Source organism: Colobus angolensis, unplaced genomic scaffold, assembly GCF_000951035.1.
Source record: "Colobus angolensis palliatus isolate OR3802 unplaced genomic scaffold, Cang.pa_1.0 Scaffold69, whole genome shotgun sequence".
Taxonomy (NCBI): Eukaryota; Metazoa; Chordata; class Mammalia; order Primates; family Cercopithecidae; genus Colobus; species Colobus angolensis.
Window position 1 is genome coordinate 3,712,474 of NW_012120598.1, and position 62,235 is coordinate 3,774,708.

At 39.6% G+C, this 62,235-nt stretch overlaps 1 protein-coding gene across 1 annotated transcript; it reads left to right on the forward strand.

The window, feature by feature from the left end:
• Positions 1-34,539: 34,539 nt before the first annotated feature.
• ADAMTS1 (ADAM metallopeptidase with thrombospondin type 1 motif, 1) lies at positions 34,540-43,633 on the forward strand. Its single transcript, XM_011926484.1, has 9 exons — positions 34,540-35,721; positions 37,254-37,600; positions 37,948-38,080; positions 38,774-38,941; positions 39,377-39,663; positions 39,878-40,064; positions 40,179-40,354; positions 41,324-41,499; positions 41,662-43,633. Exons 1-9 carry the CDS (start codon positions 34,992-34,994, stop codon positions 42,359-42,361), a joined length of 2,904 nt encoding a protein of 967 aa, XP_011781874.1. The 5' UTR covers positions 34,540-34,991; the 3' UTR covers positions 42,362-43,633.
• Positions 43,634-62,235: the final 18,602 nt, after the last annotated feature.

Genomic DNA, 62,235 nt, shown 5'->3' on the forward strand with positions numbered 1-62,235 from the left:
TTTTTTTCTTGTATATTTGTTTGAGTTCTTTGTAGATTCTGGATATTAGCCCTTTGTCAGATGAGTAGATTGCAAAAATTTTCTCCCATTCTGTAGGTCGCCTGTTCACTGTAATGGTAGTTTATTTTGCTGTGCAGAAGCTCTTTAGTTTAATTAGATCCCATTTGTCAATTTTGGCTTTTGTTGCCTTTACTTTTGGTGTTTTAGACATGAAGTCCTTGCCCATGCCTATGTCCTGAATGGTATTGCCTAGGTTTTCTTCTGGGGTTTTTATAGTTTTAGGTCTAACATTTAAGTCTTTGATCCATCTTGAATTAATTTTTGTATAAGGTGTGAGGAAGGGATCCAGTTTCAGCTTTCTACATATGACTAGCCAGTTTTCCCAGCACCATTTATTAAATAGGGAATCCTTTCCCCATTTCTTGTTTTTTTCAGGTTTGTCAAAGATCAGATGGCTGTAGATGTGTGGTATTATTTCTGAGGGCTCTGTTCTGTTCCATTGATCTATATCTCTGTTTTGGTAGCAGTACCATGCTGTTTTGGTTACTGTTGCCTTGTAGTATAGTTTGAAGTCAGGTAGTGTGATTCCTCCAGCTTTGTTCTTTTGGCTTAGGATTGACTTGGCAATGCAGGCTCTTTTTTGGTTCCATATGAACTTTAAAGTAGTTTTTTCTATTTCTGTGAAGAAAGTCATTGGTAGCTTGATGGGGATGGCATTGAATCTATAAATTACCTAGGGCAGTATGGCCATTCATGATATTGATTCTTCCTATCCATGAGCATGGAATGTTCTTCCATTTATTTGTGTCCTCTTTTATTTCATTGAGCAGTGGTTTGTAGTTCTCCGTGAAGACGTCCTGCACATCCCTTGTAAGTTGGATTCCTAGATATTTTATTCTCTTTGAAGCAGTTGTGGGAGTTCACTCATGATTTGGCTCTCTGTTTGTCTGTTACTGGTGTATAATACTACTTGTGATTTTTGCAGATTAATTTTGTATCCTGAGACTTTGCTGAAGTTGCTTATTAGCTTAAGGAGATTTTGGGCTGAGACGATGGGGTTTTCTAAATACACAATCAGGTCATCTGCAAACAGGGACAATTTGACTTCTTCTTTTCCTAATTGAATACCCTTTATTTCTTTCTCCTGCCAGATTGCCCTGGCTAGAACTTCCAACACTATGTTGAATAGGAGTGGTGAGAGAGGGCATCCTTGTCTTGTGCCAGTTTTCAAAAGGAATGCTGATTCCATCCATTACATTTACCCATTCTGAAAAAAGAAAAATAGCTCTAACTAATGTCCTCTGCTTTGCTTACTTACATCTTGATAAAGTGGCTTGAATTCTAGGTGAGGTATAAAATCTGCTCTCAAAATTCCACAACAAAATAGCAAAATTATCCACTTACACTAACATCTCGTATTTTTAAAACTACAGTTTTGAATTTGATCAACAACGAGGATCTCTCTGCTTTAGGTTAGAAATGGAAAATATTATTGACTGTCACCCAGGATCTGCCATTGACAGGTCATTCATTAAAGAGTCTATTTTCTGTAACCCTGAGGCACACAATAGTGTGAAGTTGGATTCAGATGAGAGCATCTGTTCATTCAAAACTTATGGTACAAGCACGACTCCAAAGAAAATCAGATTAGCCTGCATATGACAATGTCTCTGATGATTACACACAAAAAAAGATCACTAGTTTTGTAGGCTGAAAGATATTAAATTAAATATATACAGCTACAAGACAAATGAATTTCAAATGCTTTAAGTTGGACTGCAAATAGAAGTTTTTCTTCAAAATATTGACAGCTTAATATTTACAAGTTGCTAAGAAGCAATTTAAGTATTTAAACATAAAAGAAGACTAAAGCTTCTCTACCATCTCTCTTTTATGTCACCAAATTCTACTTACTTGGAGGTCACATATCTGTTTTTTTAGTGCCACCTTTTGGGTGGTCTTGTTATTACATAACATTAAAATTGAAATGCTGGAAATTCAGTGTGTGTGTTTTAATTGAACTTTAGCATATTAAGTTTATTCTCTTAGTTGTCCACATTAAACTGCACAGTTTATTTAGATAGAGATATTTTTCACTTGTCTTCTGTAATAAAACAGAAGCTGTGAAGTTTCCTTATTAGAGCTTTTTGAATCTTGGGATTCAGCCCCCACCAATCTCATCCTTTATATCCTGCTCCCTCAATATGAGCCCTGGAACTTACATTCATACAAAGTTTGACTTTGAATTATACCTACTCTTTCCCTTTTAAAAAACTTAAAATAAGCAGACTCCTACAGTTGCTTAGAGGATCTGTATCATTGATTGACATAACCAGAAAAGATTGAATTGCTTTTCTAATGCCTCATGATTTGCAAGTAGTGGAGCTGAAATCAAACCTAGGTCTCATCAATGTAACTCCATCAATTACATTTATGCATTCTGAAAAATATATATATTAACTCTAACAAATGTCCTCTGCTTTGCTTACACATATCTTGATAAAGTGGCTTGAAATCCAGGTGAGGTATAAAATCTGCTCTCAAAATTCTACAGCAAAATAATAAAATTACTTACTTACACTAACATCTGGGGTTTTTTAAACTATAGTTTTGAATTTGACCAAGAACAAGGATCTTTGTGCTTTAGGTTAGAAATGGAAAATATTATTGACTGTCACCCAAGATCTGCCATTGACAGATCATTCATTAAAGAGTCTATTTGGTATATTACCCACCCATTCACCTAGATTCTCAAAGTCCCATTCCTATAATTAAGTAGATAATTGAGCAATAAATCTAAAAAATATTAATGCAGTATCCATAAGAAAAATTTATAATATAATATTCAGCTATTGGGTCAGTAAAGATATGATCTCTTTAAACACAATTTTACATCTCTTTTTGGTAAAACCATAGTTGTTTTTCATTGATTTTTAATATACCTTATAAAAGCACCTCTTTTACATTCAATTCCTGCAAAAAAAAAGTTGTTAAGTGAATTGGTATCATTTAAATTTTGTAACCAAAAAATGTCTTTGCTTCCAGGCAAATCAAATTTCATGCCCAATTATGATAATTAAATAATCTCAGGTATTTGTTCATGTTTACTCTTTCTACTCTTTGCTGGTGACCTCTGTTCTGTTTTTGTTTTCATGCCAAATTGCTCTGCCTTTTGTTATGTTTGCTTTTCCAAATTATCTTAAATCTTGTTGGATGTGGCACAAGTGCCAAAATGAAAGGGGTTAATTCAAGGATTCCAGGAAAGAGGCGGTTGCTGCAGCTAGCATCAGACAAGAGTAGGGTAGAAGAGCCTTCCGAGATTTCACGGGTCATAGCTAAGGCCAATGGAGAGGTAAAGCAAAAGACAATGAGAGTGAATGCAAGATAAATTGAGAAAAGAATGTATCAAACATGTTGAGATAGCCGGCAAGAAGACTTGTAAGCAGACAGAGCCATGGCTAAAGATTCTCAAGAGAAAGCTTATAAAGACCACTGGGTCTGTTTGAAGAGCTGGGTTAGCAGGAGTTTACCATGTAGAAGTCAGGTGGTCTTACTGGAAGCAAAACCACTCTGGTCAGGTACTTAAGAATTTATGACAGTGAATTACAGATAGTAATCCACTAAAGGCAAGGATACTTTTTGAGAAATGGTACCTCTGCTTCCTTCTGAACCCACCTACTGAGTTCACCCCATGGTTGACCAGCAGTTCAGTGCTTCCCTCCTGAACCCACCCATTTTGAGAAACTCTGCCTCAGTGTGAGAAAGGAGTAACTGGAGAAAATAAGCTGTACAAATCTAGAATTCATCAATTACATAAATGAATACATTCCACACAATACCACATGTTCACTGAGTTTACTTAACCTTTAAGATTATTTACTGGCCGGGCGTGGTGGCTGACGCTTGTAATCCCAGCACGTTGAGAGGCCGAGGTGGGCAGATCACCTGAGGTCAGAAGTTCAAGACCAGCCTGGCCAAGGTGGTGAAACCCCATCTCTACTAAAGATACAAAAAAATTAGCTGGGCGTGGTGGTGCACGCCTGTAATCCTAGCTACTTGGGAGGCTGAGACAGGAGAATCGCTTTAACCCGGGAGGCAAAAGTTAAAGTGAGCCGAGATCACACCATTGCACTCCAGCCTGGGCAACAGGGCAAGACTCTGTCTCAAATAAATAAATAAATAAATAAATAAAAGATTCTTTACTGTCTGCCACATGGTATGATGAAACACAAATTTGTTTTAAAGGTCATGTCCTCTGAAAGCATACTGTGCCCACTTTATGGTGTATACACTGACAATAATTTAAAGCCAATCAATATTGTGTACTGCTCTCCATAGAGTGGAAGCCAACTCTGTTTGGGAATCAACATAAATGTCCACGAACAGGAAAAACTGTACTTCACAACTTCTCAGAGTCATTATTAGATTTAAATTCAGGGTAGTATTCATAGAAAAATAAACACATATTTAAACCGTACAAATGTTATTACTTTCTCTATTTTGTTAGTATGTCAAGAAACCATCATTTTCAATAATGGAGAAAAAATGCATCATCCATAAAAAAGTACTATTTCTTTGTTGTCCACGAAATGCAGCAAATTAGTTAATTTGTTGTTTATACCTAAATAGAATCCTCCAGAATCGCTAAATGCCTCCACGGATTTGTCTTCATAGCATATTTAAGAACTGCAATATATTTGGTTTTTCTTCTTTCACAAATTGGGAAATGCAGCATCAGAAATGAGTTGAGGTTTTCCCCCAAGTTCATTGGTCTGATTTCCTCATTAGATTTCACACTAAAATTGTGTACTCCTTTTGTCTTGTACATATTTATATTTTAAACTCCTGAAGAATGTCAATAGTTATCTGTACTGCTCATGTGACTCCTAACAGAAAATATATGTAATAGAAGGTCTATTTGGTACTTAAGGACTTTTATACCAAATACATAACTGAAGTCATCTAAAAGAAATATTGTTCATAAAAGATAGAATGATATTTTCTACAGGCAATTGTAAATTCTATATTGCACAAATAAAAGACATTTAAGCTATATAACCTCTAATTACAAAATGACAATAAATGTCACCCAATTTCTGGGAAATACAGTTTCAAAGCATTAGTTCAAAACAAAAATGTGTGTTTATTATCTTATATAAGTTTACATGATAGAAAAATTCTAAATAAAGACCACCATTAATTTTAATCTATATTTTTAAATAATTGGCCTAAAAACTACATCTTTAGATTCTTATGCAAGTTATTCTTTTAAGTAAAATATGTCAAAAGATTTAGGATACACATTAAGTGAAATAAAATGTTTACTTAAAAATAATATAAAATATTTTAAATAAACTTTTTATTTTGAATAGTTTTAGTTGCAAAAACATAGAGGCTCCATATACTCTTCAGTCTGATTTCCCTAATATAACCCTCTTACATAACCATGGCTTAATTGTCAAAACTAAAAAATTAATATCAATACATTGATAAATTAAACTACAGACTTTACTCTGATTTCACCAGTTTTTCCTCTAATTCTTTTTCTATTTCAGAAGTTAACACAGGATACCATATTGTGTTTAGTTAGATCACTTTTTCTAAAAACATGTTTACATTTATTTTGGATAAATAAAATAAGTATAATTAATATAATAAACATTACTTGATTATTATTAAAATATGTGAGGTAAGAATAAATCTAATACATTTATTTGCCAAAAGGTTGTACGAACCTTAGAGAAAACTTTGAAGTGTATCTAATGAGTTTCATAACTTCTAGTAAAATTATCCCTTTCATCTTGCTCTCATGGTGCATTTGTTTACATTTAGTGTATTGTGTAAGCATTAAATTATATGAAAATATTGAAATAATAAATTCACACAATCTGAGAAAGTAAAATTTATATTTTCATATATTCATTACAGTATTATTTGTACTGTTTATAGAGGTATTTCTATGCCTAAAAACTATCTGGGTTAGATAAATGGACTATTAGCATGAGAGAGCGGGGACAGATAATTTTAACAACTCAAGGCTTGGGTATTTTTCTGGGGAACTGTGGAATAGAAAGCTACCTTATTAAAGCCCTTTTGGAAGTTGCATTTAGAGCCAATATATGTTGGATTTGCTCACTGATACCGTAGAGCGCACAGCATGAAGGAATTAAGAGGCCATCCACTCATTATGTTTAGGAGTAGTCAATTCCACAGCATTACAAGGTTTGCAAGCCAAAGCATGAAGAAAACTCAGAGCAGACCAAAGAAATAATGCAAATATGGTTAAATGATTAGAGAACACGAGCATTAAGATATAAAAATTGTTTACCCTAGAGAAAGAAAGCTAAAATCAATCTTCACTTTTAAGCTTGGCTACTACCCAGAGGATGCAATCACTAGATCTACTGAACCCCAAACAGATGGAAGCAATTGTAACAATACAAAGATATATGTGAGATAAAGGAAGTGAAAGTCTTTCTGACTATGGAAGGCATTAAGCTGTTGAAAGTTCCACAGTGTTTTTGTTTTTAGCAAAGAAGAAAACTAGCATTCTGAATTGCATGTCCTCGATTTTCTTTAAATTATCGCCATGTATGTTTGCATCCTTTAACAATATGTCTACTTTGGGATATTTCTAGACGTCACACAAATAGAATGACACTGCATATATTCTGCAATATACTTTTGCTTGCCAAAAATTATGTTTAATACAAGTAATTTATTTTTATAACTACTTTATTTTCTGGTACCACAAGATATTTCAAGCACATCTTCTATTTTCCTTGTCCAAGCAACCTCTTTACCAAGGAACGTGGTTTCTTTCTTTGGAGAATGGTACTTGAAAATCAAAATCTGAGCTTCAAGTGTTCTTATTGCTAGTGGGTTGTCATTGCTTTTAAACTCTTTCAGCAGACAGAGTGTGAAGAAACGTGTTTGTATACTACCTCATATATACATACATACACACTGTATATTTATTTCTGTGTGCGCGCGCGCACACACACACACACACACAAACACTCTATACAGATATTTCCAACTCCAGTCCAGCAGCACAGAGTTCATTCTAACCTTCCTCCTTTACTTATTTGAAACTTTTATTCTCAAACAATAAGAAAGAAACCTGACTTTTATTTTCTACATATATCTATTTTTGTTTTCAACCATAGTGTCCACATAAATTAGTTTCAGAATAACTAACCCATGTCTCTATAAGAAACAGAGCTACTAACTGCAAAACAGTATGTATGTGACGCTCTTTTTAAATTTAGCTTTAAATTACCCATTCTTTGTGGTATACAGTTCTATTGGTTTTGAAAAATGAATGGAGTCATGGGCCTACCTCTATAGTGTGATTTGAAAAGTTTCATCAGCCCCCAAATTCCTTTATGGTGACCTTTTGCTGTCAACATCTCCCCTCACCCTAACACCTAGCAACTACAGACTTCTTTTTCATCCTGCGCTGGTTAATTTTATGTGTGAACGTGACTGGGGTGAGGGATGCCCAGATGTTTCTGTGATGAAACATTATTTCTGGGTGTGTTAATGAGGGTGTTTCTAGAAGAGATTATCATTCGAATCAGTGGACCCGGTGAAGAAGATCCACCCTCACCCATGTGGGCAGGCATCCATCCAATCAGCTGAGGGCTCAGATAGAACAAAAAGGCAGAAGAAAAGTGAATTCTCTGTCTCTCTCTCTCGGAGGTGAAACATTCCGTTCTCACCAGTGGAACCACCCTCCCTGTTCTCAACTCCCCTGGTTCTCGGGCCTTAGGATTCTGGCTCAATTACACCACTGGCTGCCTAGTCTCCAGCTTGCAGATAGAATACCAGGGTAGATTTCAGCCTCAAAACTCGCATGAGCCAGTTCCCATAATAAATCTCTTATATATCTCTATACATATGTTATTGCTTCTGTTTCTTGGCAGAACCCTGACAAGTACACATCCTATAATTTTGCTTTGTATATACTTTATGAATGGAATCAAGTAATATGTGACATTTTGAATTTGGTTCCCTCTGCTTAGCAAAATGTATTTAAGATTCATCTATGTTGTTGTGTAAATTAATAGTTATTTCCTTTGTTTGCTAAATAAGTTTCACTGTATCACTGCATTACAGTTTCTTTATCCATTCACTGATGGAAGAACGTTAGAATCATTTCCAGTTTTGGATAATTATGCATAAAACTGCTGTAAATATTCATGGGGTGGTTTTTATGTTAATATAGCTTTTCATTTATATTGTGTAAATACTGAGGAGTAGGATTATTAGGTCCTATGGTAAGTACATGTTTAATTTTATAATAGAATAAAGAGTTCAGAAATAGATTCATGTGCAAATATTTCTTTAAATTATGATAACTATGATGCAGTTTAATGGGGGAAAGAAGGGTCTTCTCTATATGATGCTGTGGCCAATTAAAGAACACATGTTCTCACTCATAAGTGGGAGCTGAACAATGAGAACACATGGACACGGGGAGGGGAATATCACACACCGGGGCCTGTCGGGTGGAGGGGGGATAGGGGAGGGATAGCATTACGAGAAATACCTAATGCAGATGGCAGATTGATGGGTGCAGCAAACCACCATGGCACGTATATACCTATGTAACAAACCTGCACGTTCTGCACATGGACCCCAGAACGTAAAGCATAATAAAAAAAAAAAAAAGATGGTCACAAATTTGTTCACTTTTTTTTCCACTGAGATGTGGTCAGTTTCCCTTCCCTTGAATCTGAGCTGTTTTGTGAGTGATTTCACGAACATAGCATAGTGGAATTGGTTATAATGCTATTTCTGGACCTTGTCATAAGTGGGCTGGTAGCTTCCACCTTGGTCTCTTGAAACTGTGAGCTGCTATGTAAAATGTTCAACTACTCTGAGGTCACTGTTCTGTGAAAATCCCAAGCCACATTGAGAAGCCCTGGTGGATGAGACACCATGTGGAGATTAAGAAATCGAGAGGGGCCAAGAAACCCAGGCACCAGACATAGAAGGGAAGAAGCCATTGTGGAAGTAGATCCTTCAAAGCTAGGCGTCCTAGCAGACAATATAGAACAGAGATGAACCACCTTGCCAAGCCTTTCCATAATTCCTCATCCAAATAATCATGGAAAAAAATAAAATGAGCGTTTTACCCATTTTATTTTATTGTATTTATTCACTTTATTTATTTTAAACTTCTAAGTTTTGGGATAGTATTGTTTGTTTTTGTTTGGTTGGTTTTTGGCAGAAATTGATCACTAGAACAGTACTGAAACAATCATGTATCCATATAAAAAATAAAATACAATTTGACCTCTACTTAACTTCCCATACCCAAATATTAATTTGAAATGGATTATTGCTCTAAATGCAAAAGGTAAAATTATAAACATCTAAATAAAAAAGAGAGAGAATCTTTATAACTTGGAATTAGGCAAAAATCCTTAAACAAAGTTCAGAAAATACTAAGCCTAAAAGGAAAAGTTGATAAATTATACTGCAATAGAACTGAAAACTTCTGATTTTTGGAAGATATGTAGCATTTCAAAAAGTTTGCATAGATTGGGACAAGACATTCACAATACATATATTTGTTTAAGGTTTTATTGTATGTTGATATCGTTTAGATATTTGTCCCATCCCAAGTCTCAAGCTGAACTGTAATCTCCAGTGTTGGAGGTGGGGCCTGAAGGGAGGTGTTTGGGTCATAGGGGTAGAGATCCTTCATGAACGGCTTGGGCCATACCCTTGGTAATAAGCAAGCTCTCACTCTGAGTTCACACAAGATCTGGTCATTTAAGAGTGTGTAGCACCTCCTCCCACTCTCTCTAATTTTTTATCACTCCTGCTTTTGCCATGGGACATGCAAGCTCCAGCTTCACCTTCTGCCCTGAGTAAAAGCTTCCTGAGGCCTCCCCAGAAGCAAATGCCGGTGGTATGCTTCCTGTAGAACTGTGAGCCCAATCAAACCTCTTTTCTTATAAATTACCCAGTCCTGAGTATTTCTTTATATCAATTCAAATATAGCCTAATACGTATATCCTTTCCAGTGTCTATTTTCAACCTATCTATATTTTATCCTTCTTAAAAAATTATGTCCCATGTGAGAGTTATACAAGTGGTTCTTTATTATTATTATTTTGATCTAACAATCTTTAATCTTTGTCTTTGGAATATTTAGTACAGTTGCCTTTGATATACCTACTCACAGTGATTAGCTTTGTTTTCTGTTTGTGTCATCTTGTTATTTCTTTTTCTTAACTTACTAATTTTAGATATCTTTTCACACAATTGCCAAGTTTTTCTCTTGAAATTATTAATGCATTTATTTGCGTTTATTGATTTTCTTTTCTTTTTTCTTTTTAAACAAAGACTCAGTCTTGCTATCTTGCCCCAGGCTGGTCTCATACTTCTGTCCTCAAGCGATTTTCCTACCTTGGCCTCCCCAAATGCTGGGATCAAAGGCATGAGCCACTGCACCTGGACTGATTTTATGTTGAACCTCTGTTGCACTTCTGAGTTAAACCACTTGGTCAAAAAGTATTTATATTCTGGACGGAGTCTCGCTCTGTCGCCCAGGCTGGAGTGCAGTGGCGCGATCTCCACTCACTGCAAGCTCCGCCTCCCGGGTTCACGCCATTCTCCTGCCTCAGCCTCTGGAGTAGCTGGGACTACAGGTACCCACCACCGCGCCCGGCTAATTTTTGTATTTTTAGTAGAGACGGGGTTTCACCGTGTTAGCCAAGGTGGTCTTGATCTCCCGACCTCGTGATCCACCCACCTCAGCCTCCCAAAGTGCTGGGATTACAGAGTATTTATATTCTTAATTGTACATTGCTCACTTATGCTTGCTAATATTTGGCTAAACATTTTTGCATCAATGTTACAATGAGATGACCTGATATCTCCTTCTTCATTCATTTCTGAGGGGGCTTTTGCTAACAAACTTATGCTATTTTCATATAAAGAGCTGATTTTTTCTTTCTTTTTATATACTCTGGAATCATTATATAAACAACCAAGTTGTTGCTCGAACCCCTGACAAAAACTTCCATCTAAGATAATATTCTTTCTTCCTGAAATGTGGGCGCAAGCCACCCAGATGCCGAGGAAAGAGACGGAAGGCACAAGCTGTTCCAGTATAATAAAGAAAATATATGCAATAAGAATAGTTATACTAGAAATAGATTATAGATATGATTATATATGAATATTATCTGTCATTAGTTAGTAACATTACTCTTTATTCCAATATTATAATAATCTTTGTTCTACAACTCTAACCTAGGAAAAACCAGGCCATGCAGAGATAGGAGCTGAAGGGACACGGTGAGAAGTGACCAGAAGACAAGTGTGTGAGCCCTCTGTCTCGACCAGACAGGGCCACTAGAGGACTCCTTGGTCTAGCGGTAGCGCCAGTGCCTGGGAAGGCACCCGTTTCTTAGCAGATCGGGAAAGTGAGACTCCCTTTCCCCAGGGGAGTTAGAGAAGACTCTGCTCCACCACCTCTTGTGGAAGGCCTGACATCAGTCATGCCCACCTCTTGTGGAAGGCCTGACATCAGTCATGCCCACCTCTTGTGGAAGGCCTGACATCAGTCGTGTCCACCTGCAGCCATTCAGAGGCCTAAACATCTCCCTGTGATGCTGTGCTTCAAGGATCACACTCCTGGTCCACTTTCATGCTCCACCCTGTACACCGGGCTCGGCCTTCTAGATAGCAGTAGCAGAATTAGTGAAAGTATTGAAGTATTTGATCTCTCTGAGAAATACATAAAAGAGATAATGACATAAGCTGTCCCCTCTCTCTCCACCTTGGCTACCAAATAGGGAAGGGTCCCCTGTCCAGTGGACACATGACTTGCATGACCTTACCTATCATTGGAGATGACTCACACTCCTTACCCTGCCCTCTTACTTTGCATACAATCAATAACAGTGCGGCCAGGCATTCGGAGCCACTGCCGGCCTCCAAGCCTTGGTGGTAGCGGCCCCAGTCCCAGCTGTCTTTTCTTCTATCTCTTTGTCTTGCGTCTTTGTTTCTACGACCTCTTGTCTCCACACATGAAGAGAAAAATCCACAGGCCCAGTAGGGCTGGACCCTACGTTGAAATGCGTATTTTAGGTTTTCCTTACGTTATTGTGGACAAACTCTGATAGGTTTTATCTGAAACTGTCATTATTTTGCCCTAATTCTCGTGATTTTTCTAGTATACAATTCTGCACTGACAGTTACTTTCTCTCAGGATATTGAACACATCATTCCACTTTCTTCAAGCTTTCACTGATGCTGTGGAGAAATCATTTCTCAGAATAATTATAATCCAACTGAACATAGCTGTCTATACTGCTGGGTGAGGCTGTAACACTTTTCCCATTTGCTCTGAGAATACTCGTCAGCAGTGCTTGCAGCTGCAGCATTTACCCCGAGATAAATTTGCCACAAAATATCTTGCTTGTATTATTGTTTTCACATTGTTCTTGTGTATCAACTTCAGAAACAGAAAACATCATTCTATTTACAGCATTCTGTTTTTAGTAGTGGTATTTCCATTTACAAAATATAGTAATTCTCTATTGCTAAAAATATCAAATCCTAGAAAACATAGCATTCCTACACATGAGGTTAACATTGTTCTTGAAGAGTTCCTGGTCAAAGATTCATTTGATGAATCTGATTTTTCCAAAATAGATGACTCTCATGATTCAGACAATTCTGATGTTAGTTCTGTTTAGAAATAACTCTGAGAACAGTTTATATATTTTATTTTCACATTGAAAATCAATCAGATTTGATTCAGCCTCAAAGAGCATATTTATGTAAAATTGTGCTGGCAGTGAGCTGCACTTTTTTTTCTAAACTGGAAAAGGGTTAAATCTTCGATTTATCTTTGCTCACCTAAATTTTTACTGTTATGATAAATTTACTGTTTATATATTAATTTCTTGTTTTTAACCTGACTCTATCTTTCATTTTACTTAACATGACTTCTCTATCTTTCATCCCATGGACTTTCTTACATTCTTTAAAATTTCTCCATATCTCTTTCCAGTTCACTAATTTGCTCTTCATCTTTGTCTAATCTGCTAATAAACCCATCATATTCGGATTTTATATTCAGTCATTTTTACAGACTCTCACTTGTAACTTATTTTCAAATCATTGTTTTATATGTTGTGTCTGATAATTCCAACATTTAACTTTTTTTTTTTCCGATTTGATTCTGTGATTTGTTTTTTTCTGCCAGCTCTCATTCATCAAGTCTTGCTTACTTTATTTTGCTTTGTTTCACTTTTGTTTTTACTGTGAGCTCATATTTCTATGGATATTATTTGAGCTCCAAGCTGTGGTAGTTTTCATGGCAGAGGGCTTTTGTCCGGACCTGGCGGGTCCCAGGGACACCAGTAACCAGGACCACATTATACTGAGTGTATGCTGAGAACTGAGACCACCGAGGAAGTATGAATTCTGTCTATAAAACTGAAATCAGATGGCTTATGGTTACAAAGCCTGAAAGAAAATTTTTGTTTTTCCTCTATACAGCATCAAAGTCCAAGATGAACTATTTTTCTTGTCTTCTTCTGAGAGGTAAATATATGGGATGTAGAGAAGTGATTCCCTGTGAATATCCATCTTGTATAGACATGGAGTTGATCCCGTGTTCCCCACTTATGGACAGTCCCTGAAAACAAACTTTCTCCCTACAGAAAATTTCCTCAAGGAGAATTTACATCTGAGTTTTGTTTTCCTCTGTTGATTCTTTGCCCTCTAAAAATTCCTTACTTTCTTGTGTATTTACAAGATGCACTCATAAAGAGTTTATTGTTATATTTTCTCTGTCTCTTTTAGCTCTTTTCCTTAGAAGGAATCTTAAGGCAATCTAGTCCAAAATACTGCCTGAAATGAAAAGAAAAGTGTACTAATTTTTGAATTCTGTATTGTAAGTTTAAATAAAAACCTCCAGTTAGCCAAGTCTTGTATTAACAGTTCTTACCTAAAACAATTATATGGCTTAACAATTGCTACTTCAAACTAAGAAACACAAAGGATGTTTAGAAATCTGCCTCCTAATAATTCCTTCACCACAACATTTACTTAAGAAAGTATGCTCTCCTCTGAATTCTATCATAGACAAACATCATTTCCATATTGATCTTAATAGTTTTCACTTCAATTAATTTGAAATAAACATTTGTTGGTTGAGTGCCTGAAAATTTTTTTCTGAGTTACAGGTGGTGATAAGACACAACTACTGTCCTTGGGAAGTTTACACCCCAGTAGGAAAACAGTATCAGTAACCAAACAATTACAGCAATTTTATACATATAAAAGGTAATATAATATCAGTATACATAGCAATAAAAATAGAAGAAAGGCAGATATTCCTACTTCAGCCTGTTTGTTTCTCAGGAGAAAACTGACACCATGTGGGATTTCTTCAACATGACGTCACCAGAAGAGCAGAGTATTAAAAATAACAAATATTTTTCAGGCTCACGAGAGTGTAAAGGATGTTTCAAGATCTAGGAAGGGAATACAGACTAGGTAAAAGTACAGAGATACAAAGCAGCATTGTGTGTGCAGAAAACAACAGAGTTTGGTACCATGAGAATTCACAGCGCAAGAAGGGCTTCTGATGAGTTGACACTAGAAAGGTCGTCCCAGGGCAAAGACAGGAGTTTGGATTTTATCTTCTAAACGACTAGGAAGCTTTGTTTGAAGCACCAAAGGGGCAAACAAACTCATACAACAAAAATGTCATTTTTGAAATTTGTGGAAGATGGACTACATGAAACATGCATATGTTTCTTTATTCTTTATTGTATCTCTGTCTTTTGACTTAGCATTTTCTGTAGTATTTTCTATGGATTTCTATTAAATATAATTATCATTTTAGTGGAAATATGCCATCTTACCAGTATAACAAGAAAATTGGTTTGACATATATATATACACATAATACATATATTATACATGCATTCATTTACATACACATATGTATGTATCTTTCATGCATTTTTACATAGTTTTAAAGGGCACATAAAACATAATCCTCTGTAAACATTTTAATAAGTTAAAAGTATATCATAGAAATTTACCAGGACTTTAAATTTTCTTCTCAGAGCATTTTTATGCAACATATCACTAAATCATGTGCCTGTCTTCTAATTTATCTGAAATTGCTTATGTTTGAACATTCTTTGATTCTTTGATATTATAAAAAGCTGGTGGGGCATGAAGTCTGACACCCATGGTCCCAGCAACTCGGGAGCCTGAGGTGGAAGTATTGTTTGAGCCCAGGAGGTTGAGGTTGCAGTGAGCCATGTTCACACCACTGCACTCCAATCTGGGTGACAGAGCAAGACCCTATCTCACACACACACACGCACACACACACGCAAAAGCACATAGTGATGGTGAATTTTATCTGTGAACTTGATTGGGTCACAGGGTGCCCAGATTTGGGCTGAAACATAGTGTTTCTGGGAGGATGTTTTGCATGAGATTAAAATTTAAATCAATGGAGTGAGTAAAGCAGATTGAACTCCGTGATGTGACTGAGCCTTGTCTGATCAATCAGAGGCTTAAATAGAACAAAAGGTGGGCCCTCTCCCTAGTAAGAAAGAATTCTTCCTATCTGGCTACCTTTGAACTAAGACATTGGCTTTTTCCTGCCTTTGGAACCAGACTGAAATTTCACCTCTTCCTAGGTCTCTTCCCACTTCCTCCAGGAGTGGAATATTTTATTTCACTTTGTTTTCCCTTCCCCTGTTCAAGGAAGATAGTTTTGTTTTAGTTTCTACCCCCAGAGTTACTGGATTCTTCCCCTTTAACTTTGGCTCCAAATAAGAGATAATTCTAGAAAGCAGGTAGAGCTTTGTACATAGCATCACCAAGGGGAGGAAAACGTCCAGCTTGTGAGTGAGTGCAGAACTTTCTCATGTTTGGACTCCCTGACATGCTGGTTAATACTTGGCTTTTTTTTCTTCTTACTCACCTTTGCAGTAGGTAACTCTTCTTAGTGCTCTACTAATGGTAAAAAAAAAAAAAAAAAAAAATGTGTGTTCTCACCTTGGAAGGGATTGTTACACTTTGGAATTTAGTGTAGTTAGTTCCTTATGACTGCAGCTTTATGAACAGTTCAAGAAGGGTTATGATCTTGTTTATCATCCAGATTTTTCTAACAGTGTTCTCTGACAGTTTTATACATCCTTAGCAAAAGCTGAACTCCTTTGAATTAGTTCTTCCATATAAATTTTAAACTTGCTATTCTGGGTTCCCTCTGAAAAATATTCTGTTAATATTTTTCCTGTGATTATGTTAAGTGTATAAGTTATGGAGAACTAATATTTTTATAATGTTGAGTCTTCCATGTACTCAACCTTTCACAGTAAGGTATGACATCATTTGATCAAATCATTTTGCATCCCTCACAAGTTGTTTGTTTTAACTTTATTATTTTTCAGCACATCTTTAATATATTTTTTCATGCTCCTTTTTAAGATTTTAATAATTTTTTATTGTTGTGAAGGGAGCTTTGCTTACATTATCTCTTTAAACTGCTTGCTTTTTGTATATGTGAAAGTTATGACGATGCTGTTGTATTGTACACAGTTTTTACTTGATTTTCTTAGTTTTCAGTAAAATAGTGCTGTGTGGTTAATGTTTGTGTCCCTTCCAAAATTTATATATTAAATCCTAACCCCTAACGTTACAGATGGAGGGTTTTGACTACCAATTGTGCAGGTTCTTGGCATTTTGAACAAAAAATTGGACAAAATATGCAGACAAAGCAATCAAAGAATAAAGCAATGAAAGCAGAGATTTATTGAAAAGAAAGTACACTCCACGGAGTCGGAGCAGACTCAAGCAAGCGGTTCCAGAGTGCTGGTCACAGAAATTTCTGGGATTTTAATACCCTCTAGAGGTTTCCCGTTGGTTACTTGGTATACATCGTATGTAAATGAAGGAGTGGCCCCCAACCAGTCTGATTGGTTATGGAAGGCAACCAATCAGAGGCTGAAGTGAAGTTACAAAGTTATATCCAGTTATATCCCTCTGCAAATTTAGACTAGGCCCACCACCATTCTGACTGGTTACAGGAGGGGACCTATCAGAGGTACTTTCCATTTTTTATCTCCAAAGTACAAAAGGGGAGGGCTGTACAAGGAGTAGCCTTTGATCCTTTTGTTATTCGGGCATGGAAAGTTGGGGATTCTTTTTGGTTTAGTTCTAGGAAGTCAGCATAAATTGGTCTTAGGTTTCCTGTCTGCAGACTCTAGTCTCCTGCCTCACTGAGATGATGGCATTAGGAAGAGCCACCTATGGAAAGTGATTAGGTCATTGAGGGAAGAGCCCTAATTAGTGGGACTGGTGCTTTTACAAAAGAGGCCCAAGAGAGACGCCCAGCCCCTTCAAACATGTGAGGACACAGCTAGAAGACAGTTATCTGTGAACTGAAGAGCTATCTTCCCCAGACACTGAACGTGCCAGCACCTCGAATCTACTTGTCCACTATGGTTGTGAGCTCTGTTGTCATTGTCATTCTTCCAAGACTCAGGCTTATAGAGCAGCCAGTGATTTTGACATAAGCTTTGTCATTACAGAGGAAAATAAAGGGAGCATGGCAAATCACTCAGTGGCTTCAGAGTTTCCAACTGGAAGTCGTATTCTGCTTTCATTTTATTGGCCAATTTAAGTCACTTGGCTCACAGTTTACTAGAGCAAGTCACACAGACACACCTAATTTCAAGTGGGTGGGGAAGTACAATACTAACATGTGCTTGGAAAGAGAACCAGAAATATTTGGTAGACAGTTGATAATGACTACATAAACTGCTTCTTAGCTATGGGACCTTAGGTAGTTCAATTAACAATTCTAAGCTTCCAACAATTAATAGAAAATATTTCATAGGGCTCTTTTGAGGAAATAAACTAATACATGGGAAGTATTTAGTGTAGTGTCTGAAAACCCCAGTAGCGAACAAATGTGAGTTATTATACCACCACCGCTATCATCATCATTATTGTGAGTTATAGTTAAATCAATTTTACTCAAGTACTGTTAAAAATATTTTATATATGTTTGTCTTGGATTGTCCAATATTTTGTGAATGATTTACGTCTTTGAATCATTTATTAATCAGAAAAGTTGATTTTTCATTGTGATTATTTTCTTTACTCTTTTAGGTTTCTTGGGGAACCATTGAGCCTGTATGTTAACATTTACATTCATATCTACCAGAGAATGAATGAGGAAAAAAGACCTTTCAGGTTGAAAACATATTGCATTCAAATGGCACTTTTCAACTCCTCAAATGATTCACATTAAAAATGATATATTATTCAAAGTGCCAGTTCAGATAATACATTCAAGATTGTAAGACTATCACAGTTTGTAAAAGTATAAGTAAAAGCATATATTGATTGCTCTAATGTATGAATGTTTGTGTGTATACATATAAATATAGATATATAATATAGTCTACAAAAAATAGGTATAGAACAAAAACTAAGTTATTTTTCATTTGCAATTTTTACTTCTCAGTATATGCATTTCCCTCTTCTCTAAGAAAAAGGAAGTGAAAACAAGCTTTTTCTTAGGAAGATAAGATTCTCCTCATTAATCGTTTCACTATTATGTACCATCCTTAACAGAAATAATTAGAAAAGTAGACAAAAAATACAAGAAGTCAAAAAGCCTTTTCCTATTACTCATACACAATCATTTTAAAGAGAATAAACCATATGTAAAGGAGAAAATAGTAATGCAAAATATTTAAAATATTTTAACATTAAATTGAAGACTCCAAGTTTAAAGTTTTTCTTTGCAATGAAAAAATGCCCCAGATTCATTCTTTACACTAAGTAGTGAACGACACTTTAGAGTTTGAGTTTTATAAGCTCTCATGTTTTTCCTTTTTTCAAAGAACAAAGAGGCATTGATAAAATTCTTAAATGATGCTAAAGAAAAGTTTTACAGATAAGCAGAAAGAGTTAAACAATAATAGCTATTCACTCTGCTTTTAAAATTAGATTTTAGCATAATTTAGATTTAGATTTTAAAATTAGATTTAGCATAATTTTCTTTGTTATTTCCTGAAGTTGCTAAACTGTATTTTTCAGTAATAAAGTCTTTTCATGTGTGAATATCTATGCATGGTCATATAGATTTTATATTGCTTTAAAACAGAAGAAAAATTAATAAGGACAATTTAAAATGTAGAAACTAAGCTACACAGAGTAAAATGTGCTAATGTAAATCAGTAGAACATCAATTGAGAAATCTTTTCTAGAAAACATGAACTTTCCAAAAGAAGTGAAGTGTTCCATATTCTTAACTTTTTAGAGAAGGAACAGAAATGGAAATATTATTCACATACAAGATAGATCTATCAAGTCTCAAAATAATATAATGAAGAAAATCCGTTCAATAACTCTCCCTTTGTAAAACGTCTCTGCTCCCTCCTCCCCCCATCTCATGCCCTTGAACAAAGTTAATGGTCCCAACCTCTCTATTCTGCCTCTGTTCCCTGTAGATCACTAGCTACACCAAAGAGCGAGTATTCTAACAATTCTTGATAAGACTGTGAAGTCTTTGGGTGCAAAGAATATACCATTAGTGTCCAGTACAGCACCTGACACAAAGTAGGAATTTAATAAACATTGAAAAATCTGTGTTAAGCACAGCACACAGAAAAATAAATAAATAAATATGTAAAAAGAGAGGATGGAAGGAAGCAAGGAGAGGAGGGAAGAAAAGAGGGAGAGAAAATAAAATTGATGAAGTCACATAAAAATTATACAATCTTTTAAAAGTCATTTCAATTGATAAGAAAACTTCTTTTCCTCCAGTTCCTTAACACGGAATTTATGCAGCCTGGTGCAGTGGTTCATGCCTGTAATCCCAGCACTTTGGGAGGCCAAGGCAGGCGGATCATGAGGTCAAGAGATCGAGACCATCCAGGCTAACACAATGAAACCCTGTCTGAAAAAAAAAAAAATCCTGAGTATAGTGGCTGCTTCTGTTCAGGTGTCCATCTTACTAAATAGGTATTGGCTTTCTGAGTCTCCTTAATTAGTGTATATAATGGTCTGGCTATTTCGCCGTACCTGGGAATCCATATTCGGCAGAAACCTGTTATGCCAAGGAACCCTCTTAGTTGCTTTAGGGTTTTGGGATGAGGATAAACAAGTATAGGCTGGATACATTCCTCATTGAGGGCCCTGGTGCCTTTGGATAATTTTAGCCCTAAGTATTTAACCTGCTGTGAGCAGAGCTGAGCCTTTGGTTTCGAAACCTGTAGCCACAGGTGGCGAGGAAATTAAAGAGTGCTTGGGTGGCTTGATGGCACAAGGTTTCTGAACAGTTGGCTAAAAGTAAATCATCCACGTACCAAAGGACAAGAGTGTCCAGGTATGAGACCTGGCTCAAGTCTTGGGTTAATGCCTGGCCAAATAGATGTGGGCTATCCCTGAACCCTTGGGGTGAAACAGTCCAGGTGAGTTGAGATGTTGGGTTTGAAGGATCTTCAAAGGCAAACAAGAATTGAGAGTCAGGATGTACAGGGAAGCAGAAAAAGGCATCCTTGAGGTCCTGGACTGTAAACCACTCTGCTTCCTCTGGTATTTGGGAAAGCAGAGTATAAGGGTTAAGTACAGCTGGGTAGAGAGGAACAGCAGCCTCATTGATAATCCTGAGATCTCGCACTAACCTCCACTGTCCATTGGGTTTCTGTACTCCTAAAATTGGAGCATTGCAGGAGCTATTGCATGGCTTTACTAGGCCTTGGGATTTTAGGTCCTTAACAATCTTTTGGAGTCCTTGTTGGTCCTCGGGTCTAACGTGGTACTGCCTTTGGTAGGGAAAGGAGGTGGAATCCTTTAGTTTAAATTGAACAGGACGGGCATTCTTAGCTCGTCCATACTGTCCTTCTGTTGTCCAGACTTCAGGAGTAATTCCTTCCTCAAGCGGGGGACAACAAATGGGTGTTCCTTCTCCTGTGTTCAGGTGTGTCATGGCCCCTGCTTTTGCTAGAATGTCTCTCCTTAACAAGGGAGTGGGGCTTTCAGGCATAATTAGAAAAATATGTGAAAAGAGTAAAGTTCCCAAGTCACAACTTAGTGGCTGGGAGAAGTATCTAGTGACTGGCTGTCCTAGGACCCCTTGGATAGTGACAGATCTGGAGGACAGTTATCCAGGACAGGAGAGTAAGACTGAAAAGGCTGCGCCAGTGCCCAGGGGACTGTTAACCTCCTGGCCCTCAATGGCCAAGCATACCTGGGGCTCTGTGAGGGTGATGGCACAGGCTGGCGCTTGCCCCGGGCACCCTCAGTCCTGCCACTGGATCATCTGGTTAGAGGCTTCTGACTCAGAGGACCTTCATCCTCTGGGGCAATGGCCCTTCCAGGGTTTCCCTTGACATAAGGGGCATGGACGAGGGGGCAGCTTATTTCTACTTGGACAATCTTTTCTAAAGTGTCTTTGTAGACCACACTGGAAGCAAGCCCTATTAGGCATTCGATTTGCCCAGTTTTTCCCTTTTCCAGAGCCTCCAAAGTCCACTTGCCTGAGGGCCATGACTAAAGCGGTGGCCTTTTTTTAATCCCATTTGTCCTGTTCCGTCTGCTCCTCTGATCTCTATTATAAAAAACCGAGGTTGCCAAGTTCAATCGGGTTTCGAAGTTTTGCTCCAGGCCTAAGGTGGACTTTTGAAGTTTTTCCTAATGTCTGCAGCTGACTGAGTAATAAACTTATCCTTTAAGATTAGTTGGTGACAGGGAGATATGCTTAGAGTGAGGTGACAGGGAGGTATGCTTCCTCAATGCCTCCCTCAGTCTCTCCAGAAAGGCAGTAGAATTTTCTTCCTTTCCCTGTGTCATAGTGGACATCATTGAATAATTCATAGACTTCTTCCTAGTTTTCCTTAGTCCTTCTAGCACGCAAGTTAGCAAATGTCTGTGGCACCAATCTCCACGTTCTGATTCTGTGTCCCAGTGAGGGTCTACACTGAGAACTGCCTGCTGGCCTGTGGGGAATTGTTCTCTTTCCTCTGTTGTCATCCTATCATTGACCTGACTGAGATGCCAGAGATCGCCAAACTCTCGGGCTGCAGTTATGGCGGCACTTCTCTCATTTGGGGTTAGTGTCTGATCCAGCAGTAACGTTATATCTCTCCATGTCAGATCAAAGGATTGTCCTAACCCTTGTAAAACATCAATATGGCCATCAGGGTTATCTGAGAATTTACCTAGGTCTATTTTACTTTGCTTTAAGTCAGAGAGAAAATGGTACATGCACTCTGGCTGGACCGAATTCTCCTCCTCCCACTGCTTGGAGGAGGCAAACCTGGGGAATATTGGCACTCTTTGGTTCATTGTTTATCCCTTTGTCTATCTCCTTTTGGATCATTTGGGCTGAAGGAGGGTCCTTATTAGTTGGGGAAGGAGTCAGGGGATCGCTGGGGTAGGGAGATAGACTCTGAGGGCTTCCTGTAGGGCATAAATAACACATTTTACATAATTGCAAGTTGTCTCTTAATGAAAAGAAAGTTTGTACATATGGCACTTCACTCCATTTGCCTTCTTTTCTACAAAAGCGGTCCAGCTGGAAGATGGTGTTATAATTTATACTTCCCTCAGGAGGCCAGGTCTCTCCCCCTTGAAGAGGATATCGTGGCCAGGCGGTACTGCAGAAGAATACAAGTCGTTTCTTTCTTAGCATCTGAGGGTCAAATTGGTCCCAATTCTCCAGAATACATCTTAGGGGTGTTTTTGCCTTGGGGCAGGGGGAACATTTCCCATCTGAAAAAAGAACATAGGGATGCCAACACCCCTCGTCATTTTCCAATGAGCATTAGTCCTAGAGCATCCTCTCAGGGCCTAATGCTTATTCTTTTCCAGGGTACGTAACCACCCATGGACCTCTGCTTATCAGATTAGTTACGTCACCGGTGTAGCAGTCCTGCACGTGTTTTCTCGCCTTTCTTGGCCACAAAGAAAGGTGTCGGGGCTGCTGGATTCTAGTGGTCCTTTACCAGCGTGCCCAACACTGCCTTTGTGCTCAGGGGTGAGTCCTAAAGCTGGGCTGGGTTCCTGAGTATTTCATAACAATCCAGCTGCCCCATCAAGATGCATTTCCATAAAAGCAGTTCTTATGCAAATTCCTTTCAGAGAGGGTGTAGGTAATCTTTTGAGTCAGGATTGAGATAGTCTTCTTGAATCTGTTAAGTACTTTAAGGCTTGGCTGAGTGCAAACAGCTCCCACGTTTGAGGAGATCAATTATTGGGCAATTTTTCTAACTCTGCTTCCACAAGAGTATCCCTATCAATTACTGAATACCCATTGTGGTTTTTTCCTCATTCACCCGGGAGGAACCATCTATCGTCCTGTCCTGAAGCGAGTTCCTCCTAGGTCTGGTCAGACCTTTGTATGGTAATTAAGATTTAAATCTCCTGTTAGGAAATCTGCTGGGTTAAGGGAATTATCAGTGGTTGGTGTTAAATTACCTTTTTTGTTGTTATTGTTAACAGAATAGCCCCATACTTTAAGACTTTTGAGTCAGTAAGCAACCTTTTCGCTTTTTTGACTTAGAATAATTCTGAACTGGTGAGCTGTGCTCACAATGAGGATTCCTCTAAAAGTTACTTTTCTACTTTCTTCTGTTAGCAAAGCAGTTGCCGCTACAGATTGAATGCATCTGCAGGTTACTAGGTTAAGGATTTTTTGATAGAAAAGCTACCAGGTTGTCAGTGGTCTCAGTGTTTTCAGGCTACACCCTTGTTTACACTGACAACAAGGTAGTATTGGAGTATTATAGGGTCACGGAGAAGACCTTCAATTATCAATTATAAGTTTTAAATTTACCCTGGCTTTTAAAGGAATAGGGCACACTGTCACACTGTTTTGTTTTGTTTTGTTTTGTTTTGTTTTGTTTTGCGTGGTTTTTTGGGGTGTGTGTGTGTGTGTTTTTACTATTTTTATCTTTCTCTTTCTTTTTTTCTTTGACTCTCTGTCTCTCTCTCTCTCCTCCATCTCTCTCTCTCTTTCTCTCCTCCATCTCTCTCTCTCCCCTCCATCTCTCTCTCTCTCCTCCATCTCTCTCTCTCTCTCCTCTTAACCATTACAAACTTGGGGCCCTGGCAAGGGTGGTGGGGAACGGGTCCCACAGGGGCCCATGTCGAGAAATGTATGCCTAAATTGGGAGGAACACCAGGGGCAAGACTCCCTGGGTTTATAGCCTAGACGTCTAAGGAGGCAGCAGAGAGCTTCCTTAGATCCCTCTGGAGATACAACTTGCTACAGGAAATGAAAGTCTGAACCATTAGTACATAGGAGGCAGGCATCAGAGGAAGTAGATTCAGAGGTAATGAGAATTTTGGGGCTACACTTTCAAGAAAGTCGTGGTCGGGACCCAGGAGGTATGGGTCAGAAGGAAAGGTAAGGGCGCACACGTGGGCAACTGTTGAGTAGAAACTTCTGGCTGCACCATGATCTCAACCGGCTACTGCTGGGGGTTTGGGATGACAGATTTCTGCCTCTAGTCGGCCCTCAACTTTCCCAAGAAAATTGAAAGTGGAAGCTGGCTCCAGGCAGACCAACATCCCCAACCCAGAAAGGTTGAGGGTTGTTAGAAGGCCCTTCCCCAGATAGTCTCACACCTGAGTCTTAAGTCTGGTGGCCATGCTAATTATTTTTAACTGGCTGACAGGTGTGCGGTATTTTCCTCCAATTCAAAGGAAGGCTAGGACAGAATAGCAAGTAAAAGGGGTCCAGTATTACTCATTGCTTTGGAGGTTCCTTCATGGTTGCCAAAATGTCCTTGCTCCCACAGCTCCCAAGATGGTGGCGGGCCACTTCTAAAATGGTGGCAGGCCGCTTCCAAGATAGTGGCAAGCCTCGTGTTCTCTGACCTGGGGTTCTTGGCCTCATGGATTCCAAGGAATGGAATCTCAGGCCACATAACACTAATAGAATGTTATAACTTTATTAGAAGCCGTGGGTCATGGAAGAGAACCGTGGAAGCCGGTGACTAGTGTTCAGCTCGATTAGGACGAACCCAGGCACTTAGGCATGCAGAAACAATGGCAAGCCTTTGGCCTGATCGGGAGCAGCAACGGGCACCTCGCTGGATCAGGAGCACAGTGGACACCCTGCCGGATCCGGAGGGATGGAAGTCAGCGGCGGGTCTGCGACGGCGGCAAACAGCAGTGGCAGATGGTGAGCGAAAGCTCAGCTGGAGCCATAACAAACATGGACCAGAAGAGTGCAATTGCAAGATTTAATAGAATGAAAACAGAGCTCCCATACAAAGGGAGGGGACCCAAAAGGAGTTGCTGTTGCCGGCTCGAATGCCTGGGTTTATATCTCGATCATTGTCCCTCCTGCTGTGCTCTCAGGCGATAGATGATTGGCTATTTCTTTACCTTCTGTTTTTGCCTAATCAGCATTTTAGTGAGCTCTCTTTACTAACTGACTGGTCAGGTGTGGGCTAAGTTGCAAGCCCTGTGTTGAAAGGTGGAAGCGGTCACCTTCCCAGCTAGGCTTAGGGATCCTTAGTTGGCCTGGGAAATCCAGCTAGTCCTGTCTCTCAGTATGAACACCATAGAGTGTATTTACACAGATCTAGATGGTAAAGCCTACTCCATACTTCGGCTGTGTGATATACCCTATTGTTTCTAGGCTGCAAACCTATACAATGTGTTACTGTACCGAATGCTATATACAAATGTACACAATGGTGTTTGTATATCTAAACATAGAAAAGGTACAGTAAAAATGCAGTGCTGTATTCTTATAAGACCACTGTCATATATGCCCCCCAACACTTACTGAAACATTGTTTTGTGGCACATGACTGTGTTTGATTTTTAAAGTTACAGAATCTACAAAAAGTGTCACTAAATCCCCACTAAACCCTGTTGTATACTGTCATATTTCTCAGTTTATTTATGAGCGAAATTACCTAAAACAGAATAGCCTTATTTAGAGTTTTAATTCATTGTTTCCAGACACTGGTGACAATAATGCCGGAAATAGAAATAAGTGTGTCTTATATTCTGATATGAACAGTGTTCTAATTGAGGCAAAGTTTAATTGAGGAATAATTTCCTCACCATTGTTGGTGATATAATAAATCACTTAGGAAACAAAGATACACCATTAAAACAAAGGTACATCAATTTGTATATCTATCATCATTCAAAGTACAAAAATTACACTAAGAGTTATGGAATACTCAAGTTGAAGCTGTTCAACCCATTCCAGATTTAGAAACTGAGACCCAGAGAGTTGGTAACTGAGGCCATTGAGCTAGACGGCTGCAACCTGGAACTGGCTACTTTGATTCTCAACCTAGTCCTCTTTCTTCTCTACACCACATCACCCTCACAATATTTTAAATACAGGTGTATATACAGTACATTGTGTTAAAGGTTAAAAGAACAGATTACCTGACTCCATCAATTATTATCTGTGTGGGCTAGCCAAATTTCTGCCTCAGTAAGCTCATCAATGATATAGGGATATTGATAGTAATAAATTTACATGTGAGCATTAATTAGCTTATGTATGTAAAGTAAGCATGGTATATAGTAGGCACTCAACAAATATCAGGCATTATTATTGTCACAGCAAAACAGTAGAAAAATATATTTTCAATTATGAAGTCATTGGCAATTAGTTCCCTTCCCCTGCCAGCTGGTTCTCTTGAGTGGACTGGAGTTCTTAAGACAGGAGTGACATAAAGGGTAGAATCGGTCTGGCAGGAAACAGCAGGCAGCCACTGCTCTGGGAAATGGGACCTGAAGTGTGAGATCTCCCCCTACTACACACATAAGGAGCATTCCTCAAACTGAATCTCTCTAGATCAGACAGACAAATCGAAAGATCCCTTGAATCATTGTTGGATCCTGGAAATCTCAGCCAGATACCTGACTAGAATCAATATCAGGTTGATACTAAACCTGAATGGACAACCACCACCAAGCTTCACAGTGAAGTTGGGCCTGGTTTTGGTTTGGCTCTCACCCCTCCAGATTCCCAGAATTTTTACTATGGAGAGAGAGAGAGGTCTTCCAATATGATGTATGTTATATTTACAACATATATTGCTTTCAATATTAGATACATGCACTACTGCTTCCATTTTTTAAATTTGGAAAATATTTATGAAATAAAATTCATATGATGTGATGGTTAATTTTATGTGTCAACTTAACCAGGCCAAGGGGTGCCTAGATGAAACACTGTTTCACGGATTCCTGTTTCTGGGTGTGTCTGCAAGCATGTCACCAGATGAGATTAACATTCGAATCAGTGAACTCCAGTAGAGTAGACTGCTCTCCCCAGTGTGGGTGGGCATGATCCAATCCACTTAAGCTCTGAATAGAACAAAAGGGACAGAGGAAGGAGGAATTTCCCCTCCTTTGTCTTCCTGCCGGGACATCAGTCTTTTTCTGTCCTTGAACTGGGATTTATACCATCGATTCCCCTGGTTCTCAGACCTTTCAGACTTGAACTAAAATCAAACCACTGACTTTCCTGAGTCTCCAGCATGCTGACACCAGGTCATGGGGCTTCTCAGCCTTATAATAATGTGAGCCAATTCCTCATAATCTCATTAAATACATATGTTCTCTCTCTCTGAAGAATCTTGACTAATACATATGGTCAGTGTTTCTTACAAAAGTTCCCGCAGAAATTTTGGACTTTAAGAGGCTAGGAATGAGGGGGAAACAGGGCAGAAGATGAGCAGGACAAGTATCCTTTTGAGGCAACTGCCTCTGCTGAGAACTTTACAGTCTCTAGGCTAAAAAAGGGTGTTCCCTTCTAGCAAGGGGGTGACATCTGCTTCTGCAGGGTCTGGGAGAATCTGGGGCTCATCCCTCCAAATATCTCTCTTTTATGTCTCAGAATCCCAGTTTTTCTATTAGGACCCCAACTTTAATATAAAACAACTATAAGATTATACATTTTTAGATTTTCAGCATTGTCTGCTCTCTGATTGCAGGAGATAAAAGTGATTTCTATGGCATGTCTTGAAATTAAGTTAGAAAACTATGTAATCTCTATATTTGCAAAATAACCTTCAAAACAGGCATTGGTAAACTTTTTTGAAGGGGCCAGATAACAAATATTTTGGACTGGAGGACATTGCTCTCCTTTGCAATTATTCAACTCTGCTTTGTATTGTGAAAGCAACCATGAAAAATATATAAACAAATGATCATGACTTTGTTCCAGTAAAACTTTATTTACAAAAACAGATGGTCAGCCTGAAGGTCATAGCTTGCCAGCTCCTGCTCTGAAGCAACTATCAAAACCCATCCAACTACATGTTCCTTTCCATTGTTATTTTCCTTATACTGTCTAAGCGCCACTGCTGCTACATAAACCTGCTCCTCACCCCACACTACCACCTCATCCCACACACAGACTCTTTGTCATTGCACTGACACTGCATGCCAGGGACTATCCCGTTCCATTCACCACCAGCAAAGGGATTCTACTGCCCTCTAATCAGTGAGCAGTCCCCTCTAGAAGATCTCCTGATGCTCGTTGTTTTCAACTCAGTTTAGCCTAGAAAGCACAACCTGAGGAAAGGGCTTGTGTGCATGCAGTCCCTGTAGAGGCGGGGAGGGTAAGTAGGTTTAGGAAACAGGAGGGGGTAACTAGGAAGGAAGAGACAGAGGAGGAAGCAAATACAATGGTGCATTATCCTTCAATTCAGGATTGTTGTCATCTCCATTTTACACATGAGGAGGCTCAAGGATGATCAATGGCTTCCTTGAAGCCACAAAGTAAGGATGCAGCAGGCAGATTGCCAGAATTCAAATGTGGATTATGTGGCTCTCCACCACAAGCTCTCAGGGTATGAAGTGCAGGGAACAGGAAGATCCCCAAACTCTATGCTTTAGACATTGTGCCACTTTAGAATGGTGTCCAACTCTAATCCTTTCAACTATCTTGTCCAGTTATGTATTTAGAGAGATTGTCTAGGCCTTGCCAATCAACATTTCATGAATATACAAGCCTACCGTCAACCAATTACAAGTGTGTCCAGTTCTCAGGGTGACCTGAGAGCCACATGGAACAAGAAAGCTTTCCAGCCAGTGTTTCCAGCAGCAAGCATCCTAACCCAGGCCTAGGAATTTGAAGATACAGTGTTCAAATATCAGTGCTTCTGAGCTACTAACTGTAATTGCCCAAGTAGATGGCCAATGAATGGCAATAATTCATAATTCAGTTTTTGGTTATTAATAAGATTTATTGTATCTTACACAAAAGAGCATTATAAAGTGATAAAGTTGTAGGACAGAGGCTGATATATAACCAAATATTGCTCTTTATGTTTAGCAAAAATCACTTTCAAAGGACAATTGATTTTCAGCCTCTGATTAAATCCCTGCTAGTGGAAGTGTAGGGAGGGGGCCAGCTCCTATCTCAATCAGCTAATCAATAATTGTAAGCTGGGTGGGGAAAAAAAGCAGTAGTGAAATAGTTTAAAATATCTTATTCTGTGGTCTCAAGTGCCGCCTGCTGACTAAAACTGTCCACTTCCAATTCCAGCACTTATTAAACTAGAGATAATATGTTAATATTAATTTGCTTTAAGTAATAAAATATTCCTAGAATATGATTTTAAATTCACATGACATTCAGAAGTCACTTATATTTGCAGTATTCAAGAATTATATGTAGTACGCACTTGTTAAGAGTGATTTTAAATTTTATCTTTTGTCACCACCTGGTGGTAGAACATTTTTCTCACCTTTCTTTTTTCATTTTCAGCTTTATGTTGTTGCTAAGGAAAATTTCTAAACCAAGAAAACCAGTTAACTCGTATTGATCGTCAAGTATTGATGTATACTAAACACACTGTATGTATTTAATATCTATAGAATAAATGAATGAGTTTTAATCTATTTTAATGGATTGCAAATTACTTAATCTTTTCATTTGAACGGCAGGAAGTTCTCAAATGTAATGAATAAAAGTGGTCCACAGTATTGTTTTGTCAGAGGCAGTTTTCTTTCTTTAAAGTTTAATTGGATTTTTGCTTATGGTAATAAGCATACATAATTAAAAAGTAGTTGGTTTAAAAAGCATTTTATTATGCCCTTAAGAATAAATTCATTTAACATTGTAATATTTTAAAAATATTTTCCATAATACCAAGATGTAGGAGAATATTCAATTAGAATTTATTAAATATGATTAAGAAGATGTAAAACTTTTGCAAATTCTTAACTTGAACTATTAAGAATAAAAAAGAAAAAAAAACAAAACAAAACCGATTTGCGCATCATTTGTTGTAGACCATCGCCACCTTGTGTTTGGAGAAGGAAGTACTAAAGTCCGTGAATCTTTTAAGGTGGAAATTTTTTATTGCCGGAAAATTCCTATTTATAATTAAAAAAAACTTAACTGGAAACAACATCATTCCAAAGTCTGACAACATAATTACCTCCTACACAATTAGATAGGTTAAAATGTCAAAACAGTTGATTAAAAGTTATGAGTCAGAGTCATTTCTAAGCCCCCTGTTTGACTCTCGCTGGACATCTTGGGAAAACTACTTAACCCTTTTGAGTCTCATTTCTGCATCAGTTACGCAGAGGGAGTCGATTTGGCAGATGATACTCCTCTTAGTTCTACAAGTGCATGATTTGGAGGGAATATCAATTTTGAATCTAAATGTAAGCTACAATAATTTTTCTGTCTCCAATATTTGCAATACTTCTGGGTACCTAACCTGTTTAAACTAGAAGTTTTCTAACTACTTTCTCATTTGTGATCAAATAAAATATCCATTTGTCCAATATTACTTTAGACCATATGTTCCCAAAAGGAAGACTAATACCAAACAGCTTCCCTACTTCTCATTAGTCAATCTTACGGTACTAACATGTGAATAAAAAGCATTTCCTGGTTATCAAATATGCACACTAGCTGTTTCTCTAGACAATGTTTACATGAAAACAATTCTAATAGCTCATGTATATTACCAGATTTCCTCATTTCATGGCTACTTGTTGAATACTTACTTTGGTATAGACTTCGTGAAAATTGTGAATAGAATATTGTATCTATAACATATGAATCAGTGAAACAAATACGAACATATAAAGTGTAAATAGAAATTAACACCTTAATGCTTATCTCTCACTTTAAACTGCAAGCAACTTGTTCTTTTTTTCAGACAGTCCCTCCGTTCATAGAGAACAATAATGTGTTTAATAGATCAAACAGTTAATTGTTCCAATAATTTATGTCAAATGTTATGAGTTTTGTTCTATTATCTCTAGAAATAAAAATTGGCTTACATATGTAAATTAGAACATGTTAAGATTAATGCTTATATAAGCCCATATGTATTCTATAAAAATAAGATCCAAAACATGGGGAGTAGGGATTAGGATAGCATGTGTTATTTTGGGTGTCATCCAAATCAAGGGGCAAAAATTGGATTAAGAAACTCACTATAAGAACCCGACATTACATGTCACTTTTACTAGTGCCTTGTACAAATTTACTCCTGTGGTCTGTTTCTACATTCAAATGTTTTTCTAATTCACATTTTGCTTATAAATATACATATATGTTATATGTATATATTTGCATATTACCACAAATGCCTGATGAGTGCTGATCTTTAAAAAAAAAAAGAGAGAGAAAAAGTGAGTGGATTAAATGTTCTTCTGAGCATGGATGGAGTTTTTCCGCTTAGTAGTTGGCAGCTCCAACATCCATGTCTCTGTTGAAGCGATTAAAAAAGAATCATTTCCCAGAACTACAGGTGCACAACAGATTGGAGTCATTATGCAAAAGAACAGAAATCTGGACAGAAACCCAGAGAATAAAAAAGCCATGTTCCCGGCCATCCTTTTGCCTTTAACTCTCCGTTTTTTCAACTCTATTTGTATCTGCAACATGAAATATGAAAAAATTATAATGGATTTGTAGTAACCCATTCAAGATCAGAAATGCATGCTTTAGACAAACCTCCAAAAAGAATAGGTAGAAACACACTAAAGATCAAACTTACATTAACATATTTTTAAAAGCTAAAGTTTATGTAGAGAAGTTGATAGATTGAAATACATTACATATGTCTTTAAAGATACAGATTTTCTGCTGTTTTTGTCCCTTCTTACCCCAATTTAAGGGAATCACATCTACCTTCACTAATCTTCATTCAGTCCCTGGGCCACCTCTCCTTGAGATGCAGATTATGAAAGTCCAAAATCTCTATCTCAAATCTCCATCTCAAAGCCACTCTGAGACTCTAACTTTTGTCACCATATATTATATTCTGAGCCCTCTTCTAAGCAAGAGGTTTGAAAATGTACGAATGGCTTTGCCTTCACGCTTTTGTGATCCCGACGTCAATATCTTGAAAGTCTAACATGACTTTGCTCATATGTTCTCTCAAGTATCTTACCTTTCTTCTAGCTAGAAAGAACAAGTAAAATGAAATGAAATAATAGAAAATGGACCGTCAAAAAATTACTGTAATAGAAGATAACAATGTTTAAAAAAAAAGTCTGAAAACCAAACTGGGAAGTAGGAATGATCAGATGTTTGGGAAAAGACGCTTGGGAAACAGAAACAGAAAGGAATAATCCTCGTAGTTCAAAGTCGAAGAGGAGGAGGTAGGCTGGACAATGCTGGACAATGCAGAGAAGAATCACACACTCATGTGTGCGGGTGTCACTGTTGAGTTTGAAGGAGAAATGGAACGGGTAAGAGAGCGAGGGCTGCAAAGGAGAGACTCAGTGAAAAGAGGTAGGCAGAAACACTATCAGAATGTTAATCGAGAGCTGTCAAAATGTATCTAAGGCCTTGGTTGATCATTCAACGTTCAACGATGAGGGTGATTTTAGGAAACCAAAATTACATTTACGAAACCACCCACTCCTAAATGTGTGGGGACTAGAGGTCGTTACTAAACCCTTTCAGAAGTAAGCGGAGTGGCTTCTCTCTGCCATTCTTGCTCATTTGGTTTTTCCTGGTGAGTGGAAAGCAATGTTTTTGTTTTCGTTTTTCAAGTAAGCAATCTCGCTAGGAAAAAAGAAATTGGAAAGCATCCGGAAAGGAAACCTTGGAAGAGGGACGTGTGGGAGAACTAGAAGGGACGCTTCTGGCTGAGGCCGACTGAAGTTGGGAAGATCTGGGGAGGAGCGAGGAAAGGACCCAGATCAACTTGGAGCCAACCAAGAGAGCGGACGGGGGTGGGGCGGAAAGGCGGAGATCAGGTCGAGCACTAACGCGGGGGCGCGCGAGTGTGAGGGTTGCGGGTCTGCCCAGGGCTAGGGCGGTCGCTCTCGCCATTGTCCCCGTGGCTTTCCGCTGTGAAACACGTCCTCCCTCTGGGTCCTTGAGCCCCTCCCACGTTTTGGAGAGAAAAGCCACTCAGTTTTTTTTCCTAAGGACCTGTTGGTGGAAAGACTCAACTCTCCTCGCTTTCGTAACGCGGATATAGCCTTTTCCCTTCCTGGTAGGAAGAGGAAGGAGGGGTCCGGGAAGGAAGCCGATTTCCTTCTTTACCCCACTGCACGCTTGCTAGCCCCAGCGATTGCTGCTGGCCCCCGGGTAGGAAAGTGGGGTTCCTGGCCGTTTCTGCGACGCTGGCCTAGGGCTTGCAGCTGCTGTTGAGTGGAAGCACGCAGACTGGCGGGAGCCGATCATTTCTCGAATGAAGAAGAGAAAGCGCAATTCCCTCCTTAGGCTCTAGGGAATTGAGCCGCGTCCCAGATCACCCATTCCAGAAATGTGAAACCGGGTCCTCACAAAGTCGTCAAAGGGGAAGAGGTGGCGTGTGGGGTGGGGGTTGGTGGAGGGTGAAGGCATAAGCAAACGTATTTTAAAATCCAGACCCTAAAAAGTGTCACCTGGCCCCTCACCCAGGCATGCTTTCTGGGGGAAGCGCAGGGCCAACCAAGCTTTCCCGAGAAAAGTTGGGGCAAAGAGAGAGCAGGCGGCGGCTAAGGAGATCCTGGCAGGCTGCGAAGGTGGAGAAGTGGGGTGGGGTATTTTTCTAGAAAGTGTAGCCCTAGCTCATCTCCTAGACTGGGGAAGAGAGAACTGAGGGAGTAGGGAAGGAGACTCAGGACAGCTCCAGGATAGGGAAATGTTGGGGAAGGGACTCCGTTCTCCACCCGAACCTTCCTGCCCGGGAACCGCAGCCCAGCGCGGTAACTGAGTTACCGCAACCGGGCGGTGGGGAGGAAGGGTGGTCCAGGAAACCGGCGAGGGAGAAGAGCGGTGGAAGGGAGAGTCTTCTCCCTGGAGCGGCCCCAGCAGTACAAAGTGCTGGTCACAGTGCCCCTTCCGCCCCTAGATTGACGAGCAGTGGCGTGGAGCCAGGGCGGAGGCTGCCCCCTCCCCCTCCCTAGCCCGCAGCGCAGAGCGCGGTTTAGCACCAACGGAGCCGGGGGCGGCGTCTTTGGGATGGAAAAGGGCCAAAGGGGAGGAGTGGGGTGGGGGGGGGGCGGGTGGTTTCACGGTCCACTATAAAAGGACCGCTCGGTTGCTCGGTTCTTGCACTCGCTGGAAAGCGGCTCCGACCCAGGGGCTATTGCAAAGCCAGGGTGCGCTACCGGACAGAGAGGGGAGAGCTCTGCGCAGAGTGAGCAACACCGCAGCCAAGGCGGAGGCCGAAGAGGGGCGCCAGGCACCAATCTCCGCGTTGCCTCAGCCCCGGAGGCGCCCCAGAGCGCTTCTTGTCCCCGCAGAGCCACTCTGCCTGCGCCTGCCTCTCAGTGTCTCCAACTTTGCGCTGGAAGAAAAACTTCCCGCGCGCAGGCAGAACTGCAGCGCCTCCTCTTAGTGACTCCGGGAGCTTCGGCTGTAGCCGGCTCTGCGCGCCCTTCCAACGAATAATAGAAATTGTTAATTTTAACAATCCAGAGCAGGCCAGAGAGGCTTTGCTCTCCCGACCCGAACTAAAGCTCCCTCGCTCCGTGCGCTGCTGCGAGCGGTGTCTCCTGGGGCTCCAATGCAGCGAGCTGTACCCGAGGGGTTCGGAAGGCGCAAGCTGGGCAGCGACATGGGGAACGCGGACCGGGCTCCGGGGTCTCGGAGCTTTGGGCCCGTGCCCGCGCTGCTGCTGCTCGCCGCGGCGCTACTGGCGGTGTCGGACGCACTCGGGCGCCCCGCCGAGGAGGACGAGGAGCTGGTGGTGCCGGAGCTGGAGCGCGCCCCGGGACACGGGACCACGCGCCTCCGCCTGCACGCCTTTGACCAGCAGCTGGATCTGGAGCTGCGGCCCGACAGCAGCTTTTTGGCGCCCGGCTTCACGCTCCAGAACGTGGGGCGCAAACCCGGGTCCGAGACGCCTCTTCCGGAACCCGACCTGGCGCACTGCTTCTACTCCGGCACCGTGAATGGCGATCCCAGCTCAGCTGCCGCCCTCAGCCTCTGCGAGGGCGTGCGCGGCGCCTTCTACCTGCGGGGCGAGGCGTATTTCATCCAGCCGCTGCCCGCCGCCAGCGAGCGCCTCGCCACTGTCGCCCCAGGGGAGAAGCCGCCGGCACCACTACAGTTCCACCTCCTGCGGCGGAATCGGCAGGGCGACGGCGGCGGCACGTGCGGGGTCGTGGACGACGAGCCCCGGCCGACTGGGAAAGCGGAGACGGAAGACGAGGACGAAGGGAATGAGGGCGAGGACGAAGGGGCTCAGTGGTCGCTGCAGGACCCGGCACTGCAACGCGTAGGACAGCCCACAGGTAGAAGAATTCCTCTCGTTGGTCTGTTCATTCATCCTCCTCTCACTTTCTCTATCCCACGCGATTTCAGGGTAGACTCCTGCTGGCAGGCAGGAGCATAAGTCCGCGGACAGAACGGGGGCCTGGAATGGAGGAATGTGGTTTGAGGTTTGGATTGGTGAACTCAGCTAGAAAACACACTTTCATTTGGCCGAATAATGAATAACCAAGAAAAAAACTGACAAACGATTTTCTGCAAACTAAAGCAAAGCATTTAGGCCGGGAGGGCGAGTTTGTAGCCTGACTCCTTCCACCTTTAGAGTTGGAGCTTGTGCGAGTTCTTTCCACTCTGTGTATTTCTTTTTAACGATTTTGTGTGTGCCTTTTGTCCGGGTTGCAATGTTGCGCTGAGTTTTGTGATCGCTGCCTGTGCGTGCATCCTGCGCTCACGGGAGGGCGGATGTGGAGAGGGCAGAGGACCAATGGTGACCAAGGAAGGTACCCTGAGCGGCTACGCTAGGATCTCTATTCTGCAGGCTCTGTCCCCTCTCCCCCTTATAAGGCTGACCCGGGCCGGCTGAAGGCTGTGGGGCCCCTCCGCAGAACCTGCTTGGGAGGTCTTTCCCGGGCTTGCCCCGCCTCCCAGTTTGCACTCCCTCTCGCGGCCATAATTCTGCTCTCAAGCACTGTTGAAAGTCACTGCAGGTCCTTCCTGCTGCGCCTTCTCTGTTGTGTGCAGTGCTTATTCTCCAGTTCTTTTTATCACTTTGGTGCCTTTTTCCTTCTTTAACTCTCTCGCGTGTCATTTTTTAAATAATTCTCCCCTTTTCCCCTGCTCCTCTGCTCCTGGCAACAAAGTGGTCGCAGCCCAGTTCAGGACTTTCCCCAGGGGTTGGGTCTCAGTCCGGAGTGGAAGACTGTGTTCCAAATAATCAATCTTGCCTGGAAGTCAGAACTTATTTCCCTGGGGCAGTGGGAGTGGGGCCATAGGCGGCTGGGCAGAGTGGGTGGTCCTTGTGCCCGGAATTGGCAAGAGCGGAGCACCCCAGGGACCTCTGGAATGAGACAGCAGAGCTGTGCAGTCTGAGATTCCTTAAGGCCCGGCCCCTTGGCAGCAGCCCAGGCCCTACCCGAGGCCTTCCACGTGGAGCCCGATGATCTCATTCAGGATTTGAGCCCTCGCCTGTGAAAGAGTGACTCAGGGCCTCTGCCTGCCACCCTTGCTCCAAGATTTTACAATTGGGCAGGATGATGTGCGAAACTGCCTTGTTCAGACTGTAGGATTTCAAAGAGAACAGAAGAAATCCTGCTCACACACACACAGAAAGAGCCTGACCATGCAGAGGAGCGCGTGGTCTTTTTATTTAAAGGAGAGGAGAGAACTTTAAAAATAACACTTTGAGTGAAGAGATGCAAATATTTTTGTTTTTGTTGTTCCGGGTATATTTTTGCTTTGTTTGCTTTGACTGGTTAGGCTTTCCTAATATATGCTAGAAAGGTAACTATTCTTGGACAGCCTGACCGTAGCAAACTTTCTTTTTTTTTCTTTACAGGAACTGGAAGCATAAGAAAGAAGCGATTTGTGTCCAGTCACCGCTATGTGGAAACCATGCTTGTGGCAGACCAGTCGATGGCAGAATTCCACGGCAGTGGTCTAAAGCATTACCTTCTCACGTTGTTTTCGGTGGCAGCCAGGTTGTACAAACACCCCAGCATTCGTAATTCAGTTAGCCTGGTGGTGGTGAAGATCTTGGTCATCCACGATGAACAGAAGGGGCCGGAAGTGACTTCCAATGCTGCCCTCACTCTGCGGAACTTCTGCAACTGGCAAAAGCAGCACAACCCACCCAGTGACCGGGATGCAGAGCACTATGACACAGCAATTCTTTTCACCAGACAGGTAAGAGGAAGAAGGTACCAGTTGTGAGACTGTCCTCTTAGGAGTCTACATTGTACCAAAAAGATATATACAAGGCATTTCACCAGTGTTTTTGCGGTTAACCTTTTTTAACTGGCTAGCATGGTTTATCTTACTTATTTCTACTGTAATTTTAATATTTCAAGTTTCACAGTTCTATTTTAAAAGCATTAGGAAAAAAGCTTGCTTAAAGTCACATGAAATCTTATGTCAACAGTAATGAATGTAGATGCTCCAAAGCATATGTGAAGGCACACCCTGCCAAAAAAATTTAGATCCCAAGGTTCATGCTCCCCTTATTAATAAGGATTTACCTTTGCTTTTCGTAGGACTTGTGTGGGTCCCAGACATGTGATACTCTTGGGATGGCTGATGTTGGAACTGTGTGTGATCCGAGCAGAAGCTGCTCTGTCATAGAAGATGATGGTTTACAAGCTGCCTTCACCACAGCGCATGAATTAGGTAAGGCTGCTTCCAAGTAGGAGTTAAGCCCAATTCAGAAATGTAAACTGGTAAAACAATATAAGAAGGAGAGTCTGTAAGTTATATTGCTATTTTAGGTCCTAGTACATCTTAGAAACTATAGAAAATATTTTTTCACTATTTCAAACATGGTCATTTTTATTAAAGTAAAAAATAAGATAGTAGTAGCTCTGGACATTTGGAAATGTGTATGTTTGTTTACACCCTGTGAAAAGTAGACATGGTCTCCAAAATAGCCGGTCTCCTAAATATATTTCTTCCTTTAGAAATATTATTTTGGGACAAATGAATGAATCCCTGTTGGGAAAAAAGAACCTGCTGCATATCATCCATACTTTATTTTATTTATTTATTTTTTTGAGATGGAGTCTCCCTCTGTCTCCCAGGCTGGAGTGGAGTGGCGTGATCTTGGCTCACTGCAATCTCTGCCTCCTGGGTTCAAGCGATTCTGCTACCTCAGCCTGCCCAGTAGCTGGGATTACAGGTGCACGCCACTACACCCAGCTGATTTTTGTATTTTTAGTAGAGACGGGGTTTCGCCATGTTGGCCATGCTGGTCTTGAACTCCTGACCTCAAGTGATCCGCCCGCCTCAGCTTCTGGAATTACAGGTGAGAGCCACCACACTGAGCCATGATCCACATTTTAATGTGGGTTTTGGATTGCTTCCTAGGCCACGTGTTTAACATGCCACATGATGATGCAAAGCAGTGTGCCAGCCTTAATGGTGTGAGCCAGGATTCCCACATGATGGCGTCAATGCTTTCCAACTTGGACCATAGCCAGCCTTGGTCTCCTTGCAGTGCCTACATGATTACATCATTTCTGGATAATGGTCATGGTGAGATGTTCCAGCTACTCTCTCTAGATGGCATCCAACCTTTCATGCATAAAGTTTAGTTAAATGAACTCTTTCCTTTTTGTTCTTTTTATTTTCCCCACTTAAACATTGCTTTTCCTCTGTCAAGATCCTAACTGTTGAGATCTTAATTCCAAATAAAAAATAGTGCTTCTCGTTGAGTAGCTCCCAAAGTCCATTCATTCACATTGTTAGCAGATCAATAACTTCCTGTCATTGTTAATATAGAAATACTCCATTGAGGATAAGATCTTAATAGCAATCTAAATCTCTTTAGCATTTTCCTCCCCCAGCTTTACAGTTTTCAAATCACTTTGCTATCTATTTTCTCATATGATAAATATTTTCCGAAATGGGATCTATCTCTGCATGCCCTCACTAACTCTGTATTAATATTGGTTGGCATTTGCTTTGCAGGGGAATGTTTGATGGACAAGCCCCAGAATCCCATACAGCTCCCAGGCGATCTCCCTGGCACCTCATACGATGCCAACCGGCAGTGCCAGTTTACATTTGGGGAGGACTCCAAACACTGCCCTGATGCAGCTAGCACGTGCAGCACCTTGTGGTGTACCGGCACCTCTGGCGGAGTGCTGGTGTGCCAAACCAAACACTTCCCGTGGGCAGATGGCACCAGCTGCGGAGAAGGGAAATGGTGTATCAACGGCAAATGTGTGAACAAAACCGACAGAAAGCATTTTGATGTGAGTTTTTCTACTGAAACACATTCAGAATTGAAAAGAACAAAGTGATGGTAAAAGATTTGATACCAAGTTAAACATCCCCATCTGTGTCCTCTAGCAGGAATGCGAGATGGCTCATTTTTAGAATTGATTCTTTGTCCCATGTGGTTTTCTTTGACACCCTAAAAGTTCTCTTTAGAGAATTCTAATGCTGATGATTTGTGTCTCCATTTAGACTCCTTTTCATGGAAGCTGGGGGATGTGGGGACCTTGGGGAGACTGTTCAAGAACGTGCGGTGGAGGAGTCCAGTACACGATGAGGGAATGTGATAACCCAGTCCCAAAGAATGGAGGGAAGTACTGTGAAGGCAAGCGAGTACGCTACAGATCCTGTAACATTGAGGACTGTCCAGACAATAATGGTGAGGAGCAACGGACTCTGATTTTAAGAAGTGGGATAAAAAAAAAAGATGTACCCACAAACAGGTGGCTCAAGATTAGAAACTGATAACGTTATCACATTATTCTCTTTCCAGGAAAAACCTTTAGAGAGGAACAATGTGAGGCACACAACGAGTTTTCAAAAGCTTCCTTTGGGAGTGGACCCGCGGTAGAATGGATTCCCAAGTACGCTGGCGTCTCACCAAAGGACAGGTGTAAGCTCATCTGCCAAGCCAAAGGCATTGGCTACTTCTTCGTTTTGCAGCCCAAGGTAATTTTTACCTTATTTTTACCTAAAAACTTAGGCGTAGGCTTGCTACCTTTTCAAGTAATTTTTGATATACTTTCTTTGCTTTCCATATTAACATATCTTCAATTTCACATTTGAACTCCTTTTCTTTTACATTAATTGGCAACTGCCTGCTTTGAGTTTAGTGTTGTTTTCAGTTTTGAATGAAGCTTAAATCTAACACTTCAGATGCTTGCAATTGTTCACTATTACTCTTTTATTACAAGGAGAAGCTTTTTGGACAATCAAGCACTCCTCTGTGTGACTAGGCTTCACATACCGCTCATAGTTAGATACATTATATGTTCACACAGTAACCACTAGTTTTGGAAAATAGTTTATGCATGGTCCAAAATACTTGTTACTGGGTAACTAGCAGTAGCAGGTGCAAACAGAATAATTGAAATGGCAGTCTGAGTATTGATCATTTTTGTGTTTGAAAACACATACTGAACTAGGAAAAGCATCATTTCTTTTGCTGCTTTGCTAAGGGAATACATCTGGCTCTGAGATAGAAAATGGAATTTAATGTGATTGAGACGATCATGTGTCATTAGCACCATGGGCTATGAAAATACTCCCAAGTTGCAGATTCAGTATTCAGCAAGTGATTTATGAAGCACTTACTCTTGCCAGATATTAATTATTCTAAGCTCTGAAGATCAGCAGTAATCAAAGTGACAAAGAGCTCTACTTTCATTGACCTTAGTTGGAGGAGAGCTAGGTCAATAGATACATAATTTTTAAAAATCCCTAATTTCTTCAGATGTCTATATGTAGCATTGAAAAACATGCCAAAGTGAAGGGTAAATGCATGAAATGCATAATATGTAGAGGGTACTGTTTTCAATTAGCACGGTCAGGAAAGTGGAGAGAATATGTTTAAACTTGTCACTGCAGCATCTCCTTCCTTTGCTTGTATGTAACACTAGACATGTGTCCTTTTTTCAGGTTGTAGATGGTACTCCATGTAGCCCAGATTCCACCTCTGTCTGTGTGCAAGGACAGTGTGTAAAAGCTGGTTGTGATCGCATCATAGACTCCAAAAAGAAGTTTGATAAATGTGGTGTTTGTGGGGGAAATGGATCTACTTGTAAGAAAATATCAGGATCAGTTACTAGTGCAAAGTAAGTTTTAAAACACCTATTCGCAGACCTTATAATTTAAATGGGCCTTTCAACAGGTCTGGGGAAAAAAAACGTATCTCATAAAAGATTAATGTGTTTTTAAGCTAAATAATCTCATTAGCCATTGATTCAGAGATTTATGCCTGTTTTTGTCGCCTGCAGACCCGGATATCATGATATCATCACAATTCCAACTGGAGCCACCAACATCGAAGTGAAACAGCGGAACCAGAGGGGTTCCAGGAACAATGGCAGCTTTCTCGCCATCAAAGCTGTCGATGGCACTTATATTCTTAACGGTGACTACACTTTGTCCACCTTAGAACAAGACATTATGTACAAAGGTGTTGTCTTGAGGTACAGTGGCTCCTCTGCAGCACTGGAGAGAATTCGCAGCTTTAGCCCTCTCAAAGAGCCCTTGACCATCCAGGTTCTTACTGTGGGCAATGCCCTTCGACCTAAAATTAAATACACCTACTTCGTAAAGAAGAAGAAGGAATCTTTCAATGCTATCCCCACTTTTTCAGCATGGGTCATAGAAGAGTGGGGCGAATGTTCTAAGTCATGTGAATTGGGTTGGCAGAGAAGACTGGTAGAATGCCGAGACATTAATGGACAGCCTGCTTCCGAGTGTGCAAAGGAAGTGAAGCCAGCCAGCACCAGACCTTGTGCAGACCATCCCTGTCCCCAGTGGCAGCTGGGGGAGTGGTCATCATGTTCTAAGACCTGTGGGAAGGGTTACAAAAAAAGAAGCTTGAAATGTCTGTCCCATGATGGGGGCGTGTTATCTCATGAGAGCTGTGATCCTTTAAAGAAACCTAAACATTTCATAGACTTTTGCACAATGGCAGAATGCAGTTAAGTGGTGTTAGCTTTGAGGGCAAGGCAAAGTGAGGAAGGGCTGGTGTGTGGAAAGCAAGAAGGCTGGAGGGATCCAGCGTATCTTGCCAGTAACCAGTGAGGTGTATCGGTAAGGTGGGATTGTGGGGGTAGATAGAAAAGGAGTTGAATCATCAGAGTAAACTGCCAGTTGCAAATTTGATAGGATAGTTAGTGAGGATTATTAACCTCTGAGCAGTGATATAGCATAATAAAGCCCCGGGCATTATTATTATTTCTTTTGTTACATCTATTACAAGTTTGAAAAAAATGAAGCAATTGTCAAAAAAAAAGTTACAACCATTACAACCCCTGTTTCCTGGTACTTATCAAATACTTTGTATCATGGGGGTTGGGAAATGGAAAAGTAGGAGAAAGGTGAGATTTTACTAAGACCTGTTTTACTTTACCTCACTAACAAGGGGGGGAGAAAGGAGTCCAAATAGGACCTTTGACCAGCACTGTTTATGGCTGCTATGGTTTCAGAGAATATTTATACATTCTTTTTACCAAGAATTAAAACTTCAGATTGTTCAACATGAGAGAAAAGCTCAGCAACGTGAAATGACTCAAACGGCTTCCTCTTAACTTTTTTGACCATCTCAGTCGTTATCTGTGTAATTCATTTTGAGGAAAAAACAATTCCATGTATTTATTAAAGTCTACAATGGAAAAAAAAAAAAAGCAGTGAAGCATTAGGTGCTGGTAAAAACTAGAGGAGACACAGTGAGATTAGTACCTCCAACTTCCTTTCTTTCCTACCATGTAACCCTACTTTGGGAATATGGATGTAAAGAAGTAATTTGTGTCTCATGAAAATCAGTAAAATCACACAAGAAGGATGAAATGCCGGAGCAAAAATGAGGTGTGTAGAACAGGGTCCCACAGGTTTGGGGACATTGAGATCACTTGTGGTGGGGAAGCTGCTGAGAGGTAGCAGGTCCATCTCCAGCAGCTGGTCCAACAGTCATATCCTGATGAATGTCTGTTCAGCTCTTCTGTGAGAATACGATTTTTTCCATATGTATATAGTAAAATATGTTACTATAAATTACATGTACTTTATAAGTATTGGTTTGGGTGTTCCTTCCAAGAAGGACTATAGTTAGTAATAAATGCCTATAATAACATATTTATTTTTATACATTTATTTCTAATGAAAAAACTTTTAAATTATATCGCTTTTGTGAAAGTGCATATAAAATAGAGTATTTATACAATATATGTTACTAGAAATAAAAGAACACTTTTGGAATGTGTGTGTCTGTTTTTTGAAGTGGGAATTAATTCCTGGGAAGGAAACCTGAGACACAAACATTGAATCAGAAGACCAAATTATTTTCTTAAATTATTTGGCAATAAGATTTTGTTCTAGAGGAAGGTGAGGCAAGATGGCCAAATAGAAGATTTTGTTCTAGTGAAATACATTTTTTGTATCCTTGATATACATGATTGCTAAAAAGAAATTTATGATGTCAGTTGTTACTAATGTATCTAATAATATACACCAGTGGTTGGCAAACTTCTTTTGTAAAAAGCCAAAAGGTAAATATTCGCAACTTTGTCAATCCTGTCAGCTATCCTGTCAATACCATCTATGTTGCAACTGCTCAACTGTGCTGTTGTAGCACAAAAGTAGCCATAAAGAATGAATAAATGAACGGACATGGCTGTGTTCTAATAAAACTATTTGCAAAAACAAATAGTAGGTCAGATTTGTTCTGTAGGTTCAGTTTGCCAACCCTGGTATATACCATAAATTAAATGGAAAGAGCTTTCAATTCTGGATGCTTTTTGAATCTGTATCTCTTCCTCAATTATGTCCCATAAGTAAAAATATGTGAAAGTATTTAGCTATTGACTAGAAAACAATGACTCATAGATTACATTTAAGTTAGACATACACGGTGAGTTAAACCCTCTAAATGTCTCACTTGCTCATCAGGAATACCTGAGGGGTTTTGGAGAAACCTTGGAAAGCCCAGGCCTTTCTGGGTAGTCTTTCTGTAAATCACTGTCTTTTAAATACTAAGTGGTACATCAATAACTTTAAAAGTTCAGATTCCTTCCAAAGTAACTACACTTCTCCCAGGAAATAGTATTTACTAGAAGACAGATTATGTGGTTAACCACAGACATTTTGAACTGTACGTTTTTCTCCTTTTCCCTGAAAGGAGGAGTTTGTGCCCTCTCCTGTTGCAGTTTGATAAAGACATACCCAAGACTGGGAAGAAAAAGAGGTTTAATGGACTCACAGTTCCGCATGGCTGGGGAGGCCTCACAGTCATGGCAGAAGGCAAGATGGAGCAAGTCATGTCTTACATGGATGGCGGCTGGCAAAGAGAGAGCTTGCGCAGGGGAACTCCTCTTTATAAAGCCATCAGATCTCATGAGACTTATTCACTGTCACAAGAACAGCGCACAGAAAAGACCCACCCCCATCATTCAGTTACCTCCCACTGGATCCCACAACACACAGGAATTACGGGAACTACAAGATGGGATTTGGTGGGGACACAGTCAAACCATATCATTATTACAATATAGCATGCTAGTTTTTACGTACAGATGATAATTTCTAACTTACTCTCAGTTATTCAAAGTGTTCTTCCCCTGAGCAATTGAACATATCATTCTCAGCAGTCAGGTGTACAGGTGCAGAGAATCAAATTGATTTCTGGCTATGATTTTTCCTACCTACTAGACCAAAGGACTGAAAGTTAAAGTCCCCTTCTCACATTGTGGGAACTACTCTTGGTCCTCCAGAACTCATTTAAACACAGAATTTAACCATTCAGTTCAGTGACCTAACTTGCCACTTACAACAGCAACCTCTCACATTAAATCATTTGTCTACATTAGTGCAGTACAAATGCCCACAGTAAGTGACATGGAGAATACACATGAGAAATGCCCTGACCCTCACTAACTATACATGCCATTTGAGAAAATGAGATACACAAATCTAAAATGATAGCTCATAAGATTGAAAAGTCACTTTTGGATCTTGCCTCGTTCACCAGAATTCTTTTCTTTTTAATAGCTTAGATTGATTTGACGTAAGTAACGACACTAAACTTTAGGACGCTAAGAGATAAAATCAGCCAAAAAATTTCCTATCATCCTCTCCGATCAAGGCAATGTCAGACAAATTTCTGGTGTTGCCACATTGTTTTTCAGCCCTCTGCTGGTGAAATTTTTTTTTTCATCAGTAGGCTGAGTAGTTTAAGATACTCTATGTTGGCAGCAAATTGAGATTAGTTCAAAACACACATCCTGATTTTATAAGCTTGACTAACCGCTTGTTTGAAAGAAGGAGAGATTTTGTGCTCTCTCCTGTTGCAGGTATAAATGATGAGCTATGCCTCTGATGAAAGAAACTTTCCACAGTGGAAAGATCAGAGGCTCAAGGCCTGCATCTGGTTTCCTTTGTCCCATGGGATGCTCCTTGAATGTGATGCACTCCCACACCCCTAAGAGTAGTGGTCCCTGAGGGTCAGACTACTGTGAATGCGGCTGCTCCTCTGGGTCTCATCCCCAATGAGGTTTCCATCCTCCATGCTGGTGGTGGTGAATGTCTGCAAGGGATCCAGTGATGTGATCTGTCTGGTCCCCCAGCAGTGGGTATGAGTACCAGCTCAGTTGTGGGTGGGAAGGGAGTAACCTAGACCCTGTGAGATTTCCATGGTTATAAATAGCCTTCGTGTGTTGGCCTTCTCAAATACAGCTGTGGTGGTCATGTACTGGGCACATGGACAGACTCAAGATCTACTGGTTAGCCAGGGTGATGCAGGCAATGGTGATAGCTGAGGTTTTGCAAAAGTTTTCTCCTTCCTGGGCACTGTTACTGTGCCTGCAGATGTTGTAATGGGCTGTGCCACTTGGCCTCCAGCCCGGTGGTGGCACTCGCAAAAGAATGCCAACTGTGATGGTAGTTTTGGGATTTGTGCTTGCCTTATGTTACCATGGGTAGGGGAGTCGGGGGGAAGGGAGGGGCGTATTCTGGAGTCTCAGGCAATGTGCAGGACCATGGAGCTCCCAGGAGTCTCTGTCCCTTGTATTACACTATCAGGGCAGATGAAGGGCCAAAGCCAGGTGGGGACTGGGTCAGGTAAGTTTGTTGTTTGGCTCCCCACTTGTGAATACAAGCAGCAGCCCCAGTGGTGATCAGAGGGCAACTCCCTGCCTGCTGGGGTAATGTTACAGGGAGGAGTGCAGCTGCCTCTGCGGTACAAATGAATTCACATGGGGAGTCGGGGGTAGCAGGCAGCAGTAAGCCCCACTCAGCCCCCATACACTTGGCAAGGCAGGTCTACACATCCACAGCGTTCTACTAGCAGCAGCTTGCTGGATTCCAGACAGCCTGTGCTCAGAATTCCAAACTGCCCCAGGCCGGAAGCATTCCGGGCTGAGACAGACACTCCGCCTTTCAGGCCACACCTCTTCTGGTCCTCCAGCAAAGCGTGGGCACCCAGCTTCTGTGCCTGTGGCTGTAGCACACTTCCCACTTGACTCTCACTTCTGGCCAAAGGGGTTCATTCCCACTCAAAATTATACCACACATCTGTTGGGAGCTTCTCTCATCCCACGACCATTAGTTCAATTAGCTGGCAGATTTCTGTGAGGTCCTCCTTGAGGTAGGATCAGGCATGATTTCCTTCCATCACCACTGGATTCTGGGAGTGCACTCAAAGCAGGTCTGGACGCCATTGCTCAAATACTCCCCACCACTCAGTAAGTCAGCTCCAGCGCTGGATAGGGTGAAGGCCTCCCCGCGCGGCCTGGACTGCCTGGCTCCTCAGTGAGAATGGGTGTCATAGATGCAGTCTCTCCCTCTCACGCTCTGGAGACACACAGGTTTTTGTGTGGTTCACGGTGTAAGCCTCTGCTCACCACTTCTTTGAAATGAGTCTTTGGTTTCTTTCAGTTTTTCGATGAGTTTCCTATGCTGCTTCTTGGAAAAACGTTCACAGCAAGAATTTCTACACAATATTTTGCCTTTTCGAGCATCTTTTCAAGTGGAGGCATGCTAACAATGCCTCCAGTTCACCATCTTACCAAAAAAAAAAAAAAAATCCAAGCACGATTTTCAGATCAGAGATTTCACCTATGACTGGCAAAAATAGTTCCCAGCTCTTTGTTTCATTTGTCTTCTAGAAGAGTCCACTACGGATCTTAATGAAAGAGGAACAATATACAGCAGTCATAATTTTCTAACCTCACTGATTTCCCAAAAGAAAAAAATACTTATTAATATTAGGATTGTGTGTGCTGGGACTATCAAGGAAATTAAGCAAAGCTGTCGTAGAGAAGTGTAATCTGTTCTGCCATGCACATATTTCTGTGACATGGGTGAACTCACATGACATCAGCAGAAAGGGAATGAGGTCATTGAAGATGGAAGGTGTTTTGGTTCATCTACATGTTTTCACAACAAAGTAAATGTTTTATGCTTTCTCATTGGAACAGCAAAACATAAAATATAGTAACTCATGAACACAGCAAGTCACAGAGGAATTCAGAACCATACACAATGCCCAGTCACCCCACTTGTCTCCATCTGGTCACAAACAGTCTTGGAAGTTCCTTATATGGCCTTTGTTCAATGTGTTCTTGTCTCTGTAATTCAGAAACCTGAATTTTTCTTTACAGCCCCTTCTAGCAGTCATATTGCCTTTATGTAAGGGTAGATTTCTAAAAGTACAATTATTTGTTTGAAATTATTTAGCATTACTATTGTTTTATGTTCTGCTGCTCTTAAGAGATGTACAAAACAATTACTTATTAGGGTGTGAAGTAGGTGAGGAGTGAAATCTTATGAAAAATAATACAGAAAGTTTTCTTAAATAAGGAGATATTTGAATGGAAACCAGAGAGATGGAAGGGGATAGCTCTCAGAAGGATGTGACAATAGAGGGGGGCCACTACAGGTGGGAGTACGCTTCACTTCTTGGAGAGGACAGCAAGGGGCCAATGTGGCTGGAGCAATGCGGATAGGAGGTTGGTGGAGGGCAGAGACCATGTTCCACTAGAGTAGGCAGTATGTTTGCATTTTGCTCAGAGTGAGTTGAGGAGCTAGTGAAAGGAACTGAGCCTAGGAGAGACATGCTTACCTAACATTTTAATCAAGGCCATTGTAGAAGAGGACTCAATAGAAGACCATTGCCATAATTGCAATAAATGGCAATAGTGGACTGAGCTAGGGTGATAGCTACAGAGGTAATAAAAGAAGTCAACTTCTACAGCTAGAGACAATGAGATGTGCAGATTTATAGATGTGAAGGGAAAAGAAAAAACCATCATGGAGGACTCCAAAAATTTGTATTGTTCTTCTGTTTTTTTTGTTTGTTTGTTTTTGTTTTGGATGGGGAGATATTTTATGCAACATATATGTGTACTGTGTTCCACTTAGAGATCAACAGAAATTAAAATACAAGATTTCTAGTATTATTGAAACCAGTTCCACCTATAGCAAAGTACAAACAATTGCAGATAATATGGTTTCAAAATTATCTGGAAATGTAAAGATAGTTGTTAAAAAAGAGGATATATAATGTGAAATATTTTAATAAAAATAATTCAAGTACAAAACCATATGCCATATTTACAAAATTATAAAAGAATTTTCTCAAATTATATTGGGAGTTATCAAAGAATATATTTTAATTCTTGAGTTTGGTAATTAGATAACTATAGATGAATGATATTTCTTGAAAACAAACACACACAAAAGTCTTTTCATGGAAAGAGAAGGCACATGAAACCCATAAAGTAAAGAACGGAAAGCAAAGTAAAAACACAAACTAAGATGACAGAATTCCAATTACATCATTATGGAAACACATTGTTTAAACTTTTCTATTAAAAGACAAATATCTTCAGGATGTGCTTAAAAATAAAATCCAAGGACATGATAAGTAAAAGGAAACTATCTAAATCAAAATGACATTTTTTTTTCAAAGAAGTGCAAAGATTTATCAGACAAACACAGAGAAAATAGGAACAGAATTGACTTCAGCCAAATTATTTTTAAGATGGAAACACAAAAAATAAAATAAAGAATAATATTTTTGTGAATTGGAAGTACAAGTCACAATAAAATATGTGTCCTGGATAATAAAACATCTACCTATAAATTTAAAACTTTAAACAAGTACAAAGGATAATCAATAGGAGAGCACTATTCTATTTATTTTCAACATCTCTCTCTAGCTAAGGACAGATCAAATATGTAAGAAAAAAAGCCAACCTTTACAAAAACATAAAAGAAGACTCAAATAAAGCAAAAGATACACACATTTATTTGAATTTGACTCCAAATCATGACCTGTTTATTTTGTCCTAAAATAACGAGTAGATTTAATGAAATTTCAAGTATTGGCTAATGACTCATAAATTTTTGGAACTTGATAACATGATTCTGAAGTTCATCTGAAGAAATAAATTTGGTAATGAAAAACAGAGAGAAACAAAACTGAAAAACATGGTATAATACAAGAGACTTGTTTAACTTGATTTGTAAATTCACCCTAATCTTACGATTAGAAAACAAAATAGTAGTTGTAGAATGATTGATAAACATATCAATGGATAAAAAAATAGCTCCGAAACAAATCTTAGTAACCTTAACCACAAATTATTACTAGATGATAGTTAGAAGCATAAATCTGTGAGCAGAAAAGGACCATTCAAAACATAGCCCTGAAAAATATTTGGAAAATATAAATAAATTCAGAGGCTTCTTTTGGACTATTCATCAGCTTAAATTCTAGATACATAAATAGTTAAAACATTTAAATGAAAACTGTAATAGTCAAGGTTCTCCAAAGAAACAGAACCAATATGATATCTATATCTATATAACTGTAATTATCAATTTATATAGATACCAATCTATCCTCTCTGTACAGATCTATCTGTGTCTCTCTGCCTGTCTATGTAGCTATAGAAGTTATAAAAGAGGTCAAATTCTACAGCTCAAGACAATGATATTTGCAGATGAATGTGATATGAAAGGAAAAGAAAAAACCATTCTGGATGACTCCAAATATTTGTATTGTTCTTCTGGGTTGTTTGTTTGTTTGTTTTTGTTTGGGTGGGAATATATCTGTCGTGCAGTAAATAAATCTTATAGTAAATCTCTATCTCCCTATCTCTATCTAGATCTATCTGTCTATCTCTATCTAGATCTCTATCTATCTATCTATCTATCTATCTATCTATCTATCTATCTATCTATATCTGTCCTTAATCACATGATTAAGCAGGCTGAGAAATGACAAGAACTGTAGCCGGCGAGCTGGAGGCCCAGAAGACTAGGCTAATCAAACATCCATATTTGATGGATGGCATCTGTGAATGGCAGTCACAAGAAGCAATCTCTTAAAAAACAAAAAGAAGAAGAGCTGATGGTATAGTTCTGTCTAAGTCTGATGCCAAAAGAAGATCCATGTCCCAGCTCAAAAGAAATTGGGCAGAGAGAGAAAACTCTCCCTTACTCAGTTTTTGTGTTCTATTCAGATCCTCAACAAATCAGATGAGACCCATCTGTACTGGGGAAGCCAAGCCTCTTTACTCAGTCTACCAATTCAAAAGTTATTCTCATGCAAATGCGCCCTGACAGAAACACCCAGAAAAATGTTTAACCAAATATCTAGGTACTCCAGGGCCAAGTCAAGTTGACACAGAAAGTCCACCATCACAAAAACCTTAAGAAGTATTAGTAAATATAAGGATATATTTGTCTGCTCCCTAGATGAGAGAGTATATGTGAACACAGAAACAATGAAGGTGATTACACAGCCAAGACACAAACACACACACATATATACACAATACACACACGCAGATAAATGGAATTATTTGATTGGCTTAAAAGCTCTATAACTCCATGTTTCAAGATAATTCTTTAAAAAATATGAAAAAAGTATCTCATTAAATACAAAAGGTATGGGGTTATGATCTGTTATGTAGAAAAAATTCATACAAATAGATAAAAATAAGTGCTCAAGACATTGTCAAAGGACCTGAACAGACAATTGAAAAAAAATCAACATGTACATAAAGTTCAGAAAAAATGCTCAGACTATTAGAAATGGAGTGCATGTTTTTAAACAAGATTAAAATTCAGGTTCCAAATAGGCAAAGTTTAAAAATAATGTTAGTAAAAATTACAATAATATTAAAAATTGATATGATTGTACGAAAGCCTCCTCAAATCCTTCTGGTGCAGATGTAAATCATAACACTCTTTCTTGAAGTTCTAATCATGATTTTCAACCTCAAAGTTCGTATGTTTAAAGTTAAATTCAACCTGTTGTTCCAGCTTAACAGATCTGCTACCTCCATACTTCTCTTCTCCGTATGCTGCAGAAGCAGGGAGCTTCTCCCCACTCCTGTTCCACATGTGGCCCATCGGCAGGTTGTGCTACTGCATCAAAGTCTTTTCACCATCTCCATGCCTCTGCCTCCTCATCACCAGTACCCTAGTCCCAGCTGCCATCTCTCCCACCACTAGGCTTCTGTCTGCCTCTTAAGGGGAAGGCCGCATTCCTTTACAGTGCTCCCTCCAATACATACAACCGGAGTGTTCTTTGTTTCATTTGTGATAATACAAATGAATGTCATTTTTTAAAAAATTATAAATATAAGGGGTATTGGTACAGTTTTGTTACATGGATATATTGTGTAGTGGTGAAGTCTGGGCCTTTAGTGTAACCATCACCCTAAGAATGGATGTCATTCTTTTGTTCAAACCCTTCTCTGACTATGTAGAGGATAAAACCAAAATCTGCAGACAGATTACCGGACCTGTAGGATCTGGCCCATCTGTTCCTCTTCATCTAGAAACTGTCTTCCTTCCCTCTGGCTTCCTTTGAGCTTTCTCCCAAACTTGTTTCAGGACCTTCTTGCTGGCCATTGATTTCACCTCCTGCTTCCAAATGGCCATTTAATTAACCCCTAATCATTCTTTAGATCTTAAAGTCAATGTCACTTTATCTTAAATCCCCCCCCAGGCTAGATTGCACTCTCAAAGTACTCTGTACATTCTCCCTTGTCACTTTTCATAGAAACCATATCCTTTTCTAGCTCTGGGTCTGTTACGCTCACCATTCCCCAAACTCCTAAAACTATGCCTGTGAGATATGATTTTTATTTAATAAATAACCCTCAAAAAACTCAAATTATTGGATATAGATATTTCTACTCCTAGGAATCTGTGCTAAATAAATAATCTGAAGGTTTCACAAAGATTTATATATGAATGTTACATAACTCTGAATGTAGCCAGCATAGAGGTACACTGTATTTATTGACATAAGAAAAGTTGAATCTCAGATAGTAATAATGGTAATCACCTTTTTTGTTTTTTAATTGAGATGGAGTCTCATTGTGTCACTCAGGCTGGAGTGCGGTGATGCAATCTCGGCTTACTCCAACCTCTGCCTCTAGGGTTCCAGTGATTCTCCTGGGAGTAGCTGGGATTACAGGCATGCGCCATCACACCCAGTTCATTTTCCTATTTTTAGTAGAGATGGGGTTTCACCATGTTGGCCAGTCTGGTCTTGAACTCCTGACCTCAAGTGATCCACCAGCCTCGGCCTCCCAAAGTGCTGGGATTACAGGTGTGAGTCACCATACCAGGCTGATAATCAACATTCTTTGAAATTTACAATGTGTTTTATGTAAATTAACTCATTTAATCCTAAAAAAAGCTACATTATTATAATTTCCATCTTATAGATAAAGAAACAGAGGCAAAGGGAGGTTGAACTGCTTGGTCTAGGTAAGGTAGTTAGCAAGAGGTAGAGCATGGATTCAAACTTAGGTGCCACTGTGGTTTGGATATGGTTTGTTTGTCCACACCAAATCTCATGTTAAAATTTAATCCCCAGTGTGGCCGCGGTGGGAGGTAGGGCCTAGTGGAGGGTGTTTGTAGCAGGAAGCCAGAACCCTCTCGAATGTCTGGGTGCAATCTAACCACACTGAAGGAGTTCTCACTCTGTAGGGATGGCATTTGTTCTCTTGGGAATGGATTAGTTCCCTCCAGAGTGGGTTGCTGTAAAGCTAGGACAGACATCCCTCATCCCCGGCTTTGGTTTCCCTTCACACTTGCCCACTTCCGCTTAGACCTTCTTTGCCATATTTTGACGCAGCATGAAAGCCCTCACCAGAAGCCAAGTGAATGCCAATGCCCTGCTTCTTGTACAGCTTGCAGAACCGCAAGCCAAATAAACTTTTCTTCATAAACTGCCCAGGCTCACATATTCTGTTACAGCAACAGTAAATGGACCAAGGCAAGAACCTAACCTCAAGAGCATATGCCTTTTATACTCTTAAGTATTAAGCCGTGTTGTGCTGTCAAGTTGTGTACACACACACACACACACACACACACACACAATACATAGATACAAAAGTAACCTAACTGGCTATTTTTGTTTTCTTCTAACTTTATGAATTTTCCATGTTTTCTTCAAAAAACCATACTATATCATTTTTATAATCATCAAACAATGTGGTTTTTTAAAAGGTGGGAAAACCCTAATTAGTGTGGTTTTCCTTAAGCGTGAAGACTTTCTCACCAGTGGTTTAAAGACACTGTAAATACTTTCTGTTGTTATTTAAATTGTTCCCAAAACAGGTAGTTTTCAAAAAACTGAAGCATTTTTGTAGTACAATATAATAAAAGAAAGTTAGTTATATTGGTATTTAGGTGAGGATGGCTTTTCCAAGCATGAAGGTAAATAATTTCAAGATAGATGAATTGGTCAGTTGATTACTAAGAGATTTCATATCTTAACTTCAGTATATAAATTATTTTACAAAGAGATGTATACTACATCTAACTAAAAGTACAAAAATTTAATTTCAAATTCAAACCTATTTGGGTTTCCCACAATTTTTTATTTTTCCATCTCTCTGTCCCTGTTCACTGAAGAAGATGAATGAATGGGAAAACGCTAAGAATTTCGTGTTAGTAACAGTTTTTTGTTTTTTGTTTAAGTATACCCTACAACTAGGGGAGATCTGGGAGAATCAAACTCATGGATCCCTAGTAGGCATCAAATCCACATAAACTGAGTATTCCTTTGTGTGTCACATGTGATATTAAGTCCTTTCACGTTAAGCCGTTCCGTTCTGAAGCAATGTAGGGGGCACCAGTAGCTAAACATGAGAATCGAGGAAAAGGCTGGGCTCAAGTCCCACAACAATAGTCCTATATATTCACGATTATCTGTGGAACCAAAGAATCCTCCAAAAGCTACGGGTGAAAGAATAAACTACAATTTTAATTGTAGGCATACAAATAAAGAGTAAGGTCAAGGTGAGATGATGATAGTCCTCTTTATGACAGAAGTTTTGTAGAAATAACTTTCAAAATCTCTTCAATTATCCTTTTCAACTCTCTTCGTTTTTCTTCTGGAAACTGGTGTGGTTTGACTCTGTGTTCCCACTCAACAATCTTGAATTGTAATCCTCCAGTGTTGGAGGGGGGTCTGGTGGGAGGTGATTGGATGATGGGGGTCGTTTCTTTTTTCTTTTTTCTTTTCTTTTTGAGACGGCCTCTCGCTCTGTCGCCCAGGCTGGAGTGCAGTGGCATGATCTCGGCTCACTGCAAGCTCCGCCTCCCGGGTTCAGGCGATTCTCCTGCCTCAGCCCCCCGAGTAGCTGGGACTGCAGGTGCCGCCACCACACCCGGCTAATTTTTTGTTTGTTTGTTTGTTTGTTTGTATTTTTAGTAGAGACAGGGTTTCACTGTGTTAGCTAGGATGGTGTCAATCTCCTGACCTCGTGATCCGCCCGCCTGGGCCTCCCAAAGTGCTGGGATTCCAGGCGTGAGCCACCGCGCCCGCCAATGCGGGTGATTTCTAATGTTTTAACACCATTGCTCTAGTGCTGTCTCGTGGTAAGAGTTCTCACAATATCTGGTTGTTTAAAAGTCTGTAGCACCTCTCCTTTCGCTCTCTCTTCCACCTGCTCCAGCCACATAGGACAGGCCAGCTTTCCCTCCACCTTCCACCAGGATTGTAAGTATCCTGAGGCCTCCCTAACGGTGCTTCCTATGCAGCCTGTGGAATTGTGAGTCAATTAAACCACGTTTCTTCATAAATTACCCAGTCTCAGGTAGTTCTTGAGAGCAACTTGAGGATGGACTAATACAGAAACTGTCAGTGGGGCAGAGGAAGTTTTTCCCTTAGCAGTAGAAAAAAGAATATCCAATAAGCACTGACATCATATAACATATTAAAATGGCACACTGGCCTATTAATGCAGTGGTGTTTATTACCTTGAACAAAAACACATCAATGGAAAGATCCTATCCTCTCATAATTAGGGTAGATACTTCTAAATTGTATCTTGTTTCAAAAACTAAAGCTGATACTGAAGTAACATAATACGTCTGGAATTTTCTTTAAATTTTTCAAGCAAAAATAGAAAATATAAAGATAGACAAAGCCAGATGAGCAAAATGATAATAATTGTTAAAGCCGAGTGATAGAGACTCATACTTCATTCTCTACTTTTGTATAATTAGACTTTTTTCCTACAATAAAAGGTTAAAAATAAACTGAGAAGTTATGTTTCTTTTGTCTAATTTACAAGTCAATGTCAGTATTTGAAGCAATGTAAAATATGACATATATTAGTGTTCTTTTCTACTCTTGCTTTTTTGAGGAGTATAAATGTATTTAAAGTGCTCACACTTAAAAATACAGAAACACTCTCTAAAACAGGGTTCAGCACAGAGTGCAGGAGGAAATCATTATGTGGTAACTAAAGTAAGAAACAGGAATGAAAGAAGAAAGGAAGGAAGGAAGGAAGGAAGGAAGGAAGGAATATGTATGCTCTTCAGCAATGTAAAATATAGGTCAATTAAACGGATTCTCTGTTGTAATGGGTTGTGAATTTATCACTTTTCCTACAGAGGTATTATTTAAATATTATCATAGGATACAAAAAATTCAATATTTTATATTACAGTCTCCTGGAACTCCAATTTTCCACCAAGAGGAAGAAAATTACATAGAGAATGAAAAAGAAAAACCACTTTTTGCTTGCATGTACTCAGGATTTACTCTTAAGGACAAAAGACAAATGTATTATGACTACCTGAAGCATGTATCAAGGGAATTTTTTTTTTTTTTTTGAAGAAAGAAATGCTGAGTGAAGAGAAGGGAATAAATACGTAGACCATCAGAGAGATTCTCGGCTCCCAAAGTTGAAGGAAGCAGAGTCCATTGGTAAAGCAGGAAGAGGTCATACTTGGTGTATTAGTTCATTCTCATGCTGCTATGAAAAAAAATATCCAAGACTGGGTAATTTATAAAGAAGAGAGGTTTAATTGACTCACCATTCAGCATGGCTGGGGAGGCCTCAAGAAACTTAAAATCATTGTGGAAGGCACCTCTTCGCAGGGTGGCAGGAGAAAGAATGAGTGCCAGCAGGGGAAATGCCAGACACTTATAAAACCATCAGATCTCATGAGAACTCACTCACTATCATGAGAACAGCATGGAGGAAACCGCCTCTATGATCCAATCACTTCCCACTAGGGCCCTCCCACAACACATGGCGATTATGGGAACTACAATTCAAGACGAGATTTGGGTGGGAACACAGCCAGACCATATCATTTGGCAGCCTTGAATTGGTAGATGAGGGAGCTCAGCTGAAAGATTAAGGAAATAGGTAAATCTCAAAGATATTTGGTTTCTATCTGAAGCTCTTTACCATATGTATTAGATTAGTTATGTGCACAGTTTCTTCATTTTTTTCTTTAAAGTGGGCTAAGAATTTATCAGACCCCTGCTGTATCTTGCATAAAAACAGAGAAATTCTACAAATAAAGAACACAAATGTTGACTGACTTCTGGGTGTGCTCGCATTACAATATTGCTCTGGCTTTTCATTAATTTCAAGTTGTTTTATTCAGTTCTGAATGTTCTAGAACCTTTCACCTTCAGTGGTTTCACCAAAGTTATTAACAAGAGTAGAATCAACAGGCTTGGCTTTATCTCTTCTCTTCCCAGAGTATGCTAGAAGTAATAATAAAAACTAACCTAATTCCAACGGATATTTCAGGGGAAAGAAAAGAACAGCAGGGGAGTGCATCATCTTTTGGTTTGATAAACTAATTCCAAATAAATGGAAGTTGGCTGGAGACCTTCATTTGAAACAATAAGGATACATATTCTCAAAGGCTAACCCAATTCTATGGACAGGATCCTTTGCTCTTAAAGACCCACATAGATGATGATATCTAGGTATCAAACTACAGGATACTCTGGAATATGCTCTATAATACAAAGTCAATTTCTTTTAGAAGTTAGATATTCGTTAAACCTTGTGGTTTTCTAATTAAAATGACCCAATGACTTCCTTTGACAGTAGTGATAACAGAATATTCTCTTATAGACCTTCAGCATAACTTTTAAATTTGGCCTTCAAATGTAATATACAACTGTACGAGATTGCTAACAAAATGCAGAACATCCTATTTATCTTTGCTCTCTGGTCTCTTTTCTTTTCTTAAAACAAAGGACATGGGTTATCCACCTAAGGTCATCATAGTGTTGTATTTTTTTTTTTAACATCCATATGCATGTGAGCCATTTAAAAGGTTAAAATGTAAACAAAGCTAAATACTTAGAAAAGCTTTTGATCCTCTACATTTGTAAACATTTCTAAGAAACCTCACTTGGGACTCTCCTAGAAATTGCAGGCACGTTTGAAGCAGTAAAATGCAGTTCTTAGCATGACTGGGAGAAAGGAAAGAGCATCATTTTACAAGTGAAAAAGAAGGCATTATTAACAGTGCAAAATTAGAGAACTGAACACTTTTCTGAGCAATTTTCCTACCCACAAACTGTGGGACCATATCATTAGTTCTTTTTATCAGACCTGACTTTATCAACAACCACACACAAAAAGGTACAATCTAAAATGTGAATAAATGTGAATGTTTGTTGATTATGGAGCATCAATAAAAGTAAAGTTGCTTTAGATTGCTGGATATTACACTTAATTATATTTTGAATCCCCAAAATATAAGAAATGAATACTGGTAAAACAAATGCTTACTTTTAAGCAATATTTTGACAAAGACTTCCGAAGAATCAAATTGTAGAACCCAAAGGTTTTATGTAGCAAGAGGAATCGATTATACTTTAATAGCATGTCTTTAACCAAAACATCCCTTGCGAAGAAGATAGAATCAATTTTAGCAGTATACTTGCCCTCTATCACTTTGAACAAATAAAAAAAGATGTTTCGCTAAGGCTGCCTTTTTTTGAAATACAACCCTTCAAGTAGTATATGTCAAGAAAAACAGAAAGGAAGAAGCAAAGGAAGGAAAACAACATTTTCTTAAGAAAATTATAATAAGAAAGATAAATATGTAGAGTGGGGAATTAGATTATTCATTTCATTGATATAACAAGAATGAGTAAGAATCAGTAAATGTCACTGGGCTACTAGTTTGTATAGAGAATTGTCCTAAGGCCTGAATAAGAGCCCATAGGAAAAAAAAAAAAAAAGAGAGAAAGGAAAGATGTAGAAAGGAAGGAAGAGAGAAGGGAAAGAAGATGGAAAGAAAGGAAGATAAAATGGGTAGAAAAAAACATTCTTGCCTCTAGTCTTATAGTATAGCTGGAGAAATAAAATGTATACAAAAGAAAAAATAATTAACAATACAAGAAAGTGAGTCCAATGAATTGCATGAATAACATGAGCTCAGGAATACAGAAGCAAGGACCACTTCAGGTCAAGGGGTCAAGGAAGTAGTAGGGACATAACATGATACTTTGAGTTGAAAGTAATGAAAATAGGCAGAAGATGTGTTCCAGATATTGGAGAAGAAATAACAGGGACAAAAATATCTGGTCCATGTGATCCATTCTTGCTCACCCACACATACTGATGAGTGGCATGTGTAGGTAATACCACCAGGTAACGCTGGGTGGACAGGAAACCCTCCCGGCATGGAGCAAAAAGTAAAGATGCAGATGGATGCCTCCTGTTTTGCTAGCTTCATCCCTGTTCACTCAACTAGGTAGGTCAACTTAATTTTCCAAAAAGTTGTCTACAGAAATTATTGACTATTTGGATTTATAAATTTTTAAAAATTAAATCCAAGTTACAGAGGCAAGGAATGTGACCTTTGAAGAGAAACATGTCCAGATTTGAATATCTAAATTGACCACCCCCTCACCCCAAGTCGAACCACTTTGGACTGCAAGTCGTGAACCCAGAGCAGGCAGTTGCTCCAAAGGCTCTGGAACTCCTCCTTGGAACTGTCTTCAGAGCCAATTTAGAGAAACAATTTGTCCCATTGCCTCCTAGGCATGTTTCGCTTTTTTGACCAAAAATGGCATCACCCAGATTAGAGACCCACCTTAGTCATGGTATTTGGCTGCAAGGGACTTTGGTGGCATCCAAAACAAAATCTTCCTTCAAAGAGAGATTTGCCACCACAGGAGATAGTCGAGGAATGAGCTGCAGGCTCTGACGTTAATTCCAAGGTATCCATTTCAGAAATATTTAAGGTATGACAGCATCCTTAGGAAAGGTGTATGTACTTCCGAAATGACAGCCTTAAAAGGGACAGAGTGCTTTCGAATGTGGGCTTTGGTTTCTCTCTTGAAAAAGATTCAGTCATATTGAAATGTTGTTGACATAGCTACTGAACATGGATAATTCGAATCAGGCTGCTTGGATTCGAATCCCAGCTCTTCCATTTCCTTGCCTTACTCTTAATTTGCCTTACCTTGATTTTCCATCTATAAAATGGGAATGATGAAAATAGTAATGTACTTCTTTCAGTTGGTATAATTATCCCACTCAAAATACATGCAAAGTGTTTAAACTAGTATCTGATATATAGTAAGCACTCCTAATCCTAATACGGTGGTAGATATTTATGTAACGGTTTAGATTAGGGCAGTTTTTCTAAGGACAAATTCATATGAAGACAGCAAAGTGCTTAATGGTGTACATACTTTGTTCTGTTGGCAAAGAACTTTGGCATCAGCCCTGTTATTTGTTACATAAGACTGTCTCTGCCATGTTTGATTGTACTTTCCTTCAAAGAACCATCTGCATTTCTGGACAACACTCTCCCTCCTGACTGGTGTATTTCAACTTGAAATTAAAATTTGCCATAACATGCATTTTTGGTTCTACTAAATGAATATAACTATACAGGCAGAGAGAGTGTACTGAGAGAATGTGTAATATACACGCATATCACTGTATCTGTGCTAGGAGGAAACGGGTGTAACTTATAATTATCGTAGTTTATGATACCTATCGTATGTCCGATTAAAGCCCCAAAAAGCCCAGAGTCCCTTAAATCTATGCGTAGTCATACTTCTCCCCTCCCCAACTAGTGCTCCTTATGCTCTTCATAGTAAACCCACAATCTCCTCAAAATCTTAGCTCATAATGAGACAACGAGTCTTTGTTTGCTCTGTCTGCCATTTCAGTTTCCCAGCATGAAGCCCTTGCTATGCTTTCATGCTATACTTTAGCACATTAAAAATGAATGGGCAAACATTTCTTCAATCCTTTCTGTTTACAGTCCTTAAGTTTGAAGTCCGGGATCTTTTATAAACCAAGTATATGACCTTGAGCAAGTCATTTAATATTTCTAGATCTGTTATTTCTTCAACAAGGTAAGATAATTGAGTTATTTTAATTTTATGGTTGAAGATCCCTTTCCTTTTCTAATATCTCTTGTCACTGGATAATACCTTGGAAAGCCAAAAGCCATGTATAATTCATTATATCCTGGTATTGGACTTTAAGTTACAGAGATGCGCATGAAGGCGGATATCACACCATGATAGCCAAGGCAATTTCCTTTAAAACATTACTTTTTTTTCAAATTCCCCCCATTATACTGTCATTTTAATTGTTTACTAAAAAAAGAAATATATTTGATTTAAATTGCCTTTATTTAGCACAGAATCACTTGAAGGCTTTCACTTGGAACTCTATCATTTTCATGTGCTAAGGCCTCCAGCAGACACACATTCCCTATAAAAGTGTTCACCCAGATTTTATACTCTTGTGCTGTGTCTCTATAAGTGGGTTTTATGATTCTTAATAATAAAGCCACATCTTTTTCTTTTATAGCTCTCCCTCCTGTCGAGCTCCTAGAATTGTAGTCTAGACATAGTAGAAACTCAATAAAAGTTTTACTCATTGACAAACATCTGGGCTTTCTGCAAAGAACAACCATGGCTTAAACATTTACTAGTTACCATAGTTCAAGTAGCTGTGGAGGAAAATTTATGCCCTTGCTGCTACTGAAGTTGACATGTCTGTACTTATAAATTTCTCTGGGAACTGACAAATTACCTTTTTGCATTTCTGGTTCATCTTTTATAAAAATGAGGAGCTACCTTAAAAGATTACTCTAAACTGAATGAGATATTACATATAAAACTTCTGGCACATGGGGTAAATAAACATGTGAGCTATTAATACCTGGAGCACACATGGCTGACTATAGTCGTTTTCTAGATGATTCAATGCTCTCAACCCCGCTCTGATTTAGGGACACACGACTCAGTTACCTGAGTAGAAGGTATCTTGGTAAAAAGAATGGATCTGAGTTCAGTTGGCCTTCAGAAGCTTCTAGAAGCTGACAAGTTTGTCAGCTGCAACAAAAGCTTAGGCAAGCTAGGGTTAATTATGTCCTGGACAGTATTCCAAAAGTAACAAGCAACAAGTAATGTGAGTGGTACATTCCATCATAAAGTAAAAAAAACCTGTTTTCCTAAAGTTCTGAATTAAGAGGAAAAAAATATACATATAAACGTATTTTACATGTAAAATAGTATATATAAT

Bases quoted from the DNA above. Each gene is read 5' to 3' on its own strand.
- ADAMTS1 (XM_011926484.1), top strand. From the start codon at position 34,992: ATGCAGCGAGCTGTACCCGAGGGGTTCGGAAGGCGCAAGCTGGGCAGC. The intron at 38,081-38,773 runs GTAAGGCTGCTT...ATTGCTTCCTAG, and splicing joins CACCACAGCGCATGAATTAG to GCCACGTGTTTAACATGCCA. The intron at 41,500-41,661 runs GTAAGTTTTAAA...TGTCGCCTGCAG, and splicing joins GGATCAGTTACTAGTGCAAA to ACCCGGATATCATGATATCA.